General features: G+C 39.5%; 1 long non-coding RNA gene across 1 annotated transcript; it reads left to right on the top strand.

Annotated features, from left to right (window-relative positions):
- The first annotated feature begins 31,235 nt into the window (after positions 1-31,235).
- On the top strand, positions 31,236-52,878 carry LOC128115195 (uncharacterized). The gene is made up of 3 exons (XR_008220038.1): positions 31,236-31,340; positions 49,774-50,136; positions 52,654-52,878. It is a non-coding gene; the product is annotated as an uncharacterized LOC128115195 (long non-coding RNA).
- Positions 52,879-72,089: the final 19,211 nt, after the last annotated feature.

The following is a 72,089-nucleotide window of genomic DNA, read 5'->3' as shown; positions in this document are numbered from 1 at the left end:
AAAACTGCTGATAAACTAAGTTAAAGTGCATCTAAACTTCATATCCTATTATGGCATAATTGAAAGCTTTTTATCTTTACATAATGAGAATCCGATATAAATTATCCTCACCCATAATGTCTGCTGAAATGCCGTTCTCAGGGGCCAGCAAGACAGCTCATAGGCTAAGGGCTCTTGCTAAATGAATCTGAAGACCTGTGTTTGATCTCTGGAAACCACTGTGAAAGGGAAGACCGACAACTGAAAGTTGTCCTCCAGTCTCTGCAAGTGCACACATGCCTCCTCCCCAACACACACACACACACACACACACACACACACACACACACAGGCACACACATACAATAACAGTAGGTTAAACAGCACCACGGACTCACTTAGTTTTATTCCTGGACCAAGTTCCGGAGAGATATAAGAAGATCACAAAGACCCATTTCCTGTTAAACACAGCCTTTGAATGAATGAAACTCTTTTTTAAAAAAATTACGTGTACGGGTGTTTTATCTGTGTGTATGACTGTGCACCACTTGCATGCTTGGTGCCCACAGAGGCCAGAAGAGAGTATCAGATTCCCCCAGATCTAGAGTTGCTGATGGTTATGAGCTGCTATGTGGGGGCTGGGAATCCAACTCAGGTTCTCTGGAAGAGCAACGAGAGCATTTAACCACTGAACTACCTTTCTCTGAAACCAATTATTCTTAATATGATGGTGAGCAGTTCCATTTTTCAAAAAATTTAATGACTGCTTTTGCATCAACAGAAATATCAAAGTTCCATCAGATGGACAGCTTGACATTAATGGCTTGGGTCTTATGTAAGTTAACATGAGTTTACCTTGTGGGTCAGGTCAGTATACAGGTAGAAGGAAGTCTCTCTTTCAGTGAAGATAAAACAAATTCCTATTATCCTGTGAGGGAGAGTCTTGCCAAGGGAAGGAAGGGTACCAGCTTCTAGAGAAGTGGCTACCATCATTTGCTTTTAATTAAAAGAAGGAGCCGTGACTGGCATTTGGTGCATCTGTTGTTTATCGTTAGGACCAACTAAGCCTCTTCCTGTGGAAAGTTTTGACATGTCTTCAGAAGTTCCTCCACTTCATCCAGAAGGCGACTCAGATAACTTTTTTTGGCAAAGGGTGTGGAAAACTGAACAGTGAGCCTGTCAGTCCTGCAAGTCAGGGTGAAGATGTGTTTGAAGTCTCTGCTACGCTGGCTAGTTAGACTAGGAGCCTTGAAGGTAAGCAAGACTGCTCTGATTGTTCAAAATGTTGCTTCAACTCAAGGACCCTCATGCCCTCAAGAGAGCTGGATGCCTTGTGTGAGGGGACCCGCTTGTGGCTGCTAAACTCCAGGGGACAAACAAAGACAAAATTCCTTCACTGCAAAGTAGTCAGGCAGGGGTCTACCTCACGGTCCTTGAAGTGCTCAACTTGCTGCCAGTTTTGGGAGGAATATGTCACCAGTCTTCAAAAATTCTGCTTTTTAGTGTCATAAATACATAGGGCCTGGCTTTTCTCCTGGTTAGCCACGTGGGGCTGAGATGGCTGCTCCTGATTCTGCACTTCTTAGTTTGTGGATTCCATTCTCGTGGTTATAGCATGGCAGATGAACCTTTAGGCTTTTCCATTCTGCTCTGAGTAGGAAGAAGAAGGGCAAGGCCACAAAGGGTGGCCCAACATGTGTGCCTCCCCCACCGCTTTGAAAACATTCACAGACACTAGGTTCAGAAGATGGCTGTTTTTATATTTAATTAGCTGAGCCGGGTCACGTGGTCACCCCTAGCTACGGGAGAATTCCGGGGTGTGAGGGTTATCTTATTTAAAGGTTAATTTCTATCTGTACTTTCTTCTTTTTAGATGTATTGCCCATACAGATCAGAGTCTCCTGGGTGAGGAAGAGAAAGAGCCTGGATATGTGGTTATCCAGAAAGCGCTTCTTATTGTGAGTGAAGAGAGAGAGAGTTGAACTAGTCAAAGTAATAATGACTAGGCGTGGGAGAGGAAGGAAGTCAATCATGGAGAATATTAAGAAGATAAAAGGATTGTGGCTAACCCCTCCAGCAACTCTCTCACACTCCATTAACCACAGGCTGCGCTTGACTTTTATGCAAGACGATTTTCTTAACATTAAAAATTACAAGTAAAGAAAACTGAAGAAGGGAATGAGGAAGGGAGAGGAATAAGAGGAAAAAAGAGAATAAGGAGAAGTAGACAGTGTGTCCAGTCACCCTATGTCTACCAGACCACTCAGCAATTTCAAGGGCACATTTGCCTTTGAATGCACTGTATTGTCACCAAACATAAGCTAGTACTCAACTGGCAGGCCCTCAGAGATCTGCTTATGATTGCATTGACTGGCGGCTTGGGCAAGATAGTTGATATTCAAAGATCAAACAGTCAAATCTGCTTCCTTTTAGAAACACTGTCTTGAGACCCTTGACTGACACCCATCTGGAGCTGGGTGAGGGGGGCAATCAAGAAGTATTATCTGCTCATTTGAATTTAAAAAACAAGATAGGAAATGTCTTTTTCTTTTCTTCTCCTTTTTATTCTTTTTATCAAGTAGACAAGCACTTTCAACAGTAAAAGAAATGGAATCTGCAAAAGGCTCCAACACTACAATCTCTGCTAAATTACAGATGATTGGCCTCTCAGAAGCCAGTGGGATAGAAATTGTGCATGCAAGCCAACCCACAGGATAACACACCCTCGTCCTGTCCTGTAAAACTGTGTATCAATTTCCTCAAAAATTAGTGACATTCACTGAAGTGTAAAGGGACATATTTTGACATTAATAAGAAATTATGGAATTTTAATGGAAAATCAAAGTGATAAAATTAATTCCCAGATCACTGGATATAAAGAATGGATATATTTTATGATTAGGTTTAAGATGCTGGGTATTGAGTTCACAGCAGGCGGGAGTGAACACATCGGAAACAATTTCTTCTCAGTCTGATTTTTTCTTTTCTTTAAGGCAGCCAGGAATTTCAGCAAGGCTACATTGACTAGATATTAACTAGAATATTCTCTGTGACTAGAAATAGAATAATTTTCACTATCCATTTTTTTTAACCTCTCTTTGTGAAACAAATGGTTGACTGGAGAATCAGTTCAAGTAACTAATAATTTAAAAATTATTATTTATCGTTTGTGTGTGTGAATGCTGGCACATGTGTGCCACAGTGCAAGCGTGGGGGTCAGAGGGCAATTTTCTGGGATTAGCCTTTCTTTGTGGTTCCTGGGATCTCAACTCAACGTGTTTGCATGACAAGGGCTTTACCCACTTACCTCTCTTGCTTCCCCACTTATAAAAACTCTGCAGATTATTTCATTGTTATGCTTTATTATTTATGTCCTGGAGTTTAGGCTTAGGATAGCTGATGGAGCATGTGTTGGCCTTTCTCTGTCCTAAGAACCAAAGGAATAGTAAATGTGCAAGAAAAATATTAACAAAAGGCGATGAGGACATTGACTGTGATGGTGATATAATGACTCTCATAGAAGAGAGAGTAGAGCAATGTTCATGAATAGAAACTGAATGCAAGTTGGAAGAATGATGAAATAGAATGTGGACCCTAGAGTATGCATGTGCATAAGCAGGTAAAGGAGCGCTCCCCCATGTAGTCAGCACATCTTACGGAGCCCTAGGTACAGATGGTACCTGTGAGAGAGTAGTGAGACGATGACATCTACTGAAGACTTGTAAGAAGTTGTACCAAACTCCTCATCTGTAACAGCGTCCTCAGAGAGGAAGACAGCCTGAACCTTTACCCCGTCCTTCACTACCTCCCAACAGCGTCCCTTAGAAAAGCTAACAATCAGGAACATATCCACTGGCAGGGGCGAAAGGAACCATGGTTTTCTGGAGAAATTAAGGGAAATGTCTGGGGACTTCTGTGTTCTGTTCTACCAGCCTTTGGTTCCTTCATTCTGCATTTACAGTAGGTAACTGAGAATCTGAAATGCCAGGGAAAGCCTCAGAATGGAAAGAAAGATTCAAGCAAATGTCCTAAAAACTTAGCATCAAAGTTAACTGATGTCACAAAAACAACTAAAAGCCAAGCAAACTTCCCTCTAGCTACTACAATCAGAAATATCTGAGAATGTTTGGTGTCTATAGAACAGAATGATTAGTACTTAAAGTAACAATCAAAAAATGATTTAGAGCTAAAATTATTATTCTTGTTCTTCAGTTAGAAAAGAATCAACTTGAGAACAACTTTTAACATGAGAGAAAATGACACATATATTTCTAAAAAGTGTAGAAATGGGAATTAGAATAATAAACGTCATGAAAAACAATTCAGGCTGGGTGTGGTAGTGTATGCTTTTAATCCCAGCACTTAGGAGACAGAGGATGGCCAGTCTTTGTGAGTTCAAGGCCAGCCTGTTCTCCATAGAGAGTTCCAGGACAGCCAGAGCTCTGTAGGAGACCTGTGGTGATGTATTGTGTCTCCCAATATAATGTGTCTCCCAATGAAATTTACCTGAGGATCAGAGGAAAAAGCCAGCCAATATATAGAAGTCAGGTAACGGTGGCACATGCCTTTAATCCTATCACTTGGGAGGCAGGGATCTGTCTGGATCTCTGTGAATTCAAGGCCACACTGGGAACAGAGCCAGGTGTGGTGGCACATGCCTTAAATTCTAACACTAGTTAACATTGGAGCTCTGAAGGTCTGTACGGATAGACAGGAAGTGACAGAGCTGAGCAGGAAGAGGAAGTGATGTAGCTGGAAAGAGAGAGCAAATCAGATGGCAGGAGAGAAAGGCATATAGGTGTGAGTAGACAGGAAGTAGCTCACCTTTGGGAGCTGCAGAGTTGGTGAGATGAGGTTAGCAGTGGCTTTCCCTAACTCCCTGATCTCTCAGGTTTCTACCCCTCTATCTGACTCTGTGTTTTCTATTTAAAAAGACCATTTAGAAATTCATCTACAGAGACCCTGTCTCAAAAAACAACAACAACAGCAACAACAAAAAAGAATAAAGTTCACCAAGAGAGATCATAGAAACTGCAAGGAAATTTTCAAGGAAGCAAAACAAGAACACCTTACAAAATTAAATACAAACATCTGTATGAAAAGTCACTAAATTATATTAAGAGCATTGAAACAAAATGTAAAAATGCTAATGTATAAGCAGTTCTGGGTACATTTTACAAATACTCAAGAGAAAGAAATGAGATAAAAAGATCAAAATGATAAATAACAGTTGAGGAAAAAAGTCTGACTTTTAATCATTGAAATATGTTCTAGGAGAGGCAACATGAGTAATACTAAGCACTCTGAGAAAAATTAATTTTGACCAAGTGTGCTGTATCCAGTCAATCATCTGCAGATGTGAGGAGAAAAATAATTTCTTCTATGTAAGTACTCTAATTTATTTTAATTTTATTTTCAGTGAACCTTTCTGAGGCCATTTATTGATTAACCCTGGCAAAAATGAGGATTAAAATGAAGTAATAAGGGCATGGTGGCACATGCCTACAACCATGTTCTGTTCTGGAAGCAAAGGTAGGAAGGTAGCAAGTTCAAGGCCAGCCTGTGCTGTTCTAGAGAGGGAGGGAGAAGAAAGGAAGAAAAGAAGGAGGAAGAAGAGGGAGGAAGAGAAGAGGACAGGAGACTCAGAAAGACAGGGAATACATAAAATGATAAATATTAACCTAGGGCCCACCCCACACCCAGAAATACCAACTATATACAGAAAAAAAGAAATCAGTGGCTGCTAAGAGATATGACATGAAAAATAATTCTAGAAGATATATGCACCTCAAAGATATTGCAAATATAGTATAAATGCCTGACACGCTTTCTCAAGCAGAGACAAAGCAAGGCTTTGAGTTATTTTAGAAAATACTGAACACAATGGGCAAGAACATAATCGGCCCAGTACAAAGCAAACTGAAGTATGGCGTACATTGCAAGCATCGATGGAATGTAGGAAAGAATAGTGGTTTAACTTTATATTAAGAATTCTTTTGCTTGAGTGGCTGTGGAGTTGCAAGATTGAATGAAGCCATGGAGAAGAAGCAGTGATTGAGGCTCTCTACTCAGCTTCACAGTGAGAAATCCTTGCATCCTGGTGCTAATGTGAATGCTGTTGCCCGTCTTTAACTTTCACAATCAGTGTTTAGAAACACTCAGATGTTTTATCAAAACTGCAGAGCAGAGTGAAATATTTCTGTCTTAGCTTGAGTAATGATTAGTGTGCTAGTCTCAGAAGTGGAGCTTATGATGTGGATTTTTACGCAGACTCAGAACCACCAAATCCGATAACAAAAGAGCAAGTTCTACTTCATATTCTTTTGTGCACAAGGCACAGTACAGAGAGACAAGGAGGACCACAAACAAAGAAGAACACATCCTGCACTTTCTTACCTCTCCTGGTATAGTGATGCTAAGGCTGCAGGCATGGATACTGCGGGTTTCCAGGTAGCTAGGAAAGTTATCAGACACTTGAGTACTTTATCAAGCTCCAGAAGAGAGTTATCGTTGTATCAATGAGGTACAGTAAAAACAGAACACACAAGCCCTATTGGCCCAAGCTGTCCTGAAAGAGATCATTCTTAATCCAGCAGAGTAAGAAGCCTTAAATAATGTGTCATGCTGACACAGCCACTTGCCCTAAATGGAAGTTGCAAAGGATTATGGGGCCACAGCTATGTCTCCATGAGCTGATGACATTTCTGAAGTTTATTCGAGAACCATGTTTGTATTTCACATGCTGACACCTTCATTTAGACCAGTGGTTCTTAAACTGTGGGTTACATTCCCTTTTGGGGTTGAATGATCCCTTCACAGGGGTCACCCAAGAGCATCAGAAAACACAGATATTTACATTACAATTCATAACAGTAGCAAAATTTATGAAGTAACAATGGAAATAATTTAATGGGTGGGGTCACCCCAACATGAAGAACTGTATTAAAGGTTTGTAGCATTAGGGAAGTTGAGAACCACTGCTTTAGAGACTGATATGTTGCTATATCAAAGAGTAAAACCAATTTTCTAAGGCTTCTTCTGGGCACTAAGAAGAAGTTTGGTGAACACAGAAAGAATTCAGCCAAATTTCTTTAATTTTTTTTTCCTCAATAGGATCCTGAATTCTGTAAATGGGAATTATTCCAATGAATCCTATCAAGATATCTTGACAACGTAAAAGCAAAGGGTTAGAAATACAAATTGGAATAGTCGCTGCATAGAAATGGTGGAGAAAAGCTATGGCAGTCGCCAAGTGCACAGTTAGGAAAAACTTCCAAACACCGAGAGGACCCCAAACAGAGGTTTGCATGTGTCATTTTGAGTTACATGGGTCACGGCCAGCAAACCAAACTCTTTCTGTAACTATCAAGTCTGTGAAGGGAGTGTGCGGCTGTGGGTGGATTAGTACACGTGCACAGAAACATCTTGCCACAGCCTCATTCACAGACATTGCCACAGTGTTTGCAAGTGCAGCATGGCATGGACGTGTGTATTACGTGCCTTAAAATACATATTACAGTTCTGAAGATGTTTTCTAGAAAAAAATTGAAGCAGTGAATTTTTAAAGTGAGATTAGAGATGGGAGTGATGGACAGGCTCTTGCTGCATTCTATTTTAAGGTCTATTCATGTCTTTCAGTTTTAATATTGAGAATGTATTAATCTAGCTAAACTGCATCTCTATCTATCTATCTGTCTGTCTGTCTGTCTGTCTGTCTGTCTGTCTATGTATCTGGGAGTGGCTACCACGCATGCATACCATGACATGTGTTTGGAGAGGAGAGACAACTTCTGGGAGCCAGCTCTCTCCTTCTTTCACGTGGGTTCTAGAGATCGAATTCAGGTCGTCAGGCCTGGCAGCAAGTGCCCTTGGCCATCTCGCTGGCCCTAAGAATACATCATCTTAATAAGAAGTAGGGATGCATTACTAACGGGAAAGTCTAGTTGAACCAAATCTTTGATTCAAATGATTTTTTTTAAGTAGCTCACTGGTTGCCGTCCCCACTTGGTCATGTGTTTATCTATTTCAGGCATCCTTCTTCCATTGCCCAAAGTGCGCACGTGATTCTTTGTTCTTTACTAAGCGTATGATAAGTACCACGCTGCCTACCACCCTCACCCTGAATCTGATAAACAATTTCAATGTAGCCCTCACTTCTCAAGGTGATTGACAAACCAGCTTCACTGTCACTGCTATTTTTAGCTAAGAAAACTGATCTCTCTCTTGTCAAATTTATTTAAAATAGAATGTGAACATAAGTTATTGCTCTCAGTGGTAAGATCATAATGAAAGAAAATATTTGTTTCTTTTTTTTTTTTTAAAAAAGGAGAGATGGACAGTTGTTCTCAGAAAATGGTGTTTCAACCAAAACAATTACTTTTTTTTTATGAGAGCTCATAACCTCCAAAGACGGGATTCTTTTCAGGAATGAAAGAATAACCTTGTAAATAAATTTTCAGTACACCACTAATGTTCACAGTTTGCCACCAGGAAATCATCCCTGAAACCAGCTCGTGCCTTTCACCATTTGCTTTGAACACACTGCATGTGCTGAAGGTTTTAATAACAGTCTAACTTTGGCTTTGGCAAGTTGCTAGAGTAGCTTGTTTAATATTGTTGCAGTGTGCTGCCAGTCCATGTCATGGGTGAATTAGACTGTGTTCTGTGTGTCTCAGCTGTGGATGTGACCTCTCAGCTCTAGCATTTCCACATCATTCTGCCTCTAAGAAATGTTCTCTCAGGCACTGGCTGCCATCATTGAGTGGACAAGTGCCTTCACTGTCTTTGCTTATGGACTTTCTCAGAGTCACATAGCATCATCAGCCTTTTCTATATCCACTCTGATGACGGTTTCTCCGACTGAGTAGCTCCAATGTGTTCAGAGACCATCTGTACAAAGGCTGGCCACCACCTCCAGTTTTAACATAGCTTTGAATATGTCTGGTTCTCTTCTAGCTACAAACACCAGAACTTTCAGCAAGGTCTCTTCAGCACCCTCAGAAATAGTAAAAAACAAAAACCAAAAAAAACCCAAAAAACAAAAACAAACAAACAAACCACCTGCTGTGGTCCAGTCAACCAAGGGTACTTTTTGTTGCTTAGCAGTAGACACCATGTGCCAAGAAAAAAGTTCCCTAAATTCTGACCAAGAACACATACCATAGGAGGTATTTAGCAGGTAATAGAAGGACTGGAAGAACAAGTTTATGTCTTGTAAGGATGTTGCTAAGTTGGTATGACTAACACATTCCTTTATATTTCCTTTACTTTCTTTACTGATATCCCCAGTGTCCTGTGATTATGTATCTTCAACAAAGGGTTCATAAGCAAACTCTATATCCGATTCTGCTTTTTTAAAAAAACGGAATGAATTATTAAGTGGTTAATACATTCAGTCAATGGGAAAACAATGACAAGTAACTGATTATAGTTTAAATGGCTGATTTTGATGGCATGATTTGAAAGTTGGAGAGCTTAATGCATGCCTTTTAAAAAAAGGCTTATCTTTTTAATGAACTAGACAGACTATACTTTTAGTATTTTTAATGAGATTTCAGATTTGGTCATTCTCATAACAAAGTCTCAAAATGAGGCTGAATACACATTCAGAAGGAATAAAGACTTGAAACATGAAGTAAGTTGATGAATTTGTGAACTCAAGAATTTTAAGCATCAAATCTCATGGCCAGTAAGAAAGACCAGGCTTTTTCTTGTTAAATGACAAGCATCCTTGTACCTGAATGCTGTGGAATGCTTTTCTGGAGCAATGTGATACTTGTTTCCATGAATTCTTGTCTCTACTTGCCCAATTTGCTTCCAAGGTAGCAAGAAATATTGTTCTGGAAAGAAAGAATGTGTCCATCAAAAGAACCATGAAATTTAGTGGCAGGTGTTGTCAGAGACTGAAGCACAGGAGAGAATTTTGGGCTTGTTAATCTAGAAAGAGAGAAAACAAGGCTATGATATGTCATTGACATGGGGGCTATTTACACTAATCTTCAACATTCTGACAAGTGTTCCTAAAACTGGTTATATTTAAAGATTATCTATAAAAATGACCATTGGTAAATGGGGTGGAGATTTCATAATGCTATATGATACTGAAAGGGGTGATTGCAGTCACAGGAAGTTGGCAAGCCGAAGATGAATTTGTACAGTAAAAGTAACTGGAGACTATTATCTACCTTGGTTTCCAGGGAAGACCCAAAGGCACTGCCTTTTCTGTAATGACAAATATGGTAGTTTGAATGTAATTGGCCCTCATAAGCCCATAGGGAATGGCACTATTAGGAGGTGTGGTCTTATTGAACGAGGTGTGATCTTGTTGGAGGAAATGTGTCACTGTAGGGGTGGGCTTTAGGGTCTTTCATGCTCAAGATACTACCCACTGTCTCAGTTAACTTCCTGTTGCCTTTGGATCAAGATGTTGCATTCTTAGCTCCAGCACCATGTTTGACTGCATGTCACCATGTCCTGCCATGATGATAATAGACTAAACCTCTGAACTGTAAGTGAGCCACCACATGAAATGTTTTCCTTGATAAGAGTTACTGTAGTCATGGTGTCTCTTCACAGCACTAGAAACCCTAACTAAGACAATAAAGAACACATGTTAGGAGGGCCTGTATCTGCATGAAGGTGTCACTAGAAACCTGGGATTCCAGGTATCAAAGGAGAGGACAATATTTTGAAAATGGCATGGGCAGGTGGCGGCATGCAGCTATGAAACACAACAGGCCATTCTCTCTGATACCCACAGTCAACTGTGATCTGGAAACATTAAACAGAAAATACCTGAAATAAACAATTCATAAGTTATATATTGTGTGTCATTCTAGAAAATGAGATGAAATATCACCTCATCCCTGTCCAGGATGCAAACAACTTCAGTCACTTATTTGCGCTCTGTCTCCACTCTGACTATGCTATTCCTGTTAGTTGCTCATTAACTATTTTAGGTAGCAGATTGACTTTGATAGTCTTAAGGTGTTTGTGCCTAGTGATTCCACATGGTAACCTAATGCTGATTTCATTCACCTCACTTTGTCAAATCATGTAACTGTTGCATTATTGCACATCATCAAAAGAAGGGTGAACACGGGGCAGTAAGGTATTTGACAGAAAGAGACCACATTATTTATATATATATAATGTATATAATATATATACATTATATATATAATATATACAATATATATAATATATACATTATATAATATGCAAAATATATAATTTATTGCAGTGTTATTGTTTTGGTTATGTTCAGTTATTATTGCACTTAATATCTTACTGTGTCTAATTTATAAACTACACTGTATGCAGGTGTACAGAGAACAAGTGTCACAGTCTTTACAAGGTCTGAAACTACCTTCAGGCATTCTCTGAGCATGAGGGGATGCTACTATAGATGAAGCTACTGAAATGGGCAGCACGGTCAGTGCAGCAATGAGGATGCTTCAGCCTGCGGAGACCCATCTCTATCTATTCCTATTAAAGCTAGTGTAGCTGGTCAGCTATCTGCATTGGACTTAACTGGTATAATAATAATAGGACAATCTGGCTACGTTACAAACTGCTATCAAGTATTGGGATGGAAAATTAGCTTTCAGCCCTGGTTCCAGAACTGTCAGTTCACTGAGACAGCTCATTGATTGAGAACAAAGACAAGGGCTCTTGAGGAAATACCCAAAGCATTATTAACTGTATAACATTATTACATTCACAAAACTGGTTTCACACAACTTCTAGGGCAGCTGTGCTTTCTTTTCTAAAATGTGGGGCTAGCATGAAACTACAATGAAGTAGACCCACTGTTAGGATTTTCTGTGTAGAGTGGGAGTTTACAGAGGCCAAAGAATAAATGGAACTTTAGCAAAGCACATTATGGTTGGTCCAGAGAGTGTTTGGGTCTTTCACAAGACAATTTTACTGAGCCTCATATATTTAATCAGGAACTTAGCAGCTGGAAAATTCCTCATGCTGGTACTCTAACCCATGCTGAAGGAAAAGAGGGTAGAGGTTTCTGAAGTACTCCTCTACCTTAGTAGACACAGAAAATTAGTATTAATCCACCTAGAGAAAAACTACAGGAATTGTGATTTAAAAAAAAAAAACCAGTTGAATAAGACAAGGAGAGAGGTTCTAACTATAGTAACATTTAGTTTACATACTGAAGTTTTGCTAAATCTTGTTTGGTTGTGGAGGATGTTGATTCATTATCAAAGATTACCAAAGCTATCTAAGTGGCACAGCCAATCACAGTTGATGTAAGACACGAGTCTTCACTACGGCAACACAATTACAACTTTTGGTCTTTTGTTTGTTTGTTTTGCTTTTTTCTGTGAGGAATTTCTCTTGAAGCAGTGAGGGAATAGTATTCTTCCACTGTGTTAAAGATTAGTTTGAATATGTTTTCCCCAGAATAGAACACACATCCCTTCTTATTGTATTGATAACACTAGGCTAGTTAGACTTGGGAGAAGAAAGTGCAAACCTTTTTAAAAACACTAGAACAATACCGATTCCAGAGAAAAGAAAAGCTGCTGCTTACAATGCTGTGGGAGTTGTGGGAATGTTCATGGTGATCCAGTAGTCCAGGAATCCTGGGGCTTCCTTTGTGAGGTGAAGGTCAATTTGTTCCATCACATTTTATTCAATCATTTTAATCAAACCACAATGAGGTTGTACAGACCTTTAGGGCACAGAAGCAAGACCTCTGTTAGTAGAGGATTATTCCTCATTGAAACAACAGCTTCCTGTATATTTTATCTGAGGCAAGGTCTTACTTTGTTGCCCAGGCTGTCCTGAAACTCACTATACAGAGCAAGCTGGAAATCCTGCTGCCTCAACTTCCAAAATGGAGGAATTACAAGTATGAGCTTTTCTGACTTCTTCCTACATCTTAATAGAATACAGGCTGAGTGCCTGGTCATGGGATCCTGAGAAGCTATGTACTTGGACTACTCATCATAAACTGAGAGCCTTTGTAAGGCCATTGACTCAATTTTAGCGTGGACATGGTACATTTGGGACTGGCTCGTGCAAGTCTAGAAGGCGAAGTAAATTACATGAAAAAGTAAATTACAGGAAGTCAACTGTATGAGCCCATTCATCTTACCATAATGAAATACACAAGGTTGGGTGCTTTAACGAGAGGAATTTTATTTAGCTCCGAGTTCTGCAGCCTTGAGGGCATGGTGCCAACATTAACTCTGTTCTGGGGAGGATGTCATGGTGACTTATATAATAATGGGAGCTACCACAAGACTAATGAACACAAAAGGAAAGGAAGGTCCAGGGGTACTGTTGTTTTTAATATCAATTTTGTCTGAATAACTAACTCAGGATCCACTGAAAACAACCTTAATCCCTTCTGAATGTAAGGGACCTGTCATCAATCAACTACCACTAGGCATCACCTTTTAAAGGTCCAACCAACTCCCGATACTGTCATGTGGAGATCAAGCATCCAATATAAGAACTTTGGTGAGACCAAGCATGTCCAAACCTGAAGAACAATTAGATCCACTGATCTCTGGAATGTATCCTTCTTTTTTCACCCCATGCGTCTACCTTTATAGGAAGATTTCCTTTGGATTTCTTACATTCAACTAAGGAGGAAGGGCACTACTCGGGCCTGCTTTGTTTCTAAAGTGACTGCCTGCCCCCTGACACCAGAAAGAGCGCTGAAGCCGACCGTGAACGGCAAGTAATTTTCCAAGTAGGCAGAGTTTAGTCATTGCATTTGAGTGAGAAGACAGGTAATAGATGGGCAAACATTGACTCGGGGACAGTGAAGAATGTACTAACAGATTAATGAAGGGACTGGAATAAAGTGAGAAATGAGAACATTGGAGGAAGCATTAGGTGCTTGTACGTATGGATACAGGTTTAACATCCATGGAGCCTCCTATTTATGCTCTAGTTCATTAGAGAGGATGTGTTGCCTAATCGGGTCAGCACGGCCGTCGCATGGTTTTCCGCTGCCCCCTCTTCACCACTCTAATGCTTGTGTTGTCCATACACAGAGAATGATGACTGTGGGTACTATACAAGTTTAACAACCGGTGTTTCACCCCACCAATGTAAATAAAACTATTGCCATTTCTAAGTTTCCAAACGTCACTTGGAGCTTTTCTAGTTCTGAGCCTGAGCCTTCAACATGTCACTTTACTAAGTGACAGAAGTCAGCCTCCGGGTGATGTTTGGTTTCAATGGACCTTGGGGAGGTGGTAGAAATTCTTCTGAAGAAAAAAAAAATCAATGTGTATGTTCAGTTGGGTTTGTCTTTATTCCTGGAAGTCACCTTGGAATTTCAAAATGTCCAAGCTCTCACAGACAATAGTACTTTAGACAGAGAAACCTATTTTGTGACAAAGATTCTTGGAAAGAAGTGGCAAATGTGGAGTGGTCTGGTTCTATATTTCACCCAGAAGTAGACAGTGGTAGAATGGCATTTGGAAATCTCAGCTAATCTGTTAGCTCAAGGAGACCTGTTTTAGTTTAGGAACTGTCCTGCAGAAAGCAAAATGTTCACTGAAGCTGATACACAATGCTGTGTTTCCAAGAGCCCGAGGTCCAGGAGGCAGCAGAAAGAGGAAGCATCCACCCTTCTTTCTATAACTCACAGTGACTAGCTTACAAGAATTGTTTTCTATCTCTGCAAAGTTAGTCTCTGCCAAACTAGATATTCTGGCTCCCAAAAAGGGATAGAACACTTCTGTTAGCAGAGACCGAAATTTTTTCCATTTAATTAGAATCTGTTATTGCCATCTGGCTACCACCAGTGGACCAGAAGGGAAATAAAGGAGTTACTGTTCTCACGGGCTTAATAAATAATGGCCACAATGAGCTGCAGTTGATATTATAGTTAAGGCAAACAGGAGTATGTCTGGAACCAAAGTTTAATAAATTAGTGTCTCTTAGCATTCGGTAAAAGTCGTGAATGTAGAAATGCAGAACTGTAGCATTCCCCTCTCCGCAATGATGTAACAGTGGAGAGTTTAGATCACCTGGACAGGAAAGACTGGTAACCCAATTAGGCAAACAACTAAAAATAAAGTCTGGTCAAGAAAAATCTTAACTTAGTAAAAGATGGATATGATAAATACCATTTGAGGACTAGATGCAACACCAGGGGACACAGTTCATTTTTCCATCTTTAAGACTTTTGGAATATTAGCCATGCTTTGAAGAACATGACGTGTGTTTCCTCTCTCAATGAAGGCATTGTGTAAACGAGAGTGGGAGCATATCCGGATGACTGAAGAAATCAAATCAGTGTCTCTCTAAACATAATCAATATCATTTGCTTCACACTCCTGAGTGTTGGGATTAAAGGTGTGTGCCACCACACCCAGCTTTCTATCATCATCAATATTATTATTATTCTTATTATTGAGAGAGTATTACTATGCAGCCTAGGTTGGCCTAGAACTCTCAGATTCACTTGTCTTGGCATCCTGAGTCCTGGAATTAAAGATGTGTGCATCATGACTAGCTCTGCTTTTTTTTTTTTTTTTTTTTTTTTTGGTTAAAAGACCATATGCTTTAGAAGTGTAATGCAATTCTGAGTTAAAGAAATAACGGATATACCCATCACATTGTTTTTTTCTAGGGATAGTAAGCTTATTTCATTGCAATCAGGTTAAATTCTATGAATTTTGTTGTAATTAAAGTGTCAGAAATTTTCCACAATTAGGGATAAGCCTAATTATTACCCTCTACTTTTAATGACTCTAGCATAATTCTCATCAATGAACAGATAGAAATAGTATCAAAATCTTCAAGATGAGAAAAAGTAAACTAGTACATTTTAAAAAGCCAGGAGAATATCTTCCACTTTTGGGTTTAATATCTCCGTCAGCAACACAGCATGGTAACACTATTTCGTTGCTGACCCCCACCTCCATTGCCAAAGCCTGAGACATAAGTCTGAGGTGTGGCTCTTCTATTTTGATTTTTCGAACCACTAGCTAGCTGTATGCCAGCGTTCTTACATTACCTTTCAGTTCTGAATTCTCTTCCTACACGATTTTCTTTTAATTTTAAAACATTTACTTATGTTTTTATTTATGCGTGGCCTTCGGGGTGTTTATGCAACATCCTTGTGAAAGCTAGAGAGAGCATAAAATGTAAACTGCCCCATGTGGGTGCTGGGAACTGAAATCTGGTATTCTGGAGGAGCAGTGACTGCTTTTAACCACTGAACTGTCATTCCAGCTCCTCCTCCCACACTCTTGTTTCATTCATTATGACCTAAAACTTCCTTCAAGTGTGTTTCTGGGCTAGGTTTTCTCCTGAGAACTTGGATGCTTTGATGAAATCCTCAAATGGAAGATCTTTTTTCTTGCATATTCAATACACAATTGGCTATAGAAAGAGGGCGGATGTCCTTCTTGATCTTCAAGGGCTTTTCTAGGCACTGTCATAAGTTTCATCCCTAAAATCTGAGTTCCACTGCAGCATAATTACTCTGGACAGTCTTTATTTTCATGTAGTTATCCTCTGCCTTCCCTATTGTTGACACTGCTATGATTTGAATATGAAATGTCTCACTGAATGGCACTAGTTTGGGGGATTTCCTGAAAATTCTAGTAGGTGGGGTCTAGATGGAGAAGGTGAATCCTCAGGCGTGTGTTCTTGCCCCCAAGCCATTCACCTGTGACTCCGTGAACTTCCTGGTGATTACCAGGTGAGCAATGTCTGCTCTGCATTCCACCGTCTTCCTTCTTCCTTCAAACTCCTCTGGCTCCCTTCTCATCTTCAGCTAGTGAAGGCTCTTTCTATTTCATTTAGAAGACACAGCCTTTAAGAATGTTATCTTTGCAATTGTCCCTTCTCTTTATCAGCCAGTTTCTCCTCTGAATTAAATCATATTCATTAGCTTACTTATATCTGCTCTAACATCTCTTACCTTAAAGTAATATAACAGTCATAAAAACCTATCCACTTGACTCCACATTGCTTTTCATTCACAATTGCATTCCTCCTTTTATACTGAAACTCCTAAAATAAGTTTTTTTTTTAAATCTTTACATTTCCACTGAGATTATACCAGCGATGTTTCCCCTCTTAGGACACCAACGAAAATTGTTACAAGATCATCACTGGCCTCAACCTTTTTAAGTGGATGATGGTATTCAGTCTTCATCTTGCCTAACAATATTGGCAGCTACTTTGCACAGCCTGATGGTGGGGCCCCACTGATGAAGACAGCTACACACTTTACTTGAGTCATCGAACATGGAGAAGTCCAGCTGGTGTCCAATGAGAAGTTTAACCCTTACTGGCTAGTGTTCACGGTGCTAGAAAGTACTCTCCATGCTACCAGAGGAGAAAGGTAACCATCAACATCACCCTGTAACCCACAACAGCACCCTGCCTGCAAGATATATTGGTGCAACCATAGCACACATGGTCTGGGAGTAGCCAACCACACTTTGGCTGGATTTTAGGCCCACTCCATGAGATGTAAGCCATACCTGATCAGCTGTGTCCTGCTGCAAAGCTCTTACCCGTTCCCCCACGTGCCACCCCCACTGGTTTGGAGTCCTATGGCTACTCCCTATGAATGAGCTAATGTTTTTCAGAGTTAATCTAAACCAGAATCCTGTGGATGAGGGAAGATAGGTAGCACTCCATTATTTCCAGGGGAAAAGTCCTGTTCAGGGGACACTTTAGAAGGCTGTAGCTGGTACTGAGGATCAGGATCCAGTCCAACATGCACTATTCTGGAACCATGCTCTTTCTCCCACAAAATTTAAAACCCAATCACATTTCTTCCCTCTTAGTCACCTTCCTGTCTTCATTCTCCAGACTACTAAACATCTCTAAGATGTTTACTTTGGTACCTGTATTCATCGCTTAATGAATACATTCCCCAATCACATTTTAAATAACCTCATCTTAAAAATTCCACTTTATGTCTGGGAGTTTTTTTGTTTTGTTTTTTGTTTTTGTTTTTGTTTTTGTTTTTTTTCTGAAATCTTGACTTGTTGAGAAATTGTCTAGCCAATGTTTAAACTAACATATCTACAAAAATGTCTTACTTTTATGAAACAAAACACTTTTTCCCTAAATTAGCTGTTCCTCTAAGTCTTTTTTTTATATAAGATTTATTTATGTGATTTATACCACATGCATACCTGGTACCCAAAGAGATCAGAAGTGAATGATGGATCTCTGGGAACTGGAGATATAAATGGCTATGAGCTGCCATGTGGGTGCAGGGAATGGAACTTAGTCTTCAAGAACAAGTGCTCTTAAATGGCTGAGCCATATCGCAAGCCCCTACTCCTCTAGTCCTAGAAGATGATAACTCCCCTTTCCTGGTACTTAAGCCAAAAGCTTGCTGTTATTGTCCTCGACTCTCGGTCTCCGAGTCATCCATCACTTATGGCATCAATACATCCTGTGACCTCCACCTTCATTTTACATGTACAGTCCAAAAGACTGAAACCTGGGAGATTTTAAATGAATGATACCTCAGAGAGTTTAAAATGATATGATGGCTTCAGGACTCTCTTAGAACAAAACTCCATGTTCCTAGGACTGGGTAAGCTGAATCAGGAGTAACAGAAAGTTCTTATGTCAAAACACCAAAAACAAACAAACAAACAAATGAATAACAAAAATAAACCCACTCTTACTTATAAACGACCATCTCTTTGATTTCGTTTCCTGTCCTGAGAGCAGGCAGTTGTTTTATCTCCCTTGGTGACTGGGAATATATATCAGTGGTGGCCTACTTGACTACCAGCATGACTGACCCTGGGTTTGATTGCTAACACCAAAAAATAGAAAAAAGAAAGAGCAAAGAGTAAGTTTTGTGTATATAACAAGTCTGGCTCATGTTATGAGTTTAAGAAACATTCCTGATGAAGTTATTATATATTAGATGGGGTTATTTAGTCTCTAATGCTTACAAAAGGAAGTCATTAAAAATGAATATGGATATAAACACTTGTGTGTTGTGAATACTTTTTCCCCCTGTTGTTGGGAAGTTTCAAAATGCTACAATTTGGGGAACAGTAAATGGTTGACAGGGTTGGGTCATGACCTTGCTGAAAAACTATCTAAGATGGAGAAAACAACATGGCTTAAAACTGACATGAAATAAAGTATTTAGGCTGATATTAATCATGATTAGTTTGACATGTTGGTTGAAATTTCTAATGTATCCCAGTTAGCAAGGGCTTCTTGTTAACCAAATGTCTCTCTAGTTTAATGCTGGAAAAGTGATGAAATTCTATGACTAAAGTGATAAGAATTTTTGGAAACATCTATTATTAGCTTCATCAACATCAATTGTGAAAAAAAAACACCTCCATTTCTAAGCGATATAGATAAATTTAATGTCACCAAAACAAATGTGATAAAAAGGAAAGAAAAAAAATGGAATGTCTGTAAAAATAGACTATCCTGACACTTGAATAAAAATAGTGAGAATTACCTAATGTCTGTGAAATAAATGTTCACTCTGTATTAGAAAAGCTGGTGCCAGGCAGTTATCCCACCATGTGTGGTACTGGAGATGGTTACATAAGTACCATGCTATATATAATAAGTACACATTACAGACTTTTAGGATAAGAAAAACATGCCTTCTTAAAATATTACATCCAGTACAAGTCCACAAGATTTTGGGCACCACTGAACCTGGGGTTCTGGACATATTGGTGTGGAATGATGAGTGACAAGCCAGAATCGGGGAGTCAGCACTTCCTTGCTGGAGTTCTGCAGCCTGGTGGGAGACAAGGCCATCTCATTTTTGTCACATAATGTTGGAAATGAGAAGTGTAGATTAGGATACCTGCAAGATTTCCCCAAGTTCTGTTATGCTTTATTGTTGACATGGAGTTCCTGAAGACCTCAGGTTTTACCCCGTACAGGTACCACAGTGCCAGGAAAGTAGGTGCTTCTCCCAACACAGACTTCCTTCCTAAAGCTACCTCTAGTTTTCAAACAAGCTCATTTTGTTGAAGGTGTCCAACAAGGCAGTGTTACAAGCTTTCTGACATTTCTTTAGGCTTTGAAAATTTAAGTATGGTATTGTATGAACTATCATACACAGTATATCTATCTATCGATCTATCTATCTGTCTGTCTGTCTATCTATCGTTGTCATCCTTTTGGCATTTTTCAAGGATACAATATATTGTTACTAACTACAGTCTTCATGCTGTACATTCAGTTTAGTGAGATTATTACTCTTACTGAGATTTTTCTATCCTCTCACTAACATCTTCCTGACCCATTCCCAATGTGACCCCAGTCTCTCTAGAAAGCATTCTATTCTGCTTCTGAGATCAACATTCTTTAGATTCAGCCTAAAAGTGAAATAACTGAGAATTTTCCTGTCTGTGCTTGATTTAATTCCACTTACTGTTCACCAGTTTCATCAATATAAAAAATTCCAGACTGCCCATCTTTTCGCGGCTGAGTCTTGTGTATACACACTGTGTATTTAAATGTTCCCTCTGGACACAGTTGGTTTCATATATTGGCTATTGTGCTGCTATAACTCTTGGTGGATAAATTACTCTTCGATGTCCTGATTTTATTTCCTATGACACATAGACATTGGTGACACGCTAGGCTGTCAAGCTAGTTCTGAGTTTTGGGGGAACAATCACACTGCTTTTCATAATAGCTATGTTAATTTACATCTCTGCCAGTGTCTCCTCATCCTTGTCAGTACTTGTTAGCGTTTATCCTCTTGATGGTAGATCTGAAGTGAGATTGTGGTTTTAATTTGCATTTATTTGTAATTAAGGATGAACTTTTGCCATACCCATTAGCTATTTGTGTATCTTTCTTAGAGAAATGTCTCTTTAAGCCATTTGTGTGCTCTCTCTCTCTCTCTCTCTCTCTCTCTCTGCGCGTGTGTGTGTGTGTGTGTGTGTGTGTGTGTGTGTGTGTATGTGTGTGTGTATGTATGTATGTGTGTGTGTGTGTGTGTGTATGTGTGTGTGATGTGTGCTTTCTGTGTGAGTTCTTGTAGAAGCCAGAGGTTGGGGAATATCAGGCATCTTCCTCAATTGCTTTGCACCTTATTTTTGAGGCAGGGTCTCTCATTGAATCTGGGGCCTAGACTGGCTGGTCAGTAAGCCCACAGATCCTCCTGTCTCTACCTCCCCTGTACTCAGACCACAGTGTGCACTACCGTGACTGGGTTTTTATGTGAATTCCGAGGATCTACACTCAGTTCCTCAGGTCTGTGGACTCACCGGGTTATCCGCCCTCTCAACTTTGCCTGATTTCAAATAATTACTTGCTTTCTTTGCAGTCAATTTTCTTTTCTTTTTTCATTCTCTTCTTTCTTTTCTCCATCCTTCCTTCCTTTTTTCCTGCCGCTTAAATTTACTCCAAAGGCTCTGTCCTCCCAGTCTCATCCCCAATGCTGGACAGAACACCGGCTTCAGCCTTCCTTCCCCCTACCGACACCTCCCGTGGATGCCACAGTCCATCCTCTCCTAACACCACCCTTCCTACTTGGTCGTTTTATTACAGCCCCCAAGTCCATCAGGCACCCACTGCTAAGCCACAGGCCATGCCAGCCAGAACAGCAGGTAGGCTGCCTGCAAACCTTCTCTCCTCTCTCTGCTCCCCTAGACCCCATCCTCCAGTTTCATCCCCGGCTTAGCAGCAGAGCACCCTTGTCAGCCTTCTCTGGCCCCTGCTCCCCTGCTCTGCTGCTCCCACCTCCTGTGGATCCCACACATCTGCCTCTTCTAACCTTTCTCCCCTCACCCATTGCTTTGTCCAAGACCCCAACCCCAGCAAGCATATCATCCTGATAACCCAAGGACCGCTTTGCCCAGGGCAACAAGGAGGCTGAAGGCCGACCCACACCTCTCCTGCTGCTCCTGAGATCCAATCCCCCTTTCTCATGCCCAGCTTTGTAGAGGAAAACATGCTGTGATCTTCCTTTCCTCTCTGACCCCATCCCCAGTGGATAGCAAGGACCTTCTCCTCTGACCTTCCTTCCCTCAAATCATCCCAATGTCCCAGCCGCCAACACCAGCAGGCATTCTCTGTGAACACACCCACCAAGAAGGCCAGGAAAACAGGCAACACTATACTCTCTGAAAATCCAAAGAGGAAACACAAAGGAAGGAACAAAACACCCGCCCAACATAGACCTATAATTATCCCAAACCCAAATGCCTAGACTCAAGTAAAAAAGCACAAAACAGCCAGGGAAATATGTCTTCACTAGAGCCGAGCTGTCCTGCCACAGGATAGTGCAACAAAGCTGAAACACAGGAAAAAGACCTTAAAAACAACTATAGGAAGAAGATAGAGGTCCTTAAAGAGGAAATAAAGAAATTCCCTGAAAAAATCCAGGAATACACAAACAATTGGAGGAAAATGAATAACCTCTTAAAGAAACCCAGACAAACACAAACACTTGGAGGAAATGAATAAATCCCTTAAAGAAAGCCAGGAAAACACAAACAAACAGTTGAAGGAAACGAATAAAACTGTTCAAGACCTGAAAATGGAAATAGAAGCAATCAAGGAAACCCAAACTGAGGGAATTCAGGAAAAGAAAAATTTAGGAATTCAAATAGGAACTACAGAGGCAAGTTTCACCAACAGAATACAAGAGATGGAAGAGGATCTCAGGCATTGAAGATACAATACAAGGAATTGATATATCGGTCAAAGGAAATGTTAAACCTAGAAAATTCCTGACAGAAAACATTCAAGAAATCTGAGACACTATGAAAAGTTCAAACCTATGAACAATAGGAATAGAGGAATGAGAAAAAAATCCCGGCTCAAAGACTCATAAAATATTGTCAACAAAATCATAGAAGAAAATTTTCCTAACCTGAAGAAGGAGATGCCTGGAAAAGTAAAAGAAGCTTACAGAACACCAAATAGATTGGACCAGAAAAGAAAATCCCAAAGCCACATAATACTCAAAACATACAGAAGAAAGAATATCAAAAGCTTCAAGGGGAAAAAAAAACCACATATCTTATAAAGCCAGAGTTATTAGAATTAAAACTGACTACTCAGTGGAGACTCTAAAATCCAGAAGGGCCTGTAAAGATGTGCTGCAGGTTCTAAGAGACCACAGATGCCAACCCAGATATATCCAGCAAAATTTTCAATCACCATAGATTGATAAAAATAAAATATTTCATGATAAAGCCAAATTTAAATAATACCAACCAACAAGTCCAGCCCTATAGAAAGAGATAGAAAAACTCCAACTGAAGGAAGTTGACTACACCCATGAAAACAAAGGAAATAAATAATCTCACACCAGAAAAAACAAAAGAAAGAAAATGCATGTGTTCCTATGCACACGCACATGCACACACACACATACACCAACCACCACCACCACAAACAAAAACAAAAACACAATAATGAACCAATAATCATTAGTCATTCAATATCACTCAATGTCTACGGTCTCAAATACCCAATAAAATGACACAGATTAACAGAATGAATGCAAAAACAGAATCCATTCTTCTACTGCATTCAAGAAACATACCTTAACAGTAAGGATCAACATTATCTCAGAATAAAGTGCTGGAAAAAGACATTCCAAACAAATGAACCTAAAAAGTAAGCTTGTGCAGCTATTTTAATTTCTAACAAAATAGACTTCGAATCAAAACAAACCATAAGAGATAGGGAAGGATACTATATACTCATTAAAGTAAAAATCCACCAAGATGACATTTCAATTCTTGTCATCTATGCCCCAAATACAAAGGCACCCAAGTTTGTTAAAGAAACACTACCACAGCTTAAATCACATATTGATCTTTACACACTAACAGTAGAAGACTTATACCCTACTCTCATCAATGGATTTCAATACCCCACTCTCACCAATACTCTACTACAGACAAAAATTAGGTAGAGAAACAGTGGAGCTAACAGATGTTATAAGCCAAATGACCCTAACAGATATTTACAGAACCTTTTGCCCAACAGAAGAGAATATGCCTTCTTCTCAGCACTTCGTGGAACTTTTCCTAAAATTGGCCTCATATTTGGACACAAAGCAAGTCTCAACAAATACAAGAAAATTGAAATAACTCCCTGCATCCTATCAGACTACCACAGATTATAGCTGGATATCAACAACAACAGAAAGCATACAAAGTCATGAAACTCAACAACTCTCTACTGAATGAAAACTGGGTCAATATACAAAGAAAAAAATTAAAGACTTTCTAGAATTTAATGAAAATGAGTATACAACATTCCCAAACATATGGGACATAATGAAAGTGGTGCTAAGAGGAAAGTTCATACCACTGAGTGCCGCCATAAAAAATTATTGATATCTCATACTAGCAGCTTAACAGCACATGAGAAAGCTCTAGAACAAAAATAAGTAAGCACATCCAAGAGTAGTGGATGGCAAGAAATAATCAAACTGAAGGGTGAAATCAATAAAATAGAAACAAAGAGAACAATACAAAGAATCATTGAAAAAAAAAGTTGTTTCCTTGAAAAAATCAACAAAATAGAAAGACTCATATCCAAACAAATTAAAAAGGGGGAGATAGAATATCCAAATTAACAAAATCAGAAAGGAAAAGGGGGCATAACAACAGACAATGAGGAAATCCAGAGACTATTAGGACATACTTTAAAAAACTTTACTCCACCAAATTGGAAAAACTAAAAGAAATGGATAGTTTTCTCAATAGGTTCCACTTACCAAAGTTAAATCAAGATCAGATAAACAATTTAAATAGACTTATAACCCCTAGTGAAATAGAAGCAGTTATTAAAAGTCTCCCGAACAAAAATCAAAACCTGGGACCAGATGGCTTTAGCACAGAATTCTACCAGACTTTCTAAGAAGGTTTAATGCCAATACTTCTCAAGGTATTCTACAAAAAGAAACAGAAAGAACACTGCCCAATTTGTTTTATGAGGACACAGTTACCCTGATACCCAAACCACATAAATACTCAACAAAGAAAAACAATCACAGAACAATTTCCCTTCTGAACACAGAGATAAAAATACTCAATAAAATACTTGCAAACTGAGTCCAAGAACACATAAAAAAAAATCATCCACCATGATCAAGTAGGCTTCATCCCAGAGATGCAGTGATGGTTCAGTATATGAAAATCAATAAACATAATTCACTATGTGAATAAACTGAAAAAAGAAACAACACATGATCATCTTATTAAATGCAGAAAAGGCCATTGACAAAATCCAACGCTCCCTCATGATAAAAGTCCTGGAGAGATTAGGGATACAAAGGATATAACTAAACATAATAAAGGCAATATACAGCAAGCCTATAGCCAATATCAAATTAAATGGAGAGAAACTTAAAGCAACTCCACTAAAATCAGGGACAAGACACGATTGTCAGTTCTCTCCATAGTTCTTAAAAGTTTTAGCTGAAGAATTAAAGCAACTGAAGGAAGTCAAGGGGATATGAACTGAAAAGGAAGAAGTAAGAGGAAGTATTGTTATTTGCAGATGATATATTATACATAAGTGACCCTAAAAGCTCTACCAGCGAACTTCTCCACCTGATAAGTACTTTCAGCAAAGTAGCTGGGTACAAATTTAACTCAAAAAAAGAAAAATCAGTAGCCCTCCTGTATAAGAATGACAAATGGACTGAAGAAAAAAGTCAGGGCAACAGCGTCCTTCACATCAGCCTCAAATAATATAAAATATCTTGGGATAATTCTAACCAAGCAAGTGGAAGACTTGGTAAAAATCTTCTGTTCCTTGAAGAATGAAATTGGAGAAGATGTGAGAAGATAGAAAGATCTCCCACGCTCATGGATCCATAAGATTAACATAATAAAAATAACCATCCAACCAAAAGCAATCTACAGATTCAATGCAATCCCCATCAAAATTCCAGCACAATGTAGATATTGAGAGGACAACTCTCTATTTTATATGGAAAAACAAAAGACCCAGTATAGTTAAAACAATCCTGAAAAATAAAAGATCTGCTGGAGGTCTCACCATTTTCAAATTCAAGTTGTACTATAGAGCTACAGTAATACAAACCTCATAAAAACAGACATAATGATCAACGGAATCAAATTGAAGACTCAGACATAAATCTACATACATATGGACAGTTGAGTTTTGATAAAGAAACCAGAAATACACACTGGAAAAAAAAAAGAAAAGACAGCACCTTCCAAATATGGTGCTTGTCAAGTTGGATATCTGCATGTAGAAGAATGCAAATAGATACATACTTATCACCTTGCACAAAACTGAAGTCCAGCTGCATCAAAGATCTCAACTTAAAACCAGATACACTGAACCTGATAGAAGAGAAAGTGCGGCAATAGCCTTGAATGCATTGGCACAGGAGGTGACTTTCTGAACAGATCTCTGACAGTGCAGGTACTAAGATCAACAATTAATAAATGAAACCTTATGAAACTAAAAAGCTTCCATATGGCAAAGAACACTGTCAGTTGGATAAATAGGCAGTCTACAGAATGGGAAAAGATTTTTTACCAACTCCGTATCCAATAGAGGACTAATAACCAAAATATATAAAGAACTCAAGAAACTAGTTATCAAAAACCCAAATAATTCAATTTTAAAATGGGGTGCAGATGTAAACAGAATTTGCAATAGAGGAAGCTCAAATGGCTGAGAAACATTTAAAGAAATGTTCAAAATCCTTAGTTATCAGAAAAATGCAAATAAAAACTACTTTGGGATTCCATCTTACATCTGTCAGAATAGCTAAAATCAATAGCAAAAGTGACAGCTCACGCTAGTGAGAATGTGGGACAAGAAGAACATTCCTCCATTGCTGGTGGGAGTTCAAACTTTTACAACTACTATAGCAATCAAGATGGAGGTTCCTCAGAATGTTGGGAATCGATCTATCTCAAGCTCCAGCTATACCACTCTTGGGCATATACCCAAAGGACGCTTCATCCTGCCACAAGTATACTTGCTGAATGATGTTCATTGCAGCTTTATTCATAATAGCCAGAAACTCAAAACAACCTAGATGACACTCAAATGAAGAATGGGTAAAGGAAATGTGGTATATTTACCAAATGGAGTATTACTTAGCTATCAAAAACATGACATCATGAAATTTGCAGCAAATGGATGGAACTAGAAAAAAAATCATCCTGAGTGAGGTAACTCTGACCCAGAGAGATAAATATGATATGTACTTGCTTAGAAGTGGATATTAGTCATTGAGTAAATGATAACTAGGCTACAATCCCAGAGAGGTTATGTAGATGAATTTCTAAATGGTCTTTTTCTAAACGTCCCTTTTTCAAGCAAACACATATTGTCCAGGCCACTGTCTTTTCAGTCTGTTGTTTCACTCTGGTCTTTACCATTCTGAGCTTCCTCATCCCCACCAATAAAAGTTTTGACTATTGCCCACCAGTACTTTCTTCATGTTGTTATTCTTAAGACAACTTATGCCCTACTATAAGTTACCCCTTGTGCAACACTTCAGTATGCACTAAGTATAAAGGAGAAAATAACATTAACTATAACCACATTGGGTAAGCTCTTTCATTTCATGACTTGATGTACATGTGTGCACACAACCAACCACCCCCCAAAAAAACAAAACCAACAGTTTCATGTCCTAGCTATGAGTCAAAAATTGCACTTAGCAGTTTACAAAGATTATTTTATTTAGTGCTCAGCAAAGCTTCATGGACTTCTCTTATTTAATACTCTTTTTACAGATAGATAAACAAGGGTTGAGACTTGCCAAAAGTGATACATTAAACCTTGCCCTACTGTTTCTGGAATTTGGCATTAATCTACCGTGACTTCCTGTTCACTTCTGTTGATGAAGCATTTTTATTGTTCAGATTGTTTAATGCCAAATTCACATACTTTTATACTGAAATTTAGGGCATGAAAAATATTCTTGCTTTCTATAAAGAACTGAGAAAGGCCCAGGCATATATTCAATCCATTTCTGTGATACTATGGGTAAGAAAGTGATGGTGAGTTTAAAGGCCTTGAAAGGTAAATTATCTCATACTCTTACTCATAATAATTTTCCTATACTGTAATTTAAGTTTAGGGAATAACATTTTGCTACAAATTTATAATAGTGGTTTTTTAGAATTGGTTGAGAAAATAATTTGTCAACCTTAAGCAAAAGAAAAAATATCATAAAGTTAAATACTCTGGAAACATGTCTGCAATTTGTGAAGAGCTGAAGAATAGATCTACAATGACAAATTAAGAGTAAATAGTAGGTTATCTATCTAAATATGTATCTTAATTAGTCATAGACTCCAACAAACAGCAATAGCTGGTATGAAGCAGATTTCATTTTAAATTTGTTACAGCTTATTGATATAAAGAGTTAGATGTGCCTGGTGGTAGTAGGGTACACCTTTAACCCCAGCACTTGGGAGGCAGAGGCAGGTGGATCTCTGTGAGTTCGAGGCCAGCCTAGTTCCAGGGTAGTCAGGGCTACACAGAGAAACCCTGTCTCTAAAAACTAAACCAACCAAACAAAACAGCAACAAAACAAACAAAGAAATTTGTTAGGTGTATAGAAGTTTGTTGCCTATGTATTGATATTTTACTGTCTGTCGTTGGATGTATTAGTGATGTTCTCTAGAGAAATTAGCTTGAGAGGATGTTTTTTTTTTTTTTTTTTTTTTCTTTTTTGGTTTTTTGAGACAGGGTTTCTCTGTGTAGCTTTGCACCTTTCCTGGAACTCACTCTGTAGCCCAGGTTGGCCTGGAACTCACAGAGATCCGCCTGGCTCTGCCTCCCGAGTGCTGGGATTAAAGGCGTGCGCCGCCACCACCGCCTGGTGACAGGATGTTTCTATGAAGAGAGAAAATAATGAACTTAAAGAAACTGTTTTTTTTTTTTTTTTTGGTTGTGAGCCTAGCCTTTAATGGCTGAGCCAGCTCTTAAAAAAAATTGTTCATGTGATTGTGCCAAGACTGAATATTTCAGACAGGGTTGTATGGATTTGAAGTGGCCCCTTCCCCAGCAATGTCACAGGGATTTCAGGCTTGAGCACTGACTGTAAGTGCCATTTGGGGAGGCTCTGGAAAATGGAGGTGGGAACCAGCTAGAGGAAGTAGGACACATGAGACAAGTTCTTGGGGCCAATACCTTGGTTCTGGCTGCTTCCTTGTCTCTCTACATATAATTCTTGACTACCGTGCATCAAGTGACTACACGTTTCTGGCATCACTGTGCAGTGCCTGACCATAACACCGCCTAGTGTTATGACTATTACACACATATCACACATGGATCACTAGTCCAGGAAAGTATCAAAATCTTAAAGTATAGCTAAATTGTTGAGACACTAACATAGTGAGAAGAAATATGAAACAGATAACCTTTTTTAATAACTTAAGATTACGCATTACATTATAGGCACAGCTTCCTAAACTGTGGGTCACAACCCTACAGAGGTCTTGTAACTAAATACAGAAGTCACAAAAATGACCAAGAGTAAAAAGGTTTCTGAACACGCAATGACCAGAAATCAATTCAAAATCAAATATGTAATGAGTCTGGGCTGCTTCTGGCAGAACATGCCTGTGTTGTTTAATGTGACTTCAGTGCAGCTTGGTTCAGCGCATGTGATATGCAGTTACATCACAGAGCACCAGCCAACACTCTGATTTGGGACTGTTGGATATTACAGATTGCAGTGCTAATAGAGGATAATCAGTTTTACTGATTTAGATGCTAATTACAGGAACATCTGAACTAGTGTTTGACCATAAACTAAGTGTCCTAACCAAAGTGTTTACTAATTTACTAATATAATATTTGAAAGTTGAACTATGAATAGTTTTATCTGTAAATATTTATCATAAATTAACAAAGATATCACACCTAAGCTGTGTTTGGGCATGGTATGGGTTACATCAAAGTTCCCAAATTTAAACAGATAACCTTAAATGTTTTTTGACCAAGGAAAATTCTGAAGAGTCATGTAGGGCCAAGGAGTTCAAGACGGAAAGGAACTCAGCATTCACAGAACTAAGAGAAAGAACTTAGGAGAACTAAGGCTTAGTAGTCCTAAATGTAATCAAAGTTGTGTGGGTTGTGTGTGTGTGTGTGTGCGCGCGTGTGCGCATGTGCATGTGCGTGTGTGTACATCTGTGTGCATCTGTGTGCATGTGCATGTCTATGTGAAAGTATATGTGTGTGCATGTGTGTATGTATGTATGTGTGTGAGTATATGTGCTTGTGTGAGTATATGTGTATTTTAACAATATACAGGGCTTATTAACAGAAGACCCTGGTTACTCTTTAAGAAATGGGAAGAAAGCTCCTATTTACAGAGCAAATTTCTTTCTGATGGCTCACTTGATTGATAGGTATCATGACTTCTTACTTATGTGTACAGAGACAGGGTAGAAATACCAAATCAAGACCCTGTCTTTTTTCATGATAAGCTTCTCTGTGAATGCTAGTTACCAGAGACCCTTGATACAATCCAGGTGATAAAACAACATCACAGCAATGTAGGCATGGGTTTGGAGTATAATCTCAGCCTCCCTATGATGTCATAGGATATACAAATTGTACTTTGAACAACACTAATACAATTCAATGTACATTATGCCCTATTTCTGCTCAAATTTCAACTCTAATAGTTCTTAAAATACTTTAGAATTTAAAAATATCATAATTTAATTTGAAGATATGTACCTTTAAAATTCTGAATTGTTAATGATCACTCTGCATCTTGCAATAGATGGATGGACTTTACAATTATTGTTGCTATCTGGAATGGATACATAGATAGCCATGGCCTATGTATTTGTTCATAACTCTTTAGGTTTTAATATTAGTGTAATATTTACTTCCTGGTTAGTGACATGTTCATTGAATTTAGTTAATATTTAGGATGTGTTCCCAGTACTTATTATCTGACTTGACATTGAAGTAAAATGTACAATGTTTACAGAACTTCACAGAAAAATGGATTTCTTTTCATTACTCCTCATTTTCTTGTAAACCATCAATCAAGTGTTTTGTAACAGCGAATTTGCAGCTTTAATGTGCATAAGAATCTCCACAAAATCTTCTCAAAACACAGATTATTATTCACTAAGTCAGAGGTGAAGCCTAAAGTATCACATTTCCTACAAGCCTCCAAGAAGTACCCATGTTGTCAGTCCGTGTCCTACGACTTGAATATTATAGCTGTCTGAAAAAGATACTGGAAGTGTGCTGTAGATATCGTTCTGTATAAATAAAACACCGATTGGCCAGTGGCCAGGCAGGAAGTAGGCGGGACAAGGAGAGAGGAGAATTCCGGGAAGTGGAAGGCTGAGGTGGGAGACACTGCCAGCCGCCGCCATGACAAACAGCATGTACAGATGCCGGTAAGCCACGAGCCACGTGGTAAGGTATAGATTTATAGAAATGGATTAATTCAAGATATAAGAACAGTTAGCAAGAAGCCTGGTACGGCCATACAGTTTGTAACCAATATAAGTCTCTGTGTTTACTTGGTTGTGTCTGAGCAGCTGTGGGACTGGCGGGTGAGAGAGATTTGTCCTGACTGTGGGCCAGGAAGGAAAACTCTAGTTACAGAAGTGGGGCTGTTTAAATGTTTCTTCTGCCAGCCTGGGATATTTTTGCAATACTTTGGGTAAAGTGATACATAAAATTGATACAGAAATCAATCACATATTTTCAGATAATACATCTTAAAGAAATTTTTTGTGTAGCGTGTACACTCACAACACTGCATCCTCACCTACAATAGTCTTGAGTTAGGCAGTGTTGACTGGGGGCTCTGTGATTCGATAGCCATGATACATGTTCTGAAGTAAGCTGCACTGAAGTCGCATGAAGCAGCCCAGGTAAGTTTTGCCCGAAGCACCTTGGACCCATTACATATTAAATTTTGAATTTATTTTTGGTCATGGCGTGTTTAGGAACCTTTTACTGTTGACTATTTTGTGACCTGCAGGTTCAGTTACAAGAACCCGATGTAGGACTGTGAACTACAGTGTAGGAAGCTGTGCCTAACAAGAGAATGTACAATATTAAGTACTTGAAGGATTATATGTTACATGATACTCCACATTCAGTTAATGCCTCAAGCACTTATCATAATAGACAAACATGATGTGTTTATATTAAATAGAACATATTTTAATGTTCTAGGCATGCACAAGGGAGCAATGTGAGGGAGTGGAAGTTATTAAACTAAATCTAAAACAATTCTTTGAAGTCTAGAGAGTTCTTTATTAAAACATTTAATTTATACATTTGCTTTTGTTATTGATATACAAAATGTTGGGTCTTTAAAAATAAACATTTTTAACATATGAAAGGGGAAGCATAATTCTGTAAAGAAGGTTAAGTTTGGATGTATCAGGTATCATTTTTTTTTTTTTTTTTTTTGGTTTTTCGAGACAGGGTTTCTCTGTGTAGCTTTGCGCCTTTCCTGGGACTCACTTGGTAGCCCAGGCTGGCCTCGAACTCACAGAGATCCGCCTGGCTCTGCCTCCCAAGTGCTGGGATTAAAGGCGTGCGCCACCACCGCCCGGCATCAGGTATCATTTTTGTCAGCTGATGGAGAGGGCCTTCCACTCTGGCTCTCACAGCCTTTAGCTATCATTAATGAACTGACCTCTCAGGTGAGTAAATATTCATTTGACTCACTGTAGTAGGTTTCTGATTTATGTTGATTTGACCACTTATTGGTGCAAAACACATATGACAGGAACCAGACTTCTGGCAATGTATTTTAATAATTCTTTGAGAATGTAATGCAGTAATAATTGGAATATATTTATCTCCCTGAACCCCTCCAAGATTCATCCCCATCCCCTCCCAACATCATATTCTCTTCTTTTCTTTTCATAATCCAGAGAGTCCAGTTTGTGACAGCTGTATATTTCTGGGTGTGGGCCCTTGACTGAAGAATGACCCACCAGGGACCACACTTTAAAGAAAACGGACTCTCCTTCCCCTCCCTATCAGCCATCAACTTCCTATAGCCCCTTAGCTAGGAGTGGGGTGTAATGAGTCCACCCCCACTCTATTCTGGAGTGCTAACTGATGTGATCGTGTGTGGACTCTTTTGTAGGCAGCCACAGCTCTTGTGAGTTCCCGAGCTCCTGAGTACAGCAGTCCTGTCTGGCACAGGGGATCCCATTTCCTCCCCATCCTCCCTGACCTCAGACTGGAAACTAGACATTTAATGTTAGATTTTGATATTTTTTTTCTCGGCTAGCAATCTTGGTATGACCCATGTGTGAGACTCTGTCAGGACACTGGGCAGTGAGAGTGGGGTACACCTCCAGAATGCCACCCTACCGTGAGGATGAACAAATGACGTTCTACAATAAACTGTGTGGCTGAACTATGGTGTTCAGTCGGTTAGGTGTATTAAAATTTGGATGTGTGGCATTTCTCCTTCAGCGTGTGTGTTGGGCTGTAATGGTGATGCACGCTAAGGCTCATTTGTGTTAAAAGCGGTTTCTTGTTTTTGTGTGTGAGCTGGGTGAGTTTGGGAATGACTAAACTCTGCCCACTTTGCAGTCCTACTTCCCATTTCTTCTTTTTCCCTTTTCTGTTCTCAGCATCTTCTCCTTTGTTCCGTCCCCTATCTACTTTAATATAGGAAGACACCATTTTATAGCTTACTAAAATGTTAGACAACTTAGATCAGGAGATACAAATTGTCGGGAACATCTTTTAAGAGAGAAAAAAAGAGACTCCTTTAATTTTTCGTCTCTTATTTTTCTAGGCTTTGTGGGTGGGTGTAAGGAAAATAATTCACATACTTCAGAGAACAGAGGAAAACTCACTTTAGCTATCAGGGTCAACTAATCTAGTCTTGTCTAAAATTTTCCATTTTTTCTCTTCCCCTCTATTTTGAGGGATTCCTTCAGCATTTTAGATTTGTTTACATGTAGTGCCCTCGCGACCACCGTTCACCATGTCCCAGCGAGGGGCTGAGGATACAAGACAGCGGGTCATTCTTCTCAGTAGAATGATGCATGCTGTTTATTGAAGGAGGGAGGAAACCTTAAATACAGGCTTACGGCACAGTGGGAGAACCCGGGAGGGCAGAAGTTCCCTACAGATGTTTTACTTACCTGCATCCTAGCTGTTTACACCAAATGCAGGATACACAAACAAGGAACCTCCTGTGAGCGTTCAGGAGGAAGGAAACTGGCAGGGAATCAGCATAGGGAGGACACCTGATCAAGGTCAGCAAGCAAGGCAACAGCTACCAAAGGAAGCGGGGTGGGCAACATTTACAGAAAACTACACTAACTCACCGCACCCCAGCTCTACCCTGGGACAGAAGTGCTTAAATTCTCTAACTCTCTTTATTTGGTAGTCTGTCTCCCTGTGTCTCTTCTATCTATGCAAACTCAGTTCCAAACAAAAGAAACTAACTCTTCAACGCTTAAATAAATTAAATACGCAAGAAGAAGTGTGTAATGAGGAGATTGTAAGGTTACAAAGAATCAAAATAAAATCTGATTGTGGAGGGTCGATGGATGAATGTCAAGAGCTCCAGAGTATAGTTTGTGAAATTCCGCCTGAAGTCTCAAAGCCAAGTACACGTGCTCCACAGAAGGGTCCAAATTAAATGTGGGGATTGTAAACAATAGGGCTGGGCTTGTCTTTGGATAGAGAGGTCTCAGGGGAAAGAAGGACCAGGGTTGGAAGTGCAGACAAAGAACAACCGTTGGCGAGTTGTCAAGCACTTTATGGCCTCTGATATGCTTGTCCTAGCTTGCTATATCTATTTATAGACAAGGTTTGTCTAGTAGAAGAGTGGTGAGCAGAGTTTAGTTAATTAAGACCTGATTAATTCCTTAGAGAAGTTATCTGCTACTTTAGAGCACTGGTTTCTTTACTCATTGGACATAGACCCTGAAAGTAAGTCCCTCTCTCACTTCTCTAAGCAGGGGTTGTAGGAATGGAGGCTTGATGTGATTCTGTGTAAGGGAGAAGTACAAGAATAGAGACTCCCACTGACTCAAAGAACTTCATAGTCCTTGAGTGTCTTGACTTAGACATGGCAGGAGTTAGCAGCAGGGGCTTCCCAGTTGCTCTACCCAGTACAGCATGCTATGATATTGGCACTTATACCTGTGAGCCATATGGACTTAGGCACAATGGTAAGCCACTAATGGGCTTCAACTGTCCAGGTCTCTCAAACTGAAAAAAAAAAAAGGTATCTTCCTCACAGGAGAACTCAGTGAACATACAAAGTTTAAAATGGATGTCCACTCATGTTTTTGGTGTCCTCAGAAGAACATGAGAACTGATGTTGTTCCGTCTCAAGTAGGGTGTGGGTTTATTCTTCCCACTGGGGCCAATGACAGCCTTTCTTCTTTTATGTATGAATTAATATCCCAGCATTGAGGTGCTCTGCCAACCAGGCAGATGTCTTAAATACTCTTTTGAAACCATCCCCTTGGTAGATGTAAAAGAGGGAACCTCTGGCAGCTGGCTCATGAAAAAATCACAGAAGACTTCTCTCTTAATGTTCTTGGTATCTGCCACTCCCATGGGATGCCTGTTAGCTGAGTGCTCTCTGTACCTTCAATTTCAAATGAAACTTCCTTGAGTCTTCTGATGTGGTCGCCCAAGACAACTTCCTGGGACTCAGGATCACTTATTGCCTTTTTGTTTTGTTTTACTTTCAGTCACAGATTTCACGTGCGTTTTGCATCTTGTAACTGGTGATTATCTTTATGATAATGATGTGACAGAAGAAGCCCATGACTTACATGACCTCAGCACACCAGACAGCATTGCCACGTAGGCCAGTCTGCTCCTTAAAATATAAAGAGAATGGCAAGTATTGAGAGCATATTTTAAAATGCATTAGAGAATTCTTTAATTGATTTCTCATTTATGAAAGATTCTATTCCTGAGTGCATATTATCTGGAATGTGTATCTAAGGTTTTTCTGGGAAATTGTGAGGTCAAGCTGCCATTTCTAACCTATGTCATGTTTTCTTCTTTGCTAAATTGATACCAAATGTGTAGTTTTTTTCCTGAGCCCCTTTAAGGTCTGGAAAACCCCAGCATATACAGACTTCAGTACAGAACTATTTTAGCTTTTTCTATGTGATGCTAGGAATTAAACACAGACACTTAAGAATGCTCAGCAAGTGTTTTATTGTTGAGTTATATTCCTGGATCTTGCTATTTCAAGAGAGAATATTATCATCTCTGTAGCTCAGACTAGCCTGAAACTTCAAATTTTCCCATCTGAGCCCCTAGAGTGCAGAGATTACAAACCTACTGCTATGCTATCTTTTAAATTCTTAATCGTCCTCCATCATTAGCTTTTTTGTAGGAAAGTGGTCCGGTCTTAAACAGTCTATATATTATTTCAGTTTAGCTATTGGTACTAATTGCTTAGCTAGCCTGAGTTAAGCCTGTGTGAGTGTATGTGCACGAGTGAGTGCAACTTCTTCAAGTGTGTGTGTGTGTGTGTGTGTGTGTGTGTGTGTGTGTGTGTGTGTATGTATGAGAGAGAGAGAGAGAGAGCAGACAGAGACAGAGGCAGAGAGACACACAGGGAGATCAGAGAGCCTCATTGTTGAAGGCTTTTATAAATATGAGGCCTATTGCTATGCTATTCCTTATGAAATCATATAGTGGCTAGAAAAGTTATTGCATTCAGAGATTACAGAATTTCTCTTAGGAATATAATACTCATTTTTCAGAATATTGTTCTGAATGTATTAATTTCTATTGACAAGTATCTTTTTTCTCAAGAATAGAACAGCTTGCCCAGCCTTGCTTCTGTAGCCTATGTTTTATCTATCAAAAGCTAGTGAAGCAGTCTTCAATGCCGCAGAAGACACAGCAACTCCAAAGGCATGCCTCTGTCCTTACAGCATTGCGTCTTCAGGATCCAGCAGTCCTCTTTGCTTTGTGTTTCTTCCTTCTGTTCTGATTGCCCATAACTACCATTTAAAGATCTACTGAATGAATGTCTTCACTCCAAGTCTGCCAACAGTCTTTGTGGGCATGATACTCAGTCTCTTAGAAAAAAAAAGATTTAACTGATTGGTTGTTGTTTTTTTTCTTATTAATAGGAAAAAACTCTGCTAAGCAAAACTGTCCCTTTATGTTAAGTCCTTGCGTGTTGCTCAGCATGCAAGTAGATAGCTCTGCATGTGCTGGACACCACTGACAGTCCGACTCGATGTGAGAAAGGTGGAGGTATCCCTTGGTTCAAAGCAGAATTATGGTTACATGAGAAGCATACACAAAGAACTTTGAGTATGACAGGTCCTCTGAAGCCTCCCACAGGGTCCATGGGAGAGATGGGTATCTGACCTGCCCCACTGGACACAGATTTCCATGCTCAAAGGCTTCTGAGTTTTCTATTTGCTGAGTTTTAAGTCCATTTCAGTGAAATAACACTAGAAATCATCCTCACAACCAACTCAAATAGTTAAAAAAATTCCTCTAAGACTTTCTTGAGCTATATGTATTTACAAAAATTTTCTTCTTCCTCAAAACCATTGTATTAAAATGTCTCCATTCTTCCCAGCATTTTAAGATTCACCATTATTAATAATGTATAAGGAACCGAAACTGGAATCCCATTTTATTGTTGACACCTCTGCTGGTGTTTGACAGTGTGTTTGGGCTGATGATGCCCTGAAACAAAGCATTGTCAAAGAAACGACCGGGACTTCAGAATTCAACAAAATAGAAAAGCTTCCAGTAAAGCAAAGGGTCAAATGGTGTTGACTTTCAACAGAATAGGAACAGTTTCAACAGTCACTTATAGCAGTGAGGAGAGCACCCAAAAGAAGACAGACAGTCTATTTGAAGAAATACCCATGCCCTCCACCCAGTACAGGAAATCATCTTCTATACCAGAGTAACTGTGAAAGGCGATATCCTTTCAGGGTTCTGGCAGGCCCGCATAGCCATTGTTGGATTATGATCAGGCCTCCCTCACTGTAAAAGAAAGTCTGCACAGCACATAAGGGGTCACGTGAGAGGTGCATTTGGAAGAATCTCTACCTTTAGGTAAGAAAGTTTACAGGCACTGAAAGAAAAAAGCTACAGTTAATCGAGGCTACAAGAGTCTCTAACAGAAAAGTGCTCATAAATTAACAACAACAACAAAAAGACTTTTGATAGCAATTAAAAGTAGCAAGCATCTTCCTGAAGAGATACATGGTCATGTTCAAAGTAGAAGAAAGCACCACCCTTGCCTTCTATACATAGTTACTTATCCTTGTCAGTCCTCCGAGCCTTCCCAAACTTCATTTCACATCTCTTCTTTATAAGAAGAAATAATGGAATAGAGTTTGAGGAAGACTAATTCTTATAACTTTTGACTTATGTAACATCTCAAAACCTATGATACTTGAAAGATATCGGAAACTCACAGCCAGGTATGTTCAAGGACATTTTAAGATATTTATGTATTTTATTTTATGTGTGTATTTGTTTCTGCATCACATGTGTGCAGAAGAAGGTATTGGATCACTTGGAACTGGAGTTACAGGCAGTCGTGAGCCATCACATGGGTGCTGAGAACTAAACCCTAGTCCTCTTCCAAAGCAGCAGGTGTTCTTTATGGCTGAACTGTCCTTCCAGCTCCCACAAGGGCCTTGGTTTTAAGGTGTACTAAAAGCCAGCTTGGCAATCTGACACATATCCATAGCACAACAAGCAAATCACTAAGCATATATTTTTTCAGGTTAAAACATTCAAGTTCAGAATCACATAAAAACTTTATTCCAACCTGTATAATTTTTTTCTAATGACCCCAGAGACTGCCCTAATACATGCTCATTTTTATACAAGTTGATAGTACACATTTCCTTGTAGATATAAAGTAAGAAAATGTCAAGCTCACTCCTGGTGTTTTAACCTTCTAATTCCCCTTCAGAATCAGGTGGATGAATTGTGATTCCCCTTCTCCGAGGAGTTTATAGCTTTAATCTGATATGGCAGGCTGTTGTTGCAATAGCAGCAACCATTTATTTCAATCTGATTGTCTCCCATATAGAACCACTGCATATACTGATTTAATAACTGGTTGGACACCATCAGCTCTGCATAAAACTATTTATAATAATTCATCTCAGACTCATAATAGTCAACAGAAACATCTTCAGAACTGTCAGCATTGTGCTCATACATTTAGCCAACTCAATGACAAGAATAGTTGTGTTATTTATAGACAAATATCATGTGCATGCTTGAATAAATTGATCCCCAAATTGTCTGCATAATATACACCTTTTAGAAAAACACATCAAAAATGCAATTCTGATAATTTTGCAATGGAAGTAAAGGAAAGCTTAACAGAATATCTTTCCTGAAGATTTTTCCAGGGCCCTGGATGGAGCTTGTATGACAGAATACATCAGCATAAGAGCATGTGATGTCCCGGATTCTCTAGTGAAATTACATTGCATGTGTCTAATTTTTAGGTTTTCTTAATTTATAAAGTTATATGAACAGTTATGGTGACCATTATCTTAATAGACATTTCCATGATAAGTGGATAGGTGTTGAATTTCACAAAGGAAGTGTTAAGGGAGATGGTCCAACATGCAAAGTTTCATGGGAAGCAGATGATCACCAATATATGAATAACTGTGTTCTTTTAGTGAGCACATGCTGTTCTGCTGTTTTCATATACCTGTGAGTAAATATGTACACGGTACATAGACACATATACATATACTTATTCATATATATGGAGCGAAATTTGCATAATTATAATGAAAGTCATTTCCAGACAACTCAATTTCTTTTTGTCATTTCTTGGAGCATATAAAGGTAATATTTACATTACTCTAAAGTCAATTAATGTAGTTAGGTGTAGTAATTATATGTGATTGATCAATCTATCTGTCTACCTGTCTCTCTCTCTCTCTATCTATCTATCTATCTATCAAAATGTGTATTATTAAAATATTTTATTGCTAAAAGAACACTAGTGAATACGTAAGCCTTCAGAGAGGTGCAATGTTTTTTCTGGTGAAGGTTTCATCTTTATGATGACTATTGACTTGGGTGGTGGCTGCAGAAGGTTTGGGTGACTGGGGCAATTTGTAAAATAAGGGCAACAAAGTTTGCTGCATTGATGGACACTTTGCAAAAGATTCCTCTATCCCATGTAATCCTGTCTGGCAGTATCTCTCCCCCAGTAGAACTATCTTCTAAATTGGAGACAACCTTCTCTTCTGCCCTATTTTAGCAACTGGGTCCATACAGTGGTCTAAGTCCTCTGTGGTCCTTTTATCCGTGTGGCTGGCATCTTCTCCAGTATTCCATCTCAAGAAACCACTCCTTGCCCATCCATGGGAAACAGCTCCTCACCCACTAACATCATATTGTAAGATTAGAACACTCCAGACAGAGCTACAAGCTCTGCTTCTATCATTCTCTTTAACTGCCACACCCCTTCATCGAAGTCCTAACCCCCTCAGAATCATACATGAGCATTGGACTTTATTTGTTCAAAACTTCTGTTACTGTTCATATAGTGCTATGCACTATAAACCTTTTAAATGGCATCTAGAATGCTGAATCCCTTTTGATTTGTTTTGCCCCACGCCATCAGAGGAATTACTGTCTGTAAACTTATGAAAGGTATTTCCTAAGCAGTAAAATGAGAGAGTTATTTCTTGGTACGTGGATGCTGGTTATATGTTGTGTAATCAGGTATAAAAGCCACATTAACCCTGATGCATGTTATCAGAGATTTTGGGATGAGCCATACTATTTCAAAAGGACTTGTGTTTTTCTGAAGAATATATTTGAATAGTTAGTTTAAAATATTAAACAAATCTTGTTCTATGTACAGTCATGTACATATAGTCATCCAAGTTTTGTGATTCTATTTACAGAACACAGACTGAGTACACTGTATACAATTCTCTAAAGCATTATTATTTGCAGATGGTCAATGGGTATTGGCTTCAGCCTAAAGCCATCAGCTGCTTGTCCTGTAAAGCCTTGGAACCAGGCTTTGGCTTCTCTCCAATTGTGAAGGTCAAAGAGGACCTCTGCTTCTAGTATAAAAGTCTTTCCCTTATAGTGAAAATCTGTTGGTGAGCACGGTCACTGTCATCAGCTATTGTAGCTAGATGAAAACATCTTGCTGTGGCTTCTACATCATCACTTGCTGATTCTCTCTGTATGTCTATATTATGGAGACCGATTCTTCACTTAAGACTCTTGATCTAACATCTGCCAACTTTAAAGTGCTCTGTAGCATCTCCCTTCTCTCAACCTTTACAGAATTAGGTTTTAGTTTAAGGGAATATTATGCCTAGTCACTAAAACTTTCTCTATTATATAAATAAGTTTATATTTTAGCAAAGTATTTTGTATGCTCACTGAATAACACGTTTAACTGTCTTTAAGACCCTTCTTGTTGTATTCACAATTTAACTGCTTGTCATACAAAAAGGTCTAGTTTTCAGCTCTTCTATACTTTTGATCTGTCTCCTTGCCAAGCTTGATGACATTTAGTTTATGATTGTCAGTGAGAGATGTGTAACCCTTCTTTCCACTTCGAGTTAAAGCCATTATATGGTATTATTTGACAAAATTCAATATTGTTGTGTCTCTGGGAACAAGGGAGCCCAAATATATATATGGTTGTAGAATATTATTTTAAGGTGTGTTACTTTTGTTTATGTTGCATTTGTTTAACTCTGTGAAGCTGTGCTACTTTGCCTGTCTAAAACACCTGCTGGTGTAATAAAGAACTGAACGGCCAATAGCAAGGCAGGAGAAAGGATAAGTGGGGCTGGCAGGAAGAAATAATTAATAGAAAGAGAAATCTGGGAGAGAGAGATCTAGGAGTGAAAGAAAGAGTGAGAGAAGGAGGACACAAGGGACCAGCCATCTAGCCACCCAGCCAGCCATGGAGTAAGAGTGACAGAAGTAAGAGAGGGGGAGAAGCCCAGAGGCAAAAGACTGAGGGTTAAATTAAAGTTAAAAGAAGCTGGCAAGAAACAAGGCAAGCTAAGGCCAAGCATTTGTGATTAAGAATAAGCCTCCATGTGTGATTTATTTGGGAGCTGAGTGGTGGGCCCTCCAAAATAGCAAAAACAAACAACAAGAGAGAGATGGGAGAATGACTCTGTCATTGAAGCAATCAGAATAGGAAACAGGTGCACTTGTGGATTGAATTTGATTTTTTTATGGACACAATTTGTGATGCCCCAAACAATTATTATATAATAATATCAAAGATCATTCATCATCACATGTCATTTCTCCTTCTTAATTTTTCTTCCTTCCATTCTCTATTTTTAAATAGTAGTAGAAGGGAATGAATCCAAGAACTCACACGTGCTGAGGCAAAGCACTCGATTCTCTAAGGTACAAGATCAGCCGTAGGCCAATAGCAATGGATTACTATATAGTATTAGAATAAAGTTAGAAATACTTTAAGAATTACCAAAATGTGACACAGAGATTTGAAATATACATGTGCTGTTGGAACGCAGAGCTGATAGGCTTGCTTGGTATACAAAGCATCCCCAGAAATTTCCCCTTTAGAAAAATATCTATAATTTCTCTCTTCATTTGGTTATGGGTATTTTTTTCTTTTTTTATGATTTGACAGCTTAATACATTTATATAACTGATTTTGGTAATTTTCATCTCCTGTTCCCCTCTCTCATCCCCTCCCTCTCCCACCGGCGCTCCTCTCAATGAGTCCCCTTCCTACCTTCTTTTCCTGTGTGGTCCATTGAGTTTAATTAGTTATTTGCATGAGAGCTGGTGGGAAGTTATTCAGTAAAGCAAGGGGGAGATGGGAAAACAAAGACACAAAACAGAAACTGTTAATTTATGAAAGTGATATCTCCTAAATTCAACAAAGGAAAGCAGAGTAAAACGACATGCATGTATATCATGTATCTCTACTCTCCAATGTCAGGATGCATTTGACTTGGTAGATAGTATTACCTGACAAGGGTGTCTACAGAGATGGCATAGAGACACGTTCAGAGAAAAGAGAAGGAACAAAGGTGACTAGACACTGTCTAACAAGTTGCACTTAGAAGCACTAATTCCTTCTTAGGAGATGGGATTAGTGTGTAGGTAAAGATGTAAATCACCCTTAAAGACCCCACTGCCTAACACTGCTACACTGATAATCAATTTTTAAAAATTAATAATTTCTTTATTAAAAATTTTTAGTTATTCTTCTTTCATATAATACATTCCAGCTTCCCTTCTCTCCACTCCTCCTTGTAACCCCCCAACTCCTCCCCTGGATCCACTTCTCTTACCTATCTCCTCCCAGGAAAGAACAGGCCTCCCAGGAACATCAATTGAACATGGCACAAGATAAAATAAGACCAGGTACAAACTTTCACATGAAGGCTGGGTGAGGCAACCCAGTAGGAGAAAAAGGGTCCCAAGAGCAGGCAAAGGAGTCAAAGACATCCCTCCTCCCACTGTCAGGAATCCCCCCCAAACACCAAGCCAACAACCTTAACATACATGCCGAGGACCTAGTACAGACCTATGCAGGCTCTACAATTGCACTTCAATCTGTGCGCCCCCATGAGCCCTACTTAGCTGATTCTACCAGCCTTGTTCTCCCAATGTCTTTGACCCCTCTGGCTCCTACAATTTCTCCTTCCCTTTTTCCATGGGGTTCCCCAAAGCTCTGAGGGGCATAGTGGAGATCTCCAACCTGGGCTATCTGCCTAATGTTTGGCCATGAGCCTACAAATCTGCTCCCATCAGCTGCTGGCAGATGCCTCTCTGATGACAACTTGGCTACGCACTGATCTATGACTATAGCAGAACATCATTAGGAATTTATATATTTATTTGTATTTTACTAATCATGTTTGGTTCTATCCTAGGCCATCCAGTCTCCAGTTCCTGACCATTCAGGCGATGTTGGGCATGGGCTCCCTCTTGTGGTGTGGGCCTCATAATATACCAGTCAGTGGGTGGGCACTCCCACAAGATCTGAGCCACCATTACCCAAGCACATCTTGCAGTTGGGACAGATTGTAGGTCTAAGGTTTGTGGCTGGGTTGGTGTACCAATCCCTCCACTGGAAGCCTTGTCTGGTTACAGAAGATGGACAGTTCAAGTTCTGTATCCTCCTTTAGTAGATGCCCTTGATAGGGTCACTCTTGCAGATTCCAGGCAGTCTCCACTGCATTAGGTTTCCACATTGTCCCCCCAAATGCCCTCCGATTCCAGTCATCTCTCCCTGAACTCTCTCCCCCTCTCCCTCCCTAAGTCTAATCCTTCCTATTTTCCATTCCCAGCTGCCTCTAGTCCACCTGCAAAACCTATTCTATTTCCCCTTCCCAGGGAGAACTATGTGTCCCCCTCACCACCACCACCAGCATCATTGTTGCTTAGTCTCTTTGGATTTGTGGATTGTAGTATGATTATCATTTACTTTACAACTAATATTCACATATAAGTGAATACTTACTATGTTTGTTCTAGGTCTGGGTTACCTCACTCAGGATGATTTTTTTTCTAGTTCCATCCATTTGCTTGCAAATTTCATGATGTTAATACTCTATTGTGCAAACTTACCACATTTTCTTTACCCAGTCTTCATTTGAAGGACATCTAGGTTGTTTCTAGTTTCTGTCTATTATGAATAAGCTGCTATGAACATAGTTGAGCAAGTGTCTGTGTGGTAGGTTGGAGTGTCTTTTGGGTACATGCTTAAGAGTGACATAGCTGGGTCTTGAGGTAGATCAATTCCCAATTTTCTGAGGAACCGCCATATATGTATGTGCATATATGTTCCTACATTCATAAAGATTACCTGCTTACTTTGTATAATGTTACTTGTATGTATGTTTTCAGGGTTGAATATTTGATATTGAATAAGCAGTTGGTATGCTCTTCCCTGAGGAAGACCATTTCTCCAGCTCTTCGCGGTCCTTAGATGCCTATAGTTCTTTGTGTAGGGGTGAAGCCTCGTGGTCTTCCTCACCCCACCCCTATTCACTTAAACATGTTTATTGTTCTCCTTGTTCAGCTCACATTTGTACAGTCATGTTGTCAATACTTTACGAGTGTAACTTCTGACATTAATCAGAGACACACTCACACACCCCCACACCCCCACACCTCCCCAATCCTGTGGCTTTTACGAGCCTTCTATTCCCTCTTCCACAGTATTCCCTGAGCTTTGAGTTCGGGAGTTGTCTTGTAGATGTATCCATTCTGACTGGGCTTCACAACTCTATATTTTGATTGGATGTAGTTTTCAGTATTTGCTTCTATCCATGGCAAAGAGAACTTTCCTTGATGAAAGGGTGAAGACTATACTTATCTGTATACGGGCAAATATTTATAATGCAGTTATATGTTATTCTGGTTTAGTAAAGTGATACTTATGGGTTCTCCTCCAAAATCCATGACTTTGCTAGCCCTGGGTAGCTGGTTAGGTTTCTGTTACCAGACATGATTTCCCTCTTGTTGAGCTGGTCTTAAGTCCAATTATAGAGCTATTGGTTACTGGTAAAGTGTATGTGCTGCTACTGCACCCTTGGGGGAGAACCAAATTTTAACATGAGTTTTGTGTAGCTGAAGTTATCCTGTTCCTGCCCGGCCTCCATGGCCCTATGGCTGCTTGGATCCAGGTAAACACATGGAGGCTTATATTAATTAAAACTGTTCAGCCATTAGCTAGGCTAACTATTGACTAGCTCTTACACTTAAATTAACCCATAATTCTTATTTATGTTTAGCCATGTGGCTTGGTACCTTTTCCCATTTCTGCCTTCACATCTTGCTTCCTCTGTGTCTGACTGGTGACTCCCAACTCAGCCTTCCTGTTCCCAGAATTCTCCTCTCTGCTTACCCCACCTATACTATACTTCTTGCCTGGCTACTGCCCAATCAGTGTTTTATTTATTAACCAATCAGAGCAACACATTCACAGCATACAGAGCGATATCCACAGCAGATTTGTGAGGATAAACCACACCCAAATAATAGCAAAGCATGAAATTTTATATATTTTGGACACATGAGGGTGTTGTGTGACTGTTCCCCAGGAGATGTGCACAAATGGCTATTCACCCTAGATAGGGAATCCACAGCGGATCAAAGAAAAGGTTTCATCCAGGTCAGACTTGGAGAGCCAATGAGCCATTTAGGTTACTTATAGCACAAAGGTGAGGGGTTAATCACAAGAGCGTGAGTGCCCAAAGCATCCCATCCTAGCAATACTAGGGGTAGTATCTCCCACCCCAATAAAGGGTACTCAGTCAACAGGCAGGCCCAAGTCCACGGGGCAAAGGAGCTGTAGAGAGCTGATAAGTGTTAACAGAGCTGCAGAAGCCAAAAGATAGCCCCATACCAGCTGAGTGAAACAACACATGGTCTGCTAAAGTCACATAGCAAATGTTAGGTCTCAAACCAGGGGGCAAATAAGTAACTGAGGTGTCCATTAACATATCAAAGCCACCAGGTTATCCCAGCATCCCTCAGTCTCTACTGGTCACAGAGCCCTGCTGGCTGGCATGGCATGCCATGCCCCTTCCTCTGAACACTACAGCCCAGAAATTTGGCTGGGCTTCCCTCCTCCCAGCTTTTCTGGCCTGCTTACAGCACAGCCATTTTGGCTCTGCCAATCTCTTGGTCCAGGCTGCCCCTCTTGGTCAGTGGCTCCTCTCCTCTCCCATCACTTCGCACATGGCCCAGCTCAGTCTGACCGTATTTACTCTGGACTCTCTCAGATGTCCCTACCTCTGGCTATGCTCTCCCTTTTATCTACAATAAACTTTCTACTCCACCGTGTCTAGGAGCAGTCATGGCCTTCCTTTTATATTTTTATATTTTTTCATCTATCTGGTGCCAAAACCTTGGAATTGGCATAAATGAGTTCCCTTCCAAAAAAACTTGGCCTCTCCAAACCAACCTGCTAATTTGACTCTCCTCGGGTATGGTGAGATCATTTGTTTCTGCTGGCTTCTGCCACCCACAAAATTGGATTCCAAATGCTAGAGTCTCATTCTTCAGCTGCTGCTTCCCTCTGCCTGTTTGGTTTCTACCCACTTGTCTCTCTTCTACTCCTTTTAAGTCTCTCCCTGGGCTCTGGCCTGCTTTGCCCTCCACCTGGGCACGTGTTTCTCTGGCTCCTGCAGCCCGCTCCGCCTCTGGCCTGCTACACCCTTGTGAATAACTCCCTTTTCTCTTGCTCTCTCCCCTCTCCACCTCTACTGGGTAAGTGTCCCCTGAGCTGCCTGCTTTGCTTACTGTTACTGCAGAAGCCACACCACTACGCCAGGAAGCTCCCCTCCCCCTCGGTGGGCTCCAGTCATAAAGACAAGGGATGCCTTTCCTTTGTGATTTGGAGCATTTTTCTCTCTGACAAGTTTCCCATTCATCTTGGGGATGCCCCAGGGGAAATTCTTGACACAACATCACTTTATCCACCTCAGCTCAGCTAGCCTGCCTGTAAGAACTGCAGTCCTGTTGACCGTCCCTCTCTGGTATCTCTCAGCTCCCACCTCTGGTCCCACAGCTTCTGTTCTCAGCTCCCTCCTAAAGATTCCTCTCTGGGCTCAGAGTTGCCTGCTCTCTCTCCCTTAGCCCCCCCCCCCCCCCCCCCCCCCCGTGGAGTTCCTGCTGCAGCTTCTCTAAGTCTGAGCCACTGTGTGCTCTTTTTCAGCTCCTTTGTGAAGCTTATAGAATTCCTTCCAGAGGGTTTCACAACCGCCCCCCCCCCCAAACTACAAACAGCTTGGCCTCAGTACAGATCAATGGCCATAACTAGCTCACTGGGTTTCCAAATTCTCACAAATTGTACCAACAGTCACTGCACCAATAGATGACCCCCAAATCCCTTATATCTAAACTTGCTCTGCTCCACACTTCCAAAAGTCTCTTATCTCCACTTTCAACCCTTAAAAATCTTTTATCTCTATGAGTTCTTTGCTCTCTGCTCTCAAAAAAAAATCTCTTAAGACTATACTGTAAACTTTATCTCAGGATTTCTAAATTCACTGGGCATGGTTAAAAAAAAATCTGTAAAATCTGTAACAAAATTTGGTTTAAAACTTATAACAAAAGGCTTATAATTTAAAAAAATCTAATCTTAATTTGCTACAACATATTACATATGTGATTCAACTCTTGTTTAGATATACTGCACACATAACTTGGAATCAACTTTTGTTTAAAAACGGATATTCTAAATAATAACCATGTGGTTGGGAGCCACCTTTCCTAAGGTTAAAGGGTACATGTGGATTCCCCATCTTAAGATGACTGCATGGTATAAAACAAATAACCAACACCTATATAACTTTTCAGTTCTACCGAGCACTCTCTGCCTTTCAGACTGAGGGAGTGAAAACAGGCCTCCGAAATATTTTGGATCGATAGGAATTTTTGTATGATGATAATTCTTGTTCGTTTGAGACAGGGTTTCTCTGTGTAGCTCTAGAGCCTGTCCTGAAACTCACTCTGTAGACCAGGCTGGCCTCAAACTCACAGAGATCTGCCTGCCTCTGCCTCCCAAGTGCTGGGATTAAAGGCATGTGCCATGTTCTACTGTGGAATAATGCTTTTGTACATTGGTTTAACAAAATGCTGATCAGCCAGTAGCCAGGCAGGAAGTATAGGTGGGATAAGCAGACAAGGAGAATTCTGGGAAGAGGAAGGCTGAGTCAGGAGATGCCAGGCTGCTGTCCAGGGAGCAGCATGTAATGGCACACAGGTAAAGCCATGGAACACATGGAGACATATAGATTAACAGAAATGGGTTGAGTTTAAGTGTAAAAGCTAGTCAGTAGGAAGCCTGAGCTAATAGTCGAGCAGTTTTAATTAATATAAGCCTCTGTGTGTTTACTTGGGTCTGAGCAGCTGCAGACCTAGTGGGACACAGGAAAACTTCAGCTACAGTGTTCACTCTGGACTCCCCTAGAAGTCCTTGCCTCCAGCTATGTGCTCCCTGATATCTACAATAAATTTTCTCCTCTGCCATACCTAGGGGCAGTCATATCCTTTTTTTATTTCATTTCATCATTCAGTAACTGGGAACAAACAGAAACTTTCTCAGTTTCCTATGTCTACCTCTGCACAGACAGAGACTGTGAACTTCTGGCTCAGCATTCTCTTTCCTGACCAGGATTGGCACCTCTTTTTTGATTGCTCATATTTTACAATGCATTTGCATACCTATATTCAGTCTATCAGGGTCAGGATGATGCCCTGACACCTCTTTATATTCGTACATTCTAGGGCTGCAGATCAGAGCAGCGGCAGAAGCGGAGTGGGGAGGAAGAGACAGAAAACTACCTTCTACACTCACGTAGACAGACTCATTGAAAGTTCTCATTAAAGGGTCTTTGTACTTGAGGCTTTTTGGGACAGACTTGAGAATTTGACCAGTGACTGCAAGCATGGGGACTTCTTCCTGCCTTAGCCTCTAAGATGCAGCACTCAGCTGGGCTGCAGCTAGATCTGGCATCCAAAACCCACAGCCTCCAGAGACTAAGATGCCAGCCTTTGAGATCTCCTGGAGACAGAGGCTTGTTGTTCCTACTGCACCCATCAGGTGCCTGCAGACTTGCTCTGAAAGACTGCTCATGCTTGCCACCCCAAAACCCTCTCAGAACATCTGGTCTATAACACCTGGAGCTGTACCTCTGAGAGCTGTTAGGGCTCCTGGCTAGCACCCTGCTGCTATTGAAGTCCAAACCTGATTTGTACAAATTGTCAACACTTCACAGGGCAATCTGTCTACAGTAGCTTTACCCTTAAACAGTTGTTAGTCCTAAAGTGACAATAAAGTAACCTCCTGTCTGTTCTCCACAGGGCTTACCCAGGAGTACAGTGGGAAAAGAACCACTGACTGCCTCATCATGGATGATGACTCACAAAAGCTGCATCCCTGCAGCTCCCTGCAGGACTTTCCTGCAGCTCAGCTGGTGCTGGGGAGTCCTCTTTCTCCAGCAGTTGCTCAACTGTGAATCTTGCAAGTTTTTGATGCTTCCTGAGGATTTCCTGTGTTGTTTACTTCCTCAGTCTCATGAGCCTTCTCCTAGGTACTCCCATGAACCTACTGCTGCCCAGGTACCCAACAGAAACTTTCACTATAATATATAAAAGCCATGTTTTCAACATACAAACTTTCATTATTTATTCACCCGATCGATCATCACTGCAGAGGATAACAGGGTAAGAATAAAATGTTTTTCACTGTAAGAGTTTGGGGAAAGGTTAATTTTTTTTCTTTAGAGTTTTAAGACCCAAGGTCACAAACACAAGGCAACACCAGAAACGTTCTGATAAATACATGCTTGTAATCAGCTTGTCTAACATTTTCACATTGTATTGTTTGGGTTACGATCTCATTTGCTAGTGTATTCAGGTCTATAACTGACCTAAACTGGCTTCAAGCTTGCAGTGAACCTCTTGTTTCAGCTTCCTGAGTACAGAGCCCCACAGTCTTAAGCCACCACACTCAGCATTCCAGTCAAATTTCTAACTTAATTATAATTATATGCTGAAAATGTTTCTAAAATATCAACTACAATAATTGCTGAATTAAAACTCAATGCCTAAGCAATGACCAAGACCCTGAAGGCCTGTGTTGCATTGGTAGCTTTGTAAAATATAATAACTACGTCTGAAAGAAAATGTTATTGGGTCAAATCAGCTGACATTCAAATCCATGTTAGGCCTCTTTGTCTAAACTTGGAAATGGCATATAACTTTTCTGATATTCCGTCCTCTCTTTTGCAAAACTTGGTTAACAATAAAATACCTTACACAATCCATCAAGTATAAGCAAGATCATATAGAGCTATAGAGCCCAAAACAGTGCATAAGTTTTTGGGGTTTTTTTGTATTTTTTTTGGTTTTTCGAGACAGGGTTTCTCTGTGTAGTTTTGGTGCCTGTCCTGGATCTCACTCTGTAGACCAGGCTGACTTCAAACTCTCTGCTTCCGGAGTGCTGGGATTAAAGGCATGAGTCACCACTGTCTGGCTTCAGTAAGTTTGGTAAGGGAAGGGAATTGAGCCAGATTATGAAGGGTATCAGCTTATTGCCCTAACTTCAGAAGGCTCTTTGGAAAAGAAAATTCTCTTAGGTTGGTGACTAAATTTTTCCTTCCTGTTAGTCCAGATGTGGTAGCTGAAGACACACATTACATTCTCGCTGGCAAAGTGCCTCTTCAAATTAAAGTCTGACTTGTTGCTTCATAGTTCGCTGCCATCTTTCAAAGGTAAAAGAATGTCATGTCAAGTTCCAGGAAGCTGAAGAAGGAGACAGACAATGGAATCGCCAACAAGATTGGCTCTGCAGTTGATTTAGACACAGCACAAAGCTTAGAGCGGTCCCAAATGTATTATACCTGCCCTTTTCTGAGCATGTGATATTAATATTTTTAAACAAAGCATTATAGGTTTTTATTATATATTGTTGAGTTGTTTAGCAAAGTTATGAATGGCTGCCTTGTGTTTTTGTGTCTTTATGACATTCAGAATACTTAGATATAGACATGAATATTGATATAAACACAGAGAGACACTTGCAATTTTGTTTTATAATCTCTTAAATAGGTATAACTGTAAGTATTATGCTATTATACATTGTAAAAATTGATTTACTCTGGCTTATATTGAATTGGTTCATGTTTACCATTTAAACATCTGTATTCAGTTCATAATCTAAATAATTTTATGAGTAGAGTCTGGAAAATAATATCATTCCCTATTCAGTCTCCAACTACACAGAAAGTATTAGTTTGTTTATGGAAGTATTAATATATCTTAGAGGTAAATATATTAAAATTAGGTATTTGGTGAGCATTACATGTGAAGGTTTTCTTTAGGCCAACCAGAATTGGTGTTATTACTCCCTCAATGCAGTCTAAACTATCCTCCATCTACAACTTAGTTATGATATATTGATGAGTTAAGAAAACTAAACATGTAGAAAAATGTATTCATACAAAGCAGTGTAGAAGAATAGAGGAATGAATGTATTGTAAGCCCCACGGGAGGCCACCCCTAAATAAAATCAGAAATTCGTATGAGTACAGAATCTTTGCACAGGGTTGTGGATCTATGTATTAATAAATTGGCACAGAATATTAAAGCAAAGGTTTAAATTCTAAAGAAAGAGACCTGAATGTAAAAGAATAGTTCACAACACAAATGTGTTCAAAATACAGTTATTGAATATTTATAAATTATTTTAAAATAGTCTAAATATCAAGTTGTAGTAAAATAGCCTATGGGATGTTACATAGCTATCTAAAGTATGTGTTTGTGTGTTTGCGGTATTTGGAATAGATAGAGCTCAGGGTTTTGTACATGTTCAGCAAGTACTCTACACACTCTACACTGAGCTGTCCTTGGCTTCAATAGGATGGATTTGATTTAAAGTTAAAAACTTACCAACTATTTTATAATGGAAAAAAGTAAATTCCCTGCTTCATTAACTATCTGCCATTATATTTTACATGTCCAGCTCATCATGCCCTTGGTATCAGCTAGGAAAACAAAAATATGCTAGATATTCTAAGTTCTAGGGCTGGGTGATGGCGTTTGGAATCATTTCTTGTCCTCTGTGTAATATCAATGCTGAATTGATCATAAGAGGAACTGAATATCAACAGAAAGAAGATTCTTTCCCCACCCTCTACTTAACTAATCTTTTCCATTTTACACTTTCCTGGCAAAACCTAGGACTCTTCTGGAAATTAAGAAACTGTGTAGTCCCAGCCAGAGAGTCCTGAAAAAGGATAAGGAAGGGTGGATTTGGAAATAGAAGATGACACCTTCACAGAAACTGCAGGCTTATTCTGATTAAGTATAACGACGCACATGAGAATGACGCACATGAGGAGGAGCTCAAAGCCACAGGTCTTAGAGGAACAGTATTGAGACACAGCAGCTTTTACTAATGATTTTTGTTAATTTAATTACCAAAGGTAAAATGCTTCTTAATGAGATGAATTGGATATAAATAAATGATGTTAAACTTTTAACATGTATCATTTGTTTTTATTAAAGCGATTCAGCCATCACCATTCTACTCCAACAGGTATTTTATTATAGAAACTAATTTAAATGCACATGATAAACGAATTGTGTTGAAAATTCCATTTTTCTTCAATTCTAACCTCTTGATCTTAATTAGCTTCTCCACTTCTGTTACCATAGAAACCAGCAAGACAATCAATAAGATGCAATGGTAGCAAGGTACAAGCAGAAGCATTCTCCAAGTTCAGCAACAACATTTATTTTAAATCATGGGACAAATTAGTATTTGCAATTAGATTAGAGGTAATATGGTTCAAGATTCAAAATGGGAAATGCAGTCAAATGGTAAACAAAGATGATAAACTTTCCCAGGGTGCTCCTGTTTTCTGCAGTCTACTGCAAAAAAGAGTAATGTCTAGAAAATTGAAGATCATAATTTCACATGGCAATTCTTTTTTTAAATAAATGCATCATGTTCTATTCTTTCACCCCACAAGCATTTTCCCACAGCCAAGTAAAAGTACATTAACAAGTCTATAAAGACGATGATATAAATGCCCCATCCTTTGAATGAAAGACCTGCCTCATTCTGACCGCTTCTTTCCCTATAGACTGAAGCCTGGTGTCTATACACAGTTCCTCATTCAAGACACAAGTCAAGGCAAACTTCTCCTGAGGGTTGCCCTTGACTGATGAACCTGACAAACACCAACTGTGTTTCATTCCATTAGTGACAGACTGAATCCGATGCAGTGCACATGAATTGACAGTACTATGCCTGCATTCCAGTCTGAGTGCCCTGAAAATGTTCAATTTCCGATGCTCTGCATCTGAGTGTGGTGGCATCGCTATGCCACCCTCACTTCTGATACTTGCTATAAGAAGCATATAGCAGCCGGGCGGTGGTGGCGCACGCCTTTAATCCCAGCACTCGGGAGGCAGAGCCAGGCGGATCTCTGTGAGTTCGAGGCCAGCCTGGGCTACCAAGTGAGTTCCAGGAGAGGCGCAAAGCTACACAGAGAAACCCTGTCTCGAAAAACCAAAAAAAAAAAAAAAAAAGAAGCATATAGCAAACAGTGGTTGGCAAAAAAGAAAAGCAAGCACTGTTTATGTACGTTTTGCTTAGAAATAGAGGAGAGTGGGTTCAAGGTTATGCCTACAATTTCACTTCAGCATCTCATGCACTTCAGTGTGATTTTGTTAATGCAGAGCAGTTAAGAGCTTCTGGCTCGGGGCTGGAGAGATGGCTGGGGCTGGAGAGATGGCTCAAGAGGTTAAGAGCACTGGCTGTTCTTCCAGAGGTCCTGAGTTCAATCCCCAGCAACCACATGGTGGCTCACAACCATCTGTAATGAGATCTGGCTCCCTCTTCTGGCCTGAAGGGATATATGCAAGCAGAACACTGTATACATAATAAATAAATAAATAAATAAATAAATAAATAAATAAATAAATAAATAAATAAAAAAACCCAATTAAAAAAAAAAAAAAAAGGGGTTGGGGATTTAGCTCAGTGGTAGAGCGCTTGCCTAGCAAGCGCAAGGCCCTGGGTTCGGTCCTCAGCTCTGGAAAAAAAAAAAAAAAAAAAAAAGCTTCTGGCTCGGTAACTGTTGACTATGAAAACTTTATTCCTCCTGGATATTTTGGAGAAAAATAATTGTGAGGATAACTGGTACAATGCATTCTTATCCTTCCCCTTTGAACTTTCCTGTCTGCTGTTGTACCCAAGACATAGATAAAGCTGAACAAAGTCTCTTCAGTTGTACCAAGAAAATCCTCAAGTACTGTGTCTCCAAATACATAACATGGATTTCTCATTTTCCTCTATGGTGAAGTTTAATTGACTTAATGTGTATGTGGTTATTTTAAGATATTTTCACATTATGAATACAAATTTTATGTTTAACATACAGGTAAAAGAGGGAAAAAGTTACAAAATAATTAGGTAAACCAACTGAGAAGTGTAGTGGGAAGTTTTTCTGTGTCCCACCTAGCCCACAGTCAGGGCAAATCTCTCACCCACAGTCCTGCAGCCTTTTATAAAATAATCACATAAAGGCTTAATATTAATTATAACTGCTTGGCCATTAGCTCAGGCTTATTACTGACTAGCTATTACATTTAAATTAACCCATATTTCTTATTTATGTTTAGCCATGTTGCTTGGTACCCTTTTCTGAGTTCTGCCTTCACATCTTGCTTCCTCTGTATCTATTGGTGACTCCTGACTCAGCCTTCCTGTTCCTAGAATTCTCCTTGTTTGTTCACCCCACCTATACTTCCTGCCTGGCTACTGGCCAATCAGTGTTTTATTAAACCAGTGTACAAGAGCATTATCCCACAGCAGAGAAGTCTAATAAAGTATGGTGAATACTAGGAATAAAGTTTGTGTTCAGGTTACCTTTTACAATATGATCTCTTTCTTATCATATGTAGATACAAATCTTTATCTAATGTAGATACAAATCCAGCATGCTAGGGAAGATTCTATACAAATTTGGTGTACAGTATAAGATCATATATTGCACTGTTATTTTTCTCATCAATTTTATAGAAACAGAAAAACTAGTACTCACTTCATTCTGAGCACTAATGAATTTTGACATGTGAGGTAGATATAAAATTGCTCAATTTCCCAGCTCCAGCCATGTTCAGTGTTGTTTTTCATTAGCTCTCTTAGAATCTAACACTTTGAACTTCATTACCTGAAGTGACACCATCAAGCATTGTAATATTTTCCATTTTTCCTTTTTAACATAAATCCTTGCTTTATACTGTATCACTGCTCATCAATTCTTTGTTTCCCTGATGCATACATCCATGCTGTTCTGCTCTCTTAAATTTGAACATGAAACATATAGTATGAACAAGCTGATGAAGTCCGAGGGAAAATGATGCCTATCACTTCAGGGCAGTCAAATATTTTACAGCTTATCTTTTTGCTACAATTGCAGTGCCTTGGGTTGTTACTCCTTCCTTGACTTGGGTTCTAGAGTACCAATAGTGACAGTGTAGAAAAGATCACTCATCTATCCTATCATGAACATAAAATGTAAGCATGACATAAATCTTATCAATAAACTAAGACCCCACTAATTTTTAGGTAAAGTTTAATCTCTGCATGCCAGATTTCTTTGTTCTTATATGGATTGTGGCTGTTTTTAGCTATATGTATAGTGTTGAGTAGTTGTAACAGATACTGTTAGGTCCACAGTAATATTTGTCATCTACTCCTATTCAGGAGTTGTTTTGGACTCAGCTTTTAGTCACTGAGATAGATAATCAGCCATTCCTTATTGGAGCTCAGTGAGACCATTCTTTCACTGATAAGCTTTTGTCTTTGAATTTTGTTATAGACTTAACAACAGGCATGAATTCCAAGAAGATTTAGGGTTTTTTTTTATTTTTTTTATTTTATTTTTTATCTTCAGTACTGTATGAGAGCAAAAAGGACCTGACTGGAGACAGAGCCTCCAACGAAGAGAGCAAGGCACAGAGCTAAGGGGCAGGTCCAGCTCAGTCTTAACCGGCAGAATCACAAGACCCTTGGTGAGAGCACAGTGCTTGGCCATCTAGACGGCAGCTAAGATTAGAGGCAACAGGATGAGTAACTTTCATGTGTGAGATCAGTGTAGGAGGCCTCTAACCGTGGCATAATTCTGGTCTTCAGACTGAAGGTAGCCATAGACAGAGCAAATTTGAAAGCTCCTGCATAACACAGCAGCATTCTGAGCACATCCTGGAAATTTTAGGATGAATCTGTTTAGGAGTAAGACATGAGACCTAAATGAGGAAGCCAGTTGTAGAGACTGAGCTGACAGGGTGTGGCAGTGACGAATAAGTACTTGCAGACAAATGGAGAGGGATTTGGGAAAGAAGGGAAAAGCAACAGTCCCAGCTAATTCTATGAGCATTAGACACTCACTGTCCGTGGAAAACAACACAACAGACAGGCTGTCTCCAGTGAGTCTCAAGAGTCACCTTAATTTTCAGTAACATTGCTTGTGGTAAGAGAAGAAATGATACAGAGGCAGCTGATTCGTGACTGTGTGAGCCAAGACTGGTGAGGTCAAGAATGAGAAGAGAGGTCAGTGCAGGACTCAGTTAAACCGTACGGGGAAAGGTACAGCAACTCGTTTCCTCCCTCTCTCCTATCCAACTGTGTTCATGTCCTGATAATCATCTTAGTGTTTTTACACATTCTTATACTCTCCAGGCCTCCAGCCCTTGGTTGGTTTGATTTATTTCTTAAGTAACCTAAATTCTGGAGTAAGTCATTTCATGTATGTAAGGTCAAGCTCTCTTTAACCTGTGCCCTCCAATCGTTCAACTGAAAATTGATTTAGATCCTTAAATTATACTCTCCATACTTGGTTTTTATTTTTTGGTGTTTTTTTTTTTTTTTTTTAGTCTTGCTTTAGAAACTCACTAAACAGTGATGATTAGATCCACTACAAATGCATTATCTCTAACTTGGCAGAATGCAAAAAGCAAGTCAGCAATTCTTTAGTCTTTTCTAATTGACTTCCAATTATAATTCCGGCATTATAGTTCTAACAGCTGTTCCAAACTCTCTTCAAGCTCCAATTACAACCTATTCATTCATTCAATAAATAAAATTTTTAGCATTTACTATACACTAGGCTCTCTGTTAGCTATTTGGGAGACAACAGTGAGAAACATAGGGATAACCCTTTGACTTCATGAAGTTTATGATCCAATAGATAAAAAGAAACGGATAAGGCACATTATTATTAGGGTCATGACAGGGTGAGTACAGGTATTCAAATTATTATCAAAATTCATCTTTTCTCATGAGTTTTACTTGCCCAGGTTAAATACTAGAATAATTTTTCCATGTTCTCCAGAAACCTGGATTTTATGCCTGTAACCAGTACCCACTATCTGTAGAGACAGACATGTCAATTCATAAAAGACTAGTTTAATGGGAAAGCTGAAGGTAATTGAGTTCCAAGGCTAGTCCAGGGGAGAGAAACAATGCCTCAACCCTATAACAACCAGGTCCCACTTGAAAATTGCAAATGATTTCACTGAAAGATTATGGGTGATTAAAAAAAAAAACCAACCAATGATCTAATCCAGATGCTCATGAAACCTAAAATTCTACAAAAATTTCATTCCTTAGTAATTAGCCTCTAATGAGAGTGAGTTATATAAAATCCCAGGCAAATGTTTGCAGAAAATATCCTAAGAACATATAATAAAATCAAAGAGTATATGAACAAATCTGAAGAGAACACAAGCAGCTAAGTGAAACAGAGAAGTCAGTTCAGGTTCTGGAAATGTAATTCAATGGAGAGATAGAAATAATGGAAAAATTAAATTGAAATGTTAATTTCATAGGTCACATAAAAACTCAATAGAAAGTCCACCAACAGACTGGATCAAGTAGAAGATAGAATATGAGGGAGCTAAGATAAGGTTAATATGTTAGAACACTCCAGCAGAGACAAAGATAAGTTAATAAGGTAAACAGAAAAGGTGAGATCTGTGGGTAAGCATTACAAGACCCAAACCATACATCACAGAAACAGAAGAAGCACTTCAAGCTATCAGCCCAGGAGACATATTAAACAAAACCATAGTGCAAACTTTCCCATACCTAGGGAGGCATTTGGAAGAGAAGAGTCCTTCACTACGTCATAGAGTAGTGAAATGAACAGAATGCAGGGAGAAACACCAACTCCCCTATTAAAGGAAACTTGCATATTAAAGGGCAGGAGACACTGCACTTCAGTAACTGAAAAATGGTAAGTGCCAACCCAGATTAATAATAATCTTGCAATAATTATTATAATAATATAATGTATAGTATATATTATAAATAACATATAATAATAATAATTATAATTATTATAATAATCCTGCAAAGTTATCTTCCAGAATCAAAATAAAAATAAAAACTTTCCAGGCTAAACACAGACTGAATGTATTTATAACCACTAAGCCAGCTCTGTAGAAAATACTCCAAGGAGTCCTGCATGCAAGAGAAAGACAAACATATCCACACCATGGCAGGAATGAAAATCTGTACTAGATGAGTGAATAAGCAAAAAGGAATGAAGAAAGCACCAAGCCTTGCAAAACAAAACAAAATAGCAAGAATGAAAATTATCCTCAATATTACCTCTGAGCATTATCGGTCTAATGTATCCAAGGAAAAGACCTAGTAGCAAATTGGTTTAAAAATATGGCTGGGGATTCAACTTAGTAGGTCAAGATATTTGTCAAAAAGTCTGAGTTTGATCCTGGGACCTAAATGGTAGAAAGAGAGAATCAATTCCGACAAGCTGTCTTCTGATTTCCACATGTGTGTAATGGCACACACATCCCTTGTCACACAATAAATAAATGTAATAAAAATAATAAACAGGACCCACCTATTTGATATAGATATATAAGAAACAAGCTTTATTGATAATGATTAGCAGAGCCTTAAGGTGAAAGAATAGAAAAAAAATATTCCAATCTAAAAGAACTAGCAAGCAAGTAGGGGTAGCAATCATAGTATTTGAGGGAAAAAAACGGCTTCAAACTAAATTAATCAGAAGTGATAAATGACATTACTACACACCGATTAACAGAATACCCAACCAAGTGGGTATTACAATTATAAACATATGCATACCAGACGTTGGAGTACCCTATTTCATATAACAAACACTACTGGATTTAAAGGCAAAGATTGGCTCTAACTCCATAGTAATGAGTGACTTCAATATCCCTCTTTCACCGACAGTCAGATTGACATTTATTTAGAAGACAGATGAAAAAGCACCATAGTTCAGATGAACCTACCCAACATCTTCAGAATTTCCTACCCAAAGACTGCAAACTACACATTCTTCTCAGGAACCCATGGAACTTGCTCTATCATACTTTAGAACAAAAAGGAAGAATTAACAAGTACAAGAAAACTGAAATGATTTCTTTTATGCTATCTGATCATAAGAGAGTAAAACTGAAAATCTAAAGCAAAAGAAGCTATAGAACATGGAACCCCATGGAGATTCCAACGACACATTATTGAATACTGAGTGGGTCATTAATGAATTCATATGGGAAATTTAAAAATTCTTGGAATCTAATGAGAATAGAAGCACACACATCAGACTTATGAGACACAATGAAAGTGGTTCTGAAAGCGAAGCTATAGTTATAAGTGTTTACATTTGATATATCAGAGAAGACCCAAAGAAATAATCTTAGGGTATACTCTGTAGTCTTATAAAACAGTAATAATAATCAGACCCCAAATCAGCAGACAGAAGCAATTACTAAGGATCAGAATAGAAATCAATGACATGGAAATTAAAACAGCAGTGCAAAGAATCAACAAAACAAAGTTGATTCTTTGAGTAGATATGTAAGATTTATAAACATTTATCCAAAATGAGCCAAAAGAAAATACAAGATGCATGTCAGTAAAATGAAAGATTGAAAGGGACATATTTTAACAGACATTAACTAAATGCAGAGGATTTCTACTGCATGCTTTGAAAATCTAAATTATAATAAACAGGAAAAAGTAGAAAAATGGATAAATTTTTACCATATGACTACCAACTTCTTTATGTCCTAAAGGACAGAAAAAGTTAAAATAGACATAAAGAGAGACTGAAACAGTAATGAAAGGGTTCCCAAATTAAAAAAAATCCAACCCAAGATGGTTTAAAGATTGAATTCTACCAGATCTTAAAGCATACCAATGCTTCTCAAGCCATTCCACAAAATATAAAGGGAAGGAATACTGTCAAACTTAATTTAAGAGGCCAGTATTTCATTCACATGAAAACTGGACAAAGATACAAATTATGATCCAGTCTTCCTCTGGAACATATATGGAAAGTTTATTTGTAAAATATTTTCAAATCAAACACAAAACCACTTCAAAGCAATCATTTACTATGACCCACTGGGCTTCATCTCAAGAATGCAAAGATGGTTAAACATAACCAAGTCAATAAATGGAATATGTCACATTAAGAGGATCAGCCGGGCGGTGGTGGCACACGCCTTTAATCCCAGCACTTGGGAGGCAGAGCCAGGCGGATCTCTGTGAGTTCGAGGCCAGCCTGGGCTACCAAGTGAGTTCCAGGAGAGGCGCAAAGCTACACAGAGAAACCCTGTCTCGAAAAACCAAAAAAAAAAAAAAAAAAAAAAGAGGATCAATAACAGAAATTACATAATCATCTTAAGACACACAAAAATGACATTCCAGAAAGCCCAATGCTTCTTAATGATAAAAGCCTGGAAGAAAGTAGTAGAAATAGAAGAAACATAAATGACCATAATAGTGGACACACAAAAAACTATAGTCAATATTAAAATAAAGAAAAACTGGAAGGATTTCCACTAAAATTAGAAATGAAACAATGGTATCTACCTTCTCTATTCTTACTCAATGTAGTCATTGAAAGGACAGGAGGAAGTCAATTATCCTTATTTGTAGACAAGATGATCTGGTACATAAAACCCTGAAGAGTCCACCAGAGACTTACTGGAACTCACAAACATTTTCACTGAAGTCTTGGGGTACAAAAAAGTCAAGGGCTTTTCTACATGCCTATAGTGAATACACCTAGAACAAAATCAGGAAAATAATCCATTCACAATAATTCAAAGAAAATACCCAGGGGTTGCCTTTGTTACTTTTCCATTTGTTACATATTTCCATAGGATAAAACATCATGACCATGGCAACTTATTAAAGATGGCAGAGAACTAGAGTCCATCAAGGTGGCATCAAGGGACAGCTGAGAACTCACATCTTGACCCACAATTATGCAGAGAAAGAACTCTGGAAACTCAGAGAAAGAATTCAGGTTTTGAAATCTCAAAGGTTGCCCATAGTGATACACCTTCTTCAACAAGGCCACATCTCCTATTCCTTCCCAAACAGTACCACTAACTGGGGACCAATATATGAACCTGTAGGGGCCATTATCACTCAAACTACCACATTGCACTCCCTGGTCCTCATAGACTACTGGCCACATCAGAATGCAAAATATGTTTAGTTTAATTTCCCCATAGTCTTTTACCATCTTAACACAGTTTAAAATTCCAAAGTCTCTTCTGAGATGAGAGGTAATTTTTTAGTTGTAATGCCTATAAAATCAAAAGGCAAATTACATACTTCTAAGATATAGTGGAACAGAATATACATTACCATCCCATAGTGAGGAAATACTGGACCAAGGCAATACCTAATCCAATAGAGTAAACTCTAAATCTTATAGCTCCATGTCTGATATCAAAGAACTTAGCTTACTGCCCTTACAGCTTGACAGAAACTGATACACTTCTCTCCACTGACTCTGCTACCTTTGACTCTATTCATTACTTTGTGCTGGAAGTTTTCCTTTGTAGTTGGAAGATTTCTCCAGGTCATGCCAGGCCTCTGCAGTCCCATGGCCCACTTATAAAACAATCACTCAGAAGTTTATATTAATTATAACTTCTTGGCATTAGCTCAGGCTCATTACTGACTAGCTCTTACACTTAAATTAACCCATAATTCTTATTTATGTTTAGTCACATGGCTTGGTACCTTTTCTCAGTTCTGCCTTATCATCTTGCCTCCTCTGTGTCTGGCTGGTGACCCCTGACTTAGCCTTCCTCTTCCTAGCGTTCTTGTCTGCTCACCCTGCCTATACTTCCTGCCTGGCTACTGGCCAATCAGCATTTTATTTATCAGCCAATCAGAGCAACACGTATTCACAGCATGCAGAACAACATTCCACAGCATCCCTTGCCTTCTAAGTCTGTGAATATATGCTCATCCCCAACCCGCCTTGGCTTGTTACCAGTCTCTGCCATCATTTCCTTCATTTTTGAGCACCAGGACAAAGCCCTTTTAGAACTTTTGGTGCTTTGTCTGTTTCTTAATTATTTTGTTAATATTTTTATTGAAAAACACCCAATCTAAGCCTTGGGATACCACCTTAGAGAAGGATTCAGCATTTCTTATCATTGGAATATGGCACTGGAATCTTGAGTTCAGGATCCTCTGAGTAAAACATATATATAATCCTGTTCCCTCCCCTAATCTCACTTCATCCCTACATCTCTTTGTGAGAATTTTCCTCTAACCTAAACTATTGCTGTGGCTTTACAGCTGAAACTTGTTTCTATGATATTTTTCTTTATTCTACAGGCAAAAATTAAGGTTCTTATAAAGCAAATTCTATCCATTTTTTCTTCTGAAAATCAATATCCTGATATGTTGCTTAGAGACATCCATGAGGCTACGGCATTTTGCTCTTTTAGTTTTATCTCTACTGTTCTTTCTATAGCCTCTGCCCTCATCAATCTCAGGTTTTCATTCTCAAATAAAAGTTACGCTTGTCTATCACAAATACCATTTAACACCGGAATACCTTTTTCTCTTTCCTTTATGTTTTTTTCTACTGAAAATCTCACTGATTTTTAAAGACCTGGTGCAAACATGTATGAACATAGTCCACAACAAATAATGCCTTAATCCTCTGCAATCCAAACCAGGAGTTAATGTACTAAACAAACAATTTAAGTTGATATTTTATTGCATATGTCTTGTAAGATGCAATGGTGAATCAAACCAAGTCCCTACTCTCAGGAGCTTAAAATTGGGGTGTATGTTTATTTGTGTTTTGGATAAGAGGCAGCTGATAGTTGATTTATGTAGAAGGCTGTAGAACATAGTAATATGTGTGAGTGCTTGTGAACAAAGAAAATCAGAGTAAAGTTATGAAAAATGACAGAAGCTTCTCTATAGGTGAAGAGATGAGGTAAACCTTTTCCGAAGAGTTGATGTTTAGGAGGGGAGAGTTGAGTGAAGTGAGCATGCAACTCATCATTTTATCCTCTGAAGGAGGAGTTTGCTTCCAAGAGCAGAGCAATTGCCAGCGCCCTAGGGTGGAGCAAGGTCTGGAGTACTGTGAGGGAGGTGGAGAGGAAAGGATGTGACCCTGTGAAAACAGGGGAGTGTCACACTATCGAGGGTCTTATCTACCAATAAGAGGAAAAATATGGGGAGAAACATTAGAAGGCTGTGACCCAAGATGCGGCATGTGTTAATATTCTGATGCACCCCTTGGAATTCCACCCCTTGGAATTCCACCCCTTGGCGCCACCCTGCATCCTGATGTAAAGGCCTCATTCTAAGGAAAAACTCCTCCCCTTTCTCTCTCTCTCTCTCTCTCTCTCTCTCTCTCTCTCTCTCTCTCTCTCTCTCTCTCTCTCTCTCTCTCTTCTCTCTCTCTCTCTCTCTCTCTTCTCTCTCTCTCTCTCTCTCTCTCTCTCTCTCTCTCTCTCTCTCTCTCTCTCTCTCTCTGTCACTTTTCTCCCCACGAGGTGCCCACCCTCAACCTCTCTCTCTACCTTTCTTTCTGTCTCTCTCTTTCCTATCTTTCTCTTCATCTCTCTATTATAATAAACTCTCCATGTGGATGCAGTGTCTGGGTTGTGAATTACTGGCTTCCGCTGCTGCCTCCATGCCTACCTGATATGCATCCGCCCAGCATGTTTCCTGGACAAGCAGGACACCCTCTGGGATCCCCCCAGCACAATAATTCATAACATTGGTGCCCAACATCACCAGGCAATCCCACTGCTTTCTCTTGCCCTCCAGCAGTCTGGGGAGCTCTGGGATTCTGTACCACGGCCATTTTTTCAGGTTGGAGCACCACAGGGGACTCTTCACCCTACCGAATTGATAAGATTCCTCCCTTCCCGTCTGGCCATGTTCCCACAAGTGAGGATTCATCTTGTTTTGTTCACTGGTACCTCGTGTCTTTTAGGCTCTAAGCCCCTCAGCCCCCATCCCTATGCGACCGCATATGGAGACAGCTTGTGCTCACTTCCTTGCTGACTTTCTGGGACTTTGGAGGTCAGATTCGTCTTGTTTTGCTTGCTGGTACTACATGTCTTTCAGGCTCATAGCCCTTCAGCCACGTGTCCCTATGTGACTGCATATGGAGACAGCCTGTGCCCTCTATGGTTGGCCCTCAATGAGGACGCCAAAGGTCAGCCTGCTCGGTCTTATACCTCATTGTGGAAAAATGCTACTATGGCCCCTGCCCCCCACCACGGCCACTGACCCATGGCTTGGGTTCAACCCTCTGTGGCTACTCACACCATGCCACAGCCTGGCTGCACTGCTACTTCCTTATCTTTCACAAAGTCTATTTCCTATGTGCGAATGGAAATGTATGATTGATATGGCCATCTATCTTTCTTTCTGACTGACTTTTAAATGCTTCAATCTATCTGTTCCTTATCTGCTCAGTATATTTTGGAACAAAAAACCCCACATGATCACATGGTCAAGGTGCCATCTTAAATAAGGGCAACCATATGGTCTAACTACCATCTTGGCTAAGATCAAAATAGGCAGGTCATATGACCTCACTGCCATCTTTACTAAAGGCAGCATGGGCAGGGCCCCCAGCATGCAGGCCATCAGTATGGAGGGAGGTTAGGGAATCACCTCCCACCACACATTGTTTCACCATTGTTTTATGGGTCGAGGAAAAATCCTACAGCCAGGTCAGATGATAAACACCTCAATGTCTAGGTCCTGACCAGCTGTACCCTGTTTGGGATTGAAGTAGCTATGGAGAATACATCATTCTATGCTCCCAGTTACCAGGACAGGCTGCAGGGCCAGGTTAGGGATGGAAACCCCTGGCATAGAGTCCACCAAGAGAGTCTTTTCCTTTTTTCAGAGGGTCCTTTTTTATCAGAGTTGGGCTGCACCCTGACTCACAAGCCCCTTTTTTCCTGTTCTCATTCAGCCCTGGGATCTTTCCCCTGTCACTCTTCTTTGCCTTCTCAGGAGACAGCAAGTCCTTAGCCTTATGGAAGCTGCTAAGATATGGGAGACTTAGGGAATACTAGCTTATAGTCAGTCATTCATATCTAACAGACAGGCAGTCCTCAAATGCTCAGAGATCTGCAGAATGTGGCATTTAAAATGCTAATCAAAAAAGCTTACTATATAATACAGAGACTCCCAGATCCTAACATTGACCCAAGGTCTCCAAAGATGTCTCTATCAGGACGATGGCAACACTGACCTCTGGGCAAGTTGCCCAAATGCAACACTTGCCACCATGACCAGCCCAGACTGCGGACAAACAGTAGGACGTCGGGAATTGATTGCACCCCTTTTTGCCTAGACAAAATAAGATCAGTCTTCCCTGTGTCCCTCTTCCATGGAAAAACTCCCACCTCAGGTCCTGATGGGCTGAAGATTGATGCTGTTCTGATACTTCTGCCAATGATGTGGAGTCCTAGGTATGGCTAGGTAAGGAGAATTGGTATGGACTGGTCCCTGCCATTTTGTTTTGTTTTGTTTGTTTTATTTTGTTTTTCAAGACAGGGTTTCTCTGTGTAGTTTTGGTGCCTCTCCTGGATCTCACTCTGTAGACCAGGCTGGCCTCAAACTCACAGAGATCTGCCTGGCTCTGCCTCCTGAGTCCTGGGATTAATGGTGTGCGCCACCGCTCTCCAGCAATCCCTGTCATTTTTAACAGATTCCAAAGCTGCTTGGTCTGCACTCAGTCAGATATGATTTATCCTTCTCAGATGTCTGATTGCATTTGACAATGAGGTTTTGCTTCAGCTGCTTTCTTATTTCTCTATATAAAATTCATAGGTCCCCCTCTCCTAGGGCTACTACTAGGTCTAGACATAATTTACCTATACAGACAGGTATGCTTCAATCACAAACTTTATGGTACAGGATAGACTGGTTTCAAATATAACTCCAGATGTTCAAAGTTTTAATCCTGATAAATGCAGCTTTGATAAACTGATAGAACATTAACTACAAAGAGTTCTTAAGGGACCTTACATTTCTATGGATTTTTAACCCTTTTGCTATGATGTAAATCTATTCTAACTGTCTTACAGATACCTGCAGGTTTCTGGGAAAAGTTCTGCTGCTGTATTAAGAAATCTGGTCTGATGAAAACTGACAATCTCCAGAGCCCATTTCTGACCCCACCAATTTGTTGAGCATATTTTGCAGATTCATTGTTCCCGCCTGACCTCCAGAGAAATAGCAGGTGCCATGGCTTCTATACTCCTGATTTGGTGTGACATTTCCCCCCAAGCTCCTGGAACACCACTGCTGCAACTTGCCTCCTCAGCTTCCTCAAGGAACATTTCTGAGTTTTTCCACCATGCATGACTCCAGGTTCCCCCTTTCCCACTTTGCCCCTTGTCAGCTTGAAGTAGTCTTAAGAATTCAGGCCCTTGTTCCCCCACTTGCTCCCATAATTCACCTCTTTTTATAATAATCAAAATGGAGGAACTTTAATATTCTGATCTGCCCCTTGAATTCCCATCCCTTGGAACCACCCTGCATCCTGATGTAAAAGCCTCATTCTAAGGAAAAACTCTTCCCCTTTCTTTCTCTCTTCTGCTTTTCCTCCCTTGAGGTATGCACCCTCAATCTCTCTCTCTCTCTCTCTCTCTCTCTCTCTCTCTCTCTCTCTCTCTCTCTCTCTCCTTCTCTCTGTCTCACTTTTTCCAATCTTTCTCTTCATCTCTCTATTATAATAAACTTTCCACATGGATGCAGCATCTAGATTGTGAATTCCTGGCCATCGCCGCTGCCACCATGTCCGCATGGCATGCATCTTCCTAGCCCACCGCTGCGTCTGCCTAACGTGTTTCCCTGCACATGTGGGGTACCCTTGGGCACCACCCCCCTGCACAATAATTCATAACAGCATGGAAACTTAAATATTACAGGGCTCTTTCATGTGGTTATATATTGGGGTGGGATAAGAGTAGAAACAACGTAATGTATTAAGAACTCATTACAATGGCCAATGTGAGCGATAAGTGTAGACAACCATTGTGGTTCTCTTTTCCATTAGGTTTCCTTGTATATACTTCAAATATTGAACTGTATCTTTTGGATATTTGTCTAAGGAAGTGTCACCTCATTTTTGACAAAGGCCATAACTGGTCTATTTTGTGTCTCCAAAGTGCCTGGCACTAGGCTTCACACAGACTAGTGAGCTGAATTTATTTTCCTCTCTCTATATGTTCTTGCAGTCTTAGGGGCATTTCTTTAAATCCTACCTAGTTGCTTTTCTCTTACAGAGGACACATAATGACAGCTCCTTCAAACTGTCCTCATGGGTGTTCATTTGCTTTCTTTTTAACCATTTTCCTGTCCCTGTCTGGGCTGTAGTATAGTTGGCTCCCTTTTAAATTATTAAGTAGAACCTTCAGTAGAGATGTAAACAGCCTTAGGTATACAGATGTGAAATTCTGTCCTTACTGAGCTATCATATTGTTTTGCAGGAGGGTTTTACTAAGATGAATATTCTATTCAAAATATTTATAGACCCCAGGAACTGAGGCAGAAGTGCTTGAAATTCTAATAATAATAATAATAAATGGGTAGAGAAAAGTACTTGAAATTGAACAAGGAAAAATTTCTTTATAAAATAAGTTCCAACTGAGATGAGAGGGATTTTTTTTAGATTTCCTCTAGTTTCATTATAATCTCATATCCATACCAGGTGACATATCTGCCAACTTTCATGACAGAAGGCTCTGGACCATGAAAAAAACAAGAAAGGTTGTGCCCGAGTTCTAGAAATGTTCTTATTCCTGGAATAGGTCACATCCTTTCCCTTCATTTATGTATCCCTGCCACATGCCTTGTATCCCACCTCAGATGGTTGGGAAGTGGAGTTGGGAGTTGGCTTCCCTGCTTTTCGACTCTCTGGCCAGTGAATAAAACTTTGTTGCTTGATAGTCAACTTTGATTTTACTTTCTGCCCTTCCCTTGTGACATTGAACAGGAGAATAAATTCCTCTGGGGAAATGTAACCCCTCCCTGGGGAGGGGACAATGCGTTGGGGCAGCCAACACAAGTTCACTTTTAGAGAGTTTTTGATATGAATCGTAGCTCTGTCACTTTGGTGCACATTGCTTAACCTCCCTCTGTGCCACTTGCTGGAGCTTTGATTTGGAATTAGAGTGCCTATTTTTGTAGGTTATTGTGAAGACTGATGGCAAGGAGGTGCTTTGCTGGATATTTCATTCTTCTAGAATTCACTGTGAAAACACTAACCTACCTGGTGGCACTAATAGAAGATCAGTTCCTGAGGAAAGAACGTTCATGAGGGAATTAGTGCTTCTGGTCTCTGTCCCATTTCCTGGCAGGCCCAAAATATTTGGGGGTGTGGAAATGACACATGTCTGTCCTCATGCCAATTAGCTGTCTGATGGCTCTGGCCTCTTACACAGACTCTGCATGGGAGTAGGCTGTCAAAAAACCAGCCAGATGATTGGAGGGTTAGAGTTTACAGTTTTATTCCCTGTAATCCAGGGGGACAAAAGGAAATGAAGGCTGACTTGTGCAAAATTATCTATTGATTTAATGAACCAAGACCAATGATGAAGCCTCCCCATGAGTATTTAAAGACCTTCTGCACTGCTGAATCTGTGGCATTGTTGTAGCACCCAGGGAGAGCTTGGAAGAGCTCAGACATCCGTAGTTTGGACTGTATATCCTTTGTGTTGGTTGTCTATATCCTTTGCAATATCCTTTATAATAAGCAACTAACTATAACTCAAGTGCCTCTCTGAGTCCTGTGAGCTCTCTAATAAATGACTGAACACCGAGAGAGTGTTCAGGGACTTTTGATCAACAGTTCACAGCAATCTGAGACCCAAATTAGCATCTGTAGTGGGATGAAGTATTCTCAAATGGAGCACTAATTCTAGTCAGTGTTAGGCTTGAACTACAGGACTCACAACTGGTATTGGAGAATTGGTCAGTATCAGGGAATTCTGCATTTTGATAGCCAGATGAATGTAGAATGTGAGTCTCAGAGAATAGAAGACATTTTGCTTTCTCATAATGTCCATGAAAAAGAGAACCCAGAAAATTCTCCTGCCCTCTCTACCATGGTAAGTTACACAGAAAGAAATGATGTTGCAGGTCCTTGCCCCATGACTGATCTACTGATGTCTTGATTTTGGAATCTCCACACTCTAGAATTATGTAATACAAAAGTTTATAGTTTGTAACACACCAGATCTAGTATTTTGTGATACCAGTTAGAGCAGACATTGAGGTTCCTAGAGAAAGTTTCTAAGAAATGACAGCTGGTTAGTATTGTAAATGAATTACAAGCAATGCTAGACCACAGCAAGTGTTTTAGAACACACCAAATTTCAAAACATCGAGGGCAAGTCGGTAGAAAGCTGAGGCTAAACCAGGTGGAATGAGTTTCCTGAAAAGCCTAGAGGGTTTCTAGTTGGGGTTTGAAGACCCTGGCTTGAACAATTGGTATGAAATAAAAGACAAAAAGTCCCATAAATTATCTTGTAATTGGCCAAGAGACACAGCTGTGATCAATCTCTACAGCTCTTTCAAGGAGAGAGCCAGAGAGAGTGCTTTGAGAAAATCCTATGTTTAGGATCATCAGAATTGGGCATTTCCTTATTCTTTGTTTGGGAAACTCTATGGTTGGTCATGAAAATTGCTTTGCAGTAGTGTTATTAGTTTCCTAAAATGTCTATATTCTCTTTCTTTAGATAATAGCCTATACGATACTAAGATCATATTCTGGGTGCCATCATATTTCTGGACTCTTTTCCATAGTGCCTTCTAGATATTTGACAAAGAATATCAGGAAAAACTTGTTCTATGAATAGTGCAATAAAACAGTGAATGAATGTAGGGAAGCATTAGTTTATTAAGAAAAGCATCTGCTTTAACATTACTTGTTATTAAAGTTTGCTTATAAGTCTTTATAGTAATGAGCTTACTTGTTTTGAAGTCTGGTTGCTGATCTTCAAATGGTAAGGAGAAATGAAAACTTTGTCTCCATTTTATAATCACAAAATGCAGAAAAGAGTTCAAAGAAGCTGTTTTATTTATTTTTTCTGAATAATTTTTTGCAATAGTTTTTAAGCATAGTTTATGTTAAGAACTACAAAGTAATAACATTATTACTGGCAACTGGAGATAACAGGAGGAATAAATATTGGTCTTTATAATGCTCCTTTCCCCTCCTTGGACTGATTTTAAAATTAATGGATTCTGTAACTACGCATTAGTGTTAATCAAGAGTGGCTCAGTGCATATTAAAAACAGTAAATATATAAATAAATAGAATTAAGGTGGTGCCTTGAACAGAAATTGTGCTTGCAGACCTATAGACTATTGACTCAGTAGTACTATGCTGCCTTACTCTGTAAGTCAGTTTCTTAGAGTAATGATGTGAAGTGTATACCTAGTATTCTAATTAAAACCCATGGTCATCCATCTATCTAATTGCAGAAATGCCCTCCAGAATACTTCCACTCCAAATGAACCATTCTTCTTTTGCCTGAGCAAGTGACTTTAAAACCGGCTGGCCTCCTGCCAAGACCTGAAGTGAAAAATTTACAGACTGTGATATGGACTAGAAACAGCATTACAGGATGAAAAATTGAAGAGGACAGGCAAAGAAGTGAGATTTTTCTAGCAGGTTTCTAGAAGCATAGCTCATAAGGTTTCAGTATTAGCTGTCACAATGTCTAATCTTCACCGCAAATTAATAGAACTCATCTGTTAATAAGCAAAGACTTTTGAAAATAGACTGAAACACCTTAGCTACTAAGCCAAGGCTAAGATGGAGCTTTAAAAAGGCAAGTGTAGCTGTTGCATGTTCTTAGTTACAGATTCCAAAACCTGAAGCCTGGGAAACTTCTTATAACAACGGTCAAACATGAATTTACCCCATTTCAGAAATAGCCAAGGCTACAGTGAAAGTCTGCATATGACACCCTGAAGATAACAAGTATATGGATGATATTTTCTGTTGGCATACAGATTTAGTCCTCCATATCCACAGGTACCTCATCTGTGGATTCCACCAACAGGTTATTGAAAATATTGAGTAATGCTCCCAGTTGTCTATGTAGTAAACATGTACAGATTTTCTTTCTTGTGATTATTATAGTATCTAAACCATATGGCACAACTGTTTGTATAGCATTTGAATTAGATATAAATACTATACACATATTTTTTTTCTTAGTCTCCCTGTTTATCCTAGGCTGGCCTTGAACAGTTGTCTCATCTCACCCACCCAAGCACTTGGATTACAGAC

The sequence above is a fragment of the Peromyscus californicus genome, unplaced genomic scaffold, assembly GCF_007827085.1.
Source record: "Peromyscus californicus insignis strain IS unplaced genomic scaffold, ASM782708v3 Scaffold_1__1_contigs__length_55948999, whole genome shotgun sequence".
Classification (NCBI taxonomy): domain Eukaryota; kingdom Metazoa; phylum Chordata; class Mammalia; order Rodentia; family Cricetidae; genus Peromyscus; species Peromyscus californicus.
This window is presented reverse-complemented; position numbering and strand designations above follow the sequence as displayed.